This window comes from Quercus lobata, chromosome 1 (genome assembly GCF_001633185.2).
Source record: "Quercus lobata isolate SW786 chromosome 1, ValleyOak3.0 Primary Assembly, whole genome shotgun sequence".
Classification (NCBI taxonomy): domain Eukaryota; kingdom Viridiplantae; phylum Streptophyta; class Magnoliopsida; order Fagales; family Fagaceae; genus Quercus; species Quercus lobata.
The window spans coordinates 28,964,846-29,036,934 of record NC_044904.1 but is presented as its reverse complement, the minus strand read 5'-3'; the positions used below and the strand labels follow the sequence as shown (position 1 = coordinate 29,036,934).

Sequence of the window (72,089 nt, the reverse complement as noted above, 5' to 3'; positions counted from 1 at the left end):
TAGGTTTCCAGTCACACTTCTTCACTCTTGTGAAATTTGCTCTTGTGCAATTGTGTGTAACCTTTTATGGCCCTTAAAATAATCTTTATATATGTTTAGGGTTGTGAGAAAAGAAAGCTTAAACATATATTCATGGATTGGATGAAAAACAGACTCAAAAATCTGAGTTTCATAAACCTCGACAGATACCCTATCTGTCGAGTTGCTGTCGAGCCAAGGGCTGAAACAACTCTTCAAGGCTCGATAGATGCTAACTGTCGAGATTTAATGAACAGCACTTTTCACACTTGAATCTTGGACAGACTTGCATGGTTTTAACACTTGAACATGAAACATTATTTCTTAAAGTATTAAACACATCCTAGATCTACCCAAATACAAGTAAAGTGCGTTTTGTCAAAAGATTAGCCAATTACATAAAATAGTGACATATGTTCCTAACATGTGAAACACATATGTCCTAACAGTTGCAAACCACACCTTTTGAGAATTAGTGCAATCCAAAGCTTCTAACAACTTCTCCATTTGCAAGAACCAGTTTTCAGCTTCTATAGGATTTGGCTTTGCATTAAAGGAAGGGGGATTCTACTTCATAAAAGTCTCAAAAGAGCAACCAATCCTTGCCTTCACTCTACTTGCATCTCTACTAGCAGCATAGGTCAACCTGTCCAACAATTGTGCAGTAGCTTCATCCAAAGGATCAGGGCGTGTCACCCTAGGACGTTCATTATCTCTCATGTTTTAAGTGACTTTAGCCTTAGTATCAACCTTTGCTTTGGTTAACATTTGCTTTGGTTAACCTTTGCAAATTAACAATAGGTTCCTCCCTATTGGAATTAGCTACTCTCTTCTTTTTGGGTAGCATGATACCTAGTTAACAAGAAATCAAAGAAAATATATAGATGGTACAACAATTATTACTACTAAACACAAGAAGTAACATCGCCAAAATGATTTAAAAATATTTCTCATCAAACATATTCTAGGTACCAAATGCTTTGACAAAAATCAAGATCATAACCTAGTTCCAAATGTCTATAGAATCATATCATAAGCTCTGATACCACAATTGTAACGCCCCAAAGTCATAAATAATAAAAGTCTATTTATTGACTAGTTACAGTATAATTGTAACTCCCTTGCTAAAGACTAGTTACAGTATAATTGTCATTTGCTAAAGACTAAATACAATATTGAGCTTTTAATCATGACTTACCATAGGGGTTCAAAAAAAATTCAAGATGCTCACAACAAATAGTCCAATCAGTATACTCAAAAATACAAAGATTTGTCCACACATACAACTTTAAATAAGTTTAGGCTGTTTCACAAGTTTTTCATACAACAAATAGTCAACGTTTCCATACAATGTACACATCAAACATTTATAGAATATCAATATATTTATAGAATATCAACATATACTTTGATATAAGAATAGTTTGATAATCAAAACTATTTTTAGAAAACCCCCAAATTAGTAAATACCACTTACCTCTTATTTATAAAAAAATGAAATCAATCATCCTTGAGTCACAATAAATCAGTAGAATTAGAATCTAGCAACACCAAAATAGGTCCATCAATACATGAATTTCCCACTAAAAATATGTTTTCATACTTAAATAATATAATCTTGGACAACACTGATATTTCCAAAAAATTTCATTTGTTTACTTAACTATCCAGTTCACTTTCAACTTTGATCCAATTGTTTTATTTCACATATTTTCAATATCTATTAATTGGCATGATTGTACTGCAACTCTATAAAACTCTAGCATTTCATTATATGTCTAGCCATCATATAATCTACTATTCCTTAGAAGCCACATGTTATATTCATATCTGATCAACCTAATATTCATATCTATTAATCAAATAGTAGAAGCCGCATAATATTTTTATCTAATCAGTCTTAAAGCCTATGGAGGGCCATACAGCTATGTACTATGCCTATTTTAATATTGTAACAATCATAGGTTAGCTTTCCCATTAATATAGTGATAGGTTTAGATTGATGAAACCAAACGCCAATTATTCTACTAGGTACCAAAATAATAGATGCACAAACCCATGTCTTCCTATAATCGTGGGGACAATAGCTAGCCATTGAATAATTCTAACTTTCTAAAATTACAGCAAGACAAAACCATACCTGCAATTCTCACACACAGCTATAAAGAAGAAAAGAAAATACTCAATTGTGTGTTACGGCTAAAACAAAAAGAAAGCTCTTATATATATATATATATATATATATATATATATACACACGTATAGCTTAAGAGGTAAAAGGATAGATTTTTTAAAGCTTATCAAGACCCATACATTTACTTATGTCATTTCACTTGGGCCTCTTATACCATAATAATTATTTTATTTAAATATCTTAGACCCAAATCAATTAAATCCATTTAATTATGGGCCTCCTTTTTAATTTATGTATAAGAATTAAATTATTAATAAAATTATGGGGTGTTACAAGGAGTGTGGCTAGTAGTAGTTCTGCACCCCTACCTTTGCAGGATGAAGAAATGGCATTAAGAATCCAGCAAGATGACAAGGTCCATTCCTTTCTTAAAGGGATAGGCCTCAGACCATTGGGTAAGAGGCCATTGTGCTTGAATCGGAACTGGTTTCAAAGTTAGAGCCATCTAAGGAGTCAGAGGCTATTATGCTCGAATTGGAACTGGCCCGAAAGCCCCTGCGCCTTCTTCTTCACCTTGGAATGTCCCCCATAAAGGCGTGATAGGACTCATCTTTAGCATCTTCTTTGGCTTTTGCCCGAAACTTTTCAGAATCTACTTCTTCTTCCTCTTCTTCTTCATCACTCTCTTCCTAAGGTTTGGCTTCCCCAACTTTAGAAATGAAAACTTGGGGAGGGAGGGGAAAGATGGGAAAAGGGAGAGGAGAAGGAAAGGGAATGGGATTTGGGATCAATATTTAGCTTATGTGTCACTAGCTTAGGATTCAAGCCTGGCATTTCTTCAAAATTCCAAGCAAAAACATCTTTGTATTCCTTCAACAAAGCTACCAGCTTTCTCCTTTCTCCCTCTGGTAGGCTTTTGCTTATCTTGACCAAACTTTCTTCTCCTTCATCATTCAAGTTAACCTTAATGAGTTCTTCCTGAACATTCTTGACAACATCATTCATACATTCAGAGGCTTCCCTCAAGGGTTTTTCGACTACATGCACCCCTTTTGGCTGTTGAGTAAGGCTAAAGGGGTTAGGACCACCATTCTCCTAACCCTTTTTCTCTGATCGTCAAAACTCGTATACCACCTTGCCATCAGGCTTGGTGATTCTCCTTATCTTAGAAGGCCTGTCAAGTTCTATGACTTCTTCATCATCTTCCTCCTCCCTCTCTACTACAGTGGCATTGAAAGGAAGGATCTTGTTTTCTCCTTCAGGTTCACACTCTTGGTACAGGGTTGTCTTTGCATGATGGAGTTCTACTCTATCATAAGGCATCCTGGTGTCCTTAATGGTCACAGGTCTACCTCTCCAAACAACCTTCACACATTGATGATTCATAGAAGCTACAACTTTATGTGCTTTGAGCTAAGGGCAGCCTAAAATAAAATGGTAAATAGTATCATCATCCATTACATGCATAAGAGTATATGCCCTGACAGGCCCTACCCTTAAATCCAAGGACAAATGCCCTAACATGTATTGCCGTAATGCTTCTATCCCTGCCACTTGAAGTGGCTCTCGAATGATTCTTTCTTGTGTAATACCCAAAACATCCAATGTTGGGAAAGGCAAGATATTGGTTGAAGCATTAGTACCAAGGCCCTCTTAATTTAAGAGGCTCCCAAGAAGGCAATGACATATAAGAGTCTCTCGCCATCAACTGCTTAGTTGGCTAAGTCCCTTGAGGAAAAAGTCACCGATTCCCTGGTTTCCTGATAAGCTACCTGCAATAAACTTCCCTTAGAAGTAGCCACTCCATGGCTTCTTTCCATCACTCAAGTCAAAGCTTGTGTTGCCTCCCTCCTAACAAATGGTCTAAGGCTTATCCCTTCAAGAAAGGAATGGACTTTGTCATCTTGTTGGATCCTTGATGCCATTTTTTCATCCTGCAAAGGTGGGCGTGCAAAACTACTATTAGCCACACTCCTAGCTTCTTCTTCCATAGGATCCTCATAGCCTATGAAAAAGGTTATAGTTACCTCAAGTCTGTGCGTCCTTTAGTCTATACGCTTTCCATTTTTAATGACCAAATCACCCTTGGCTGCCTTCTCATAGAAGATATTTCTTAGAGCGTAGCAATTTATGGTGTGGTGGTCACTTCTTTTGTAATACCTGCAGTAAAGTGCACCTCACTTTTTTTCCTTTATTGGCTCACGTTTGCATTCGGGCAAGACCACCACGCCATCCTTCACACGGGTATCTAGGATGCTATACAGCTCTTCTGCTGAGACAAAAAAAGGAGAAGGAATACTGCTTCTCTCCCTCTTCTTGCCTTTGGTAACCTTCTTTATTTCTTCTACCACAACTACTTCTATCTTTTTGCTCTCCCACTTCCAAAAATGTTTAAGAGCACCAGTGATTTGTGAAGTTGAGCTCTTGGAAGGCTTTCTTACTAACATGCTGGTTCTTCTAGAAGCCTCTACCAGCCATGTGAAACTTGGGATCTGCAAGTTCTCCAAATAAGGACGGTATTCATAGAACATACTAGCAATACAGATATCCACCAGTCTTTCATCCTCCACTAGGTCATAACATATCAAAGGTCCCTAAATCTACGAATGTAGTCCAGTAACCCCTTATAGATCCTCTGCCTCTCCTGGTGCAAATCTGATAAAGTAAGCTTTTCATCCAAAGTAAGGAATTTTTTCATGAACTAAGTAGCCATATCATTCCAGCTTAAGACCAACCCTGATAAAAGGCTAGTGTACCAAGTAAAAGCCCGACCTTCTAGGGATTTAGAAAACCCCCTGAGTCTCAACTCATGGTCATGAAAGTGAGCTGTCAAAGCATCTTTATACCTTCTGATATGCTCTTTGGCATTCCTAATCATACCATCATATTTAGGGAAGATAAGAGGTGTGTAGTTAGTGGCATAAGGCTTTCTAGCCATCTCCTTAGGATAAGAAGGTCTTGTATCAAAGTAAGCAGAACTCTCCACCTTTCTAGCCCCAAATAAAATGGCTACAACATCCTCCCTAGTTAATTAAGGAGATGCTTGAGACTCAGTGGGCTATTGTGGTGCCCTCTACTCTTGGTTTAGAGGTGGAACAAGATTCGACCTTTGGGTCTCTCCCTAAGGTGGTTGGCCTTCTTATGGGGTCTGAGGAATGGATGTCCTCTAGCGCAAAGATTGAAACTCTGCCCACATAATGGCTTGAGAACGTTGGAGATCCTCTATAGCTACCATGATATCTTAGTTGCTAGGTTCTCTAACCTTTTTAGAGGACTTTGTACCCTCAGTGTGCATGGAAATATGATCCACGCTTGCTTCGTCCTATCACTCTTCAGCTGAACCTGTCTATGACATTCCGTTCTTCTTTCTCAAAGGAATTGAAAAGCCAAAGAGAAAGATAAGCGGAGATATAACAAAGACAGAATAACCTAAATATAACAAAGGGAAAGTAACCAAAAATTCTCTCTAGTGAAGTCTCCAAGGATGTACTTGTAAGTTAGACTATCAAGCTTAATGAAAGAGAATGAGTGATGGATCTAACAGTACATTTAAGTGAAAAAGCTCAAGAACAATAAAAATGAGAACTTTAACACTTTAACATCTAAAAAATGTAAAGGCAAAACAAGTAAAGTAAAGAAGGTGGAACATACGTGGAAAACCCTTTGAAAGGGATGAAAAACCATAGGTGAGTGAAGGGAAGAATGTCCCTCATTCTTTAAAGCTCTCTATTATGTGAAAGTTAAGGTTTTTACATAATGGTGATGTTCTTCCCCAAGAAAGCCTCATTTTCCCTTACTTTCCTATCTAGACTTCTACCTTTTCTCTTTATCTTTCTTGCCTCTTACCCTAATTGCTCAGCAATATGTTCCTCTTGTAGTACATGGAATGTTGTTAGGTACATAAGGGCAGTGTCAAGCCCTGATTCCCTCATTTTAAACCCTAATACAACTATTGTACTATAGTAACTATACTACAACTGGAGAAGAAAGAAGGTACACCAATGTTAGGGTAGTGGGATGGAGGGCGACTTTGCTACAAGGTGGGGGGCAAACCATATACAAGGAAAGGGACATCAGAGATGCTAAGAGTGATGCACGTGTCCTTAGCAGTGGTCCAATAGAAGCTCAGCCAATAAGGGGTGTTCTATAGCTTCTGACCATAAGGGGTCGCTATTTCCCTTTTACGCTAATGTTGGGTGTCCATGCCAAGTGCATATCTCACTCTTCCCCAAGATGGTCACGCCATTGGCACAAGCCAAAGATGCTCTCTCTCAGCCAACATTCCCTTTCCTTTCCTCACAAATGGCCCACATGTAAGGGTCTGAATCCAACCATGTCAGAATTCACACTTGCCTTGGTTGGTGTAACATACATTGTGTGAGTTGTAAAATGGGTTGTCAAAATAGATAAAGTAACTTTTTTTTTGTTGTAAAGTATATAGTTTTTAAAAAACAAGGATGTGAACAAGTCATGGCCCACATAACACTTAATATACAAGTATGTTGGTTTAATATAAACATGATTCATTTCAACTTATTTAATAAACATTTATTAGGTTAATACATAAATAACTCATTTACCCCCTTAAATAATGACAACAAAATAAATATTTTATTTATCATTATAACCATATAAAGTATTTGAATTACACAATTGTATATTTAAATGTGGAGTGTTTGAATTGGATCAATTGGGTTGATTGCGGATCAAGTAAGTAATGTTGAATTAACCTACTTATTAATCTTGTCAAAGTGGGCCCATTTATACTAAATATTAATCCACAAAAACCATGTTTTGTGTTCGCAGCTATGTCAAATATTGCCACCCTTAACTTGTCAAAAGTTTTTTGTTTATGTACAAATTTTTTAAATATAGTTTTTTAGGGAGAAATGCTAAATCCACAATAATTTCACAACAAATCTTATGCGGCAAACTATTATTAATAGATAAAGAAAAATAATATTAGTGGTGGATCGAGTTTAAAACTAATAATAACCTGATATTTAAGATCTGTTATGAAAATATTGTAGAAGTGGCATTGCTATTTTTTAGACTATTTATTAACCAATTATTTTTCAAAGCAAAACATGCCAATAAAATTAAATTATACAAAACCGACACAAAAGTACCAAGAAATAACCCTCATAGAGAAACCAACCATAACTAGCAAAAAATCAAATGTGTTAAATATTAGGTGTGTATGAGTAAATGCAAAATTAGGTTTTTTGAAATGCATTTAAAATCCATATTTGATGGGATTAAAGTAGTACTACATTTAGAAGAAAAATTAAAGATGTCAAAAGAGGAAGAAACAAAATTCATATTATCTGTGGCTATTGTAATATGGATAACATAGAATCACATCATAAGGCAAAATGCAAGGGAAGTTCTTCTTTTTTTTTTTTTGAGAAAGCAAGGGAAGTTCTTAATCCTATACTCATTAGTAATCAAATTAATAAAATATACAATGATCATTCAATGAGAGCATTCCCATCAAAGCTTTCAAAAATTTTAGCATTTAACATCTCAAAAAGCCACTTTATCAATTTTAACAACTCATTTTACAATATACCTAACATCAAATGTTCTATTTTTAACATACAACACATTCAAATGTTCTATTTTTAACATACAACACATTCAAATAATATAAACAATACAAAAGAATAATATATCCCACAACAATATACAATACCCATATCCGGCCACAACCTCAACCACAGCAACCACACCTCAGCCACGGCCAACCACTGTCATAGCCGCGGTTAGCCACTATCACACCCACAACCACCATAATCACAACAAATTGTAACCCACCATATCCAAAAAAACCCACACCCAGCACCCAAAGCCACCCCATCTCTCAACCACCTTGATTATCCCACACCCAGCACCCAAAGCCACCCCGATCAACCCACGAACCCAACCACCGAAATCAAAAACCCACCAAAATCAATCAAAACCACTGAAATGAAAACTCACCGATATCAAAATCACAAAACCCACTACAGCCCAACCATCGCAACCTAGCCACTGCAACCTAGCCACACCGAAATCAACCCATGATCCATAAACCACCGCAGAGACCCATGATCCATGAACCACTGTAGAAACTTACGATCCACCAAAAACCACCGCAACCAAACCACACCCAACATCACATCCTGGCCACACCCGAGGCCCACAAACTCGAGATGTAGATAGAAGGGGAAACAGAGAGGCAGAGAGAAAGTGAAAGAGAGAGGGGACGAAGGGGACGAAGAGCACGAGAGAGAAAGAGAGAGAGAGAGCGAAAAGGAAAGAAAGAAAATAATAATAAAATAGTAGTAGCTTGCTACAATGAGGTGTTAGTAATAGAACCTCATTGTAGCAAGTTGCTAAAATTTTTAAGATTTGACACCCTTGATAATGATGGGATTTTATGATTTGAGGTGTTAAAAATGCTAAAAAATAGCATTTAGCATTTTTAACACCTTTGATGAGAATGCTCTAGTATGTAGGAGACATTAACCCTAGATATATAGCACTTGGGACCCTTCTATCCCTTTTGTTGTGAAGGTAAATTTTGGTGCTATTATCAGTGAAAGAGATCATGTATAGTAACAATGGCCGTACATCATAAAATGAGAGATCATCATCGCATGGACATAATTAACGTACCAAGGCCCTCTAAAAGTAGAAGTCAGGAGGTAATTCCAACTAGCATGCATTTGGGAGAGAATATCATTAGTTAGTATGTGTTAGAAACAATTCAGTAAAATAGCATCTCAAGTCTCTTAGACTCGAGTTCATTGTAGCAACTCGAGCCTAAAAGACTCGATTTCTATATGCTGGCATAGTTGAGGTGGAGTCTGAAATCTACGTGGAACTCGAGTTTTAGACACTCGAGTTCCATTTTCTCTTCAATCCCTGCAGAACTCAAGTTTTAGACACTCGAGTTCTGTTTTTTCCTTCTCTGTTTTTCCCTTCGCCTTGTTCCCCAACGATTTCTCTAACTCTCAAAACCCCAAACCCACTTCCAAAGACAACAAACCCATAAAAGAAAAACAAAACCAAGCAACAATACCAGACAGGAACATCAAAACCAAGCGCGCTCCGGTGTCGAGATCAACAAACCCAAGCTTAGGGAGTTGCTCCGGTGCCGAGATCAACAAACTCAAGCTTAGGGAGCTGCTTCAGTGCCTAGATCATGATTTTTGGGTTTGGGTTTTTACTCCGGTGCCAAGATATTATGAATCCGTGGTTTGGGTTGTTGCTCCGATGCCAAGATTTGATGAATCCGTGGGTGAGGTATAAGGAGAAAAGGAAGAACAAGGAGAACAAAGGAAGAAATGAGAAAATGAAGAAAGGGAAATCGAGTGTCTAAAACTTGAGTTCTACGTGGTTTCACGTGGAAAATTATCCATGTTAGGTATTTTCCAGCTCTGGAAATCGAGGATTTAAGACTTGAGTTCCACCCTAAACTTGAGTTTTTAAAACTTGAGATGCTATTTTTCAACTTTGTTTTGCCAACGTGCCTACTAATGAAATTCTAAGAAATTTAAAGTTAAATGAAAAAAAAAAAAAAAAAATTCTTGAAGTCAGGGTAACACAATTATTAGCACCAGAGCTACAAAATTGGGATTCAAGTATGTAATTTGCAAAGAGACGCTATTAATGTCATCACAACACAACAAAACTCCACGTACTATACTCACTATGCAATTAACACATATTGTTGATGACACCAACTTGTGTTTGAACTCTTTCTCTAAATATTTTAAAAATCATATTTTTAGGGAAGTTAATTTCATCGCCCATAACATATCATCCATCCAAGACTCGAACCCAACAAAACCGTCCAACTCAAAGTGAACTAAACCGAAAATCGATTGATCCGATCATTGATTCAGTTGGCGGCAAGTCTCCACTTCTGAAAACCAATTATATTAGTTATAGTGGTGCTTTTCTTGTTATGCAACTTGACCCTAATTGAAACACCATTCACAGTCGTTGCTCTCATCCTTGAAAGCCATTATCCTTCACAAATATGGCAAGATCTACACTATCTATATGGAGATCATGACCAAATTCGACGAGATCTCGTAAGTCTTCATTGGAAATTGAAACTTTACCACCAAGCATGAGGCAATCTCGATTGATTTGACCATCAAAACAATTGAACCATGGCATTTGATGATCCATATGCCCCTCAATCAATGAAAAGTTGTGCAATTCTAAACCCGACTTGATTTGGTTGGTTATTAGGAGGTTGACCCCAAACACGATTTTGACCAACTTGTGGATCATATTATCGATTGAAATGAGATATTAGTAAAATTTGAATAAAAAATTTTGTATATATATTTATTAAATTTGTATCTCAAAAAGAGAGAAAAATAGTTTTAAAATAAACAACTATAATATAGTAAGTTAAACATCCGCTTTTTAATAAATATTTGAATATATAAAATTATTTAAATTATTATATAAACCGTAGTTATAAAAATGGTATTACAATGTGGATAATACTTGCTCTCAATTTGATGGATCTATTTGTTTATCAGTTGGATTCAAGCTATTTGACAATTAAAAATATCAATTGAGTTAATAGGAATGCACAACACTCACATCAGTGGGTGTATAATAGAAAAAATATGTAAAATTTACACAATTTTATTTAAAACGGACTCATATCAAATAGTGTAAAAGTGTGTAAATATACAAATTAAATATAGTAATGGTATATGTGGGGTTATTTCCTGCCATTAGCAGTTTGTCCGCTTTGGGGAGCCAAGCCCGCACGGTTTTGTTCTCAGTACCAAGTGTGGGGTTTAGGATTTTTGGGGTGCTTTGACCCTGTGACACCCTAGTCCCACATCGGCAAGAGATGCGCCCCACTCATGGTTTATAAGCCCTTGGAGTCAAGAAGTGAAATTCTAGAGACTACAGGGAGTCCCTTTCTTCCATGGAAAGTTAATGCCAACCTTACTGCTCCAAAGTGGAGGTGTGTGTATCCCTGTTTCTGCCATGGAATTATAAACTCTCTAGGAAGTGCAAGGGTAATGAAGTTTTCTGTTTCACTAGCTGGAATTAACCAGTTTCCATAATCTTCTTACACCCTCTATTTCAGTCATCCCTCTGTTTTCTGTCTCTTCCTTTCCCTTAGAATAATAGTTGGTATCAGAGCCATTTCATTGGTTTCCCCCTCCTTTGATTAGTATACTTTGATTATTGTCCTGATTAGTATGCTCTGTGATTTGCAGTTGCCACATTACGTGGATCCTCTGTCTTAATCACATCAGAACACTGGATTTGATAATCAAAGTAGAACACTGAGGAGTTTGTTTTCTTTGGAGAATCCTATTTGCCATAGTCTCTTTGGGGATGTTTAAGCCTGGAGTAGGTGTTTTAGTCCTGATAGGTCTTTGGTAAATAGTTCTTTTTATAGGAAACTATCATGGCAAGTTCATCTTCGGAAGTAATTGATACCACTAAACCTACTTTTGACCTTTCTCTTTGCAAGTCTACTACTAATAAGTTAGACTATTTGTATGAAATCTCCCATGTACCTGAAGATAGTAAAATCCCTATTACTGACTTTCCTATTGTAAATCCTTATACTGTGTTTGATAAACCTCAAGTCTCTTTCAAAAAATCCATAAAAAAATTGTTAGGTCCTTCTCAGTCTTCCACTGTTAAAGAATATGTCCAAGCTTCTAACCAGTATAACATTCCAGCTAGTGAAACAAAAAACTTCATTACCCTTGCACTTCATTACCCTTGCACTTCCTAGAGAGTTTATAATTCCATGGCAGAAATAGGAATACACACACCTCCAGTTTGGAGCAGTAAGGTTGGCATTAACTTTCCATGGAAGAAAGGGACTCCCTGTAGTCTCTAGAATTTCACTTCTTGACTCCAGATTTTTGGAATATCAAAATGCTGTCATAGGGACGGTCCAAACCGCTTTAAATGTGGGAACAATTTTTGTTACCCTTTTTCCTAACTTTAACATGTCTCTGAAGGACCCCCATCTTTGTGATGCTCTTAAAGTACAAGTCCAAATTACAGGAGCTTCTCAGGCGCAGGATACATTTGTTGCCACACTTCACTATCAGCTAGCTTATAGACTTCAGAATCATGCTTTTGACATGGCGGTTCCAGACATAGCCCAATCCAATGATGCGTTGCTGATTCAAGTTGATCCGGGAATGACACCCATGTGTACCTTTGTCCCAAGGCAACTCAACAAAGACCAGATGATGTCTCTTTTCCCAGAATCATGGATTACGAAATATGAGATGCTTCATCAAGCAACTAAACCAATCCAGTCTAAAGATCCTCTCTTTATCATAAAAGCAAATGGTGAAGTAGAAACAAAATTCTTGATGTCACCATCAAAGAAGAAGGATGTCACAGTTTTCCTAACTCAAATTGCTATGCTCCAACCAGTATCCTATGTTGGTGAAGAAGGACTTCAAATCAAAGCATTTCGAGAAGATGGAAAGCCTTGTTATGAAGGGAAATCACCCTCCGGTCACATATGGTGGAACGTTTGTGATTGTGTTGACTGCCAGAATGAAGAAGGCTTTGAAGAAGATTATTCCAAGAGAAAGAAAAAATCCTCCCAGCAAAAGCTCAAAGAAAGATATGAAGCAGGAGATCCAGAAGTTGACCTTCTAGGAGAGCCCTCTGGAAAGTTTGATTATTATGTCCTTTATCCTAGAACCAAGAAACAAATCTCTCCCTCTTCATCCAAAGAAGATCATAACCAAAACCAGAAACCTCCATTAATCCCATACTATCAGAAAGTCTTTCCCCAAACTTTAAAATGTCAACCTCTTCCCACTAAATCAACCCAGATATCAGAATTTTCCCCCTGTTACATGTTTAACCAAGCCTCCCCTTCCTATTCCCAGAACTTTCCTCCATTAGAAAATTTTGACCACCCTCAAACCAATACCAAACACGTCTGGAAAATAAAGAATCATGTTGGAACTAATTCTGATGGTACCAAGAAACAGGTCTCTTCGGCAGAAGCAGCATTAAACTAGCAAGTGGAGAATGCTGTAGCACAAAACAAAGTCCTTTCAAAAATCTTGGATAACCAGCAAAGGATGGCTGAAGCAGTCAATCATACCTTTTCATCTTCCAATTCTCTTATTGAAGATTTGAAGAAGAAAATCAAGGCAGTTGAACAAGAGTTGGCAATTATTGCTTCTACAGTCAAGGACTTGTCTGTCTCCTTCCCTCTTATTGGATAAAAAGAAAAAGAGAAAAAGCAATTGCTGCTACAACTCCAATTATGGAAGGATCACAGAAAAAAGCTACTCAGGCCCTCCCAATGCATGTCCAGATGCCCTACCAGCCTCGGCAATTATTGTATAAAGACCTCGCCATGCCCTTGACCTCACCGTTTTCACCAACTTCTCAAAACCTACAACCATTAGTCATGACACATCCTAATCATAATCCCTTTAAGCCAAGTGGAATTCTCCCCAGCATTATACATCCATTTCTACCTCAACCAGAATCACAAGTTAAACCCCAAAATGACTCTCCTTCCATGAAAAAGGACAAAGAACCAGTATACCAACTTCTAGACCCAACTATTGGTGCTTCCTCAAGACCTCCAGATATGAACATGTTAACTGTGGACCTTGAACCCCCAAACCCAATTTCGTCATTCCTTAAAACCCTCACCCTTAATGACTCTAGAGAGCCTTTTGTGCTCCCAGTAATTGAGGATTCTGACCTAGACTTGTCTGATCTTGACCTAGAAGAGGTGTTCATGACAAATAATGAACCAAAAGAGGAAGAGGAAGATGATGTTCTTCGCCCACCCCCACCGCCACCAATTTTTCCCCCACCACCATTTATCCCAGAATTCCAAACAAGGTTGGCTTACTTGCCAACTACAGATTCAAAACATTTGTTTACCCTCGATAATGCTCCTCCTTCCAGATGGCATGATGAGATCTTTAGCATGTATTCCCGATGTATTGCTGAACTGCAAGCCCCGAATGCCACTGTGCCCCAGATAATTGCTAAATTTGTGGCAAGAATTACAGGAAGGCTAATAGAGTGGTGGATCAATCTAGGAGAATACAGACAAAGACAAGCAGCCCAGTGCAACACGTTGGAAGATTTTTTCACAATTGTCCATAACGAATTTCTTGGCTCCGTAACTCATTACACGGAGGTAGCACGAGAAGAATTCCTTTTGATGAAATGCTGCTCATTTGAAAGAAAAGATTTGGAAAAGCATTTTGGCAGAATGTCAAGGAGATATTATTCTTTCAATGGTATGGATGATGTTAATGCCAAACATACTTTTCTTAACTCCCTTCCAGAACCATTGGGAGATGAAACTCTTCGCATGATGAATCTCCAAAAAATAACTCTATAACAAGCTTCCTTGGGAGAAATTTATCAACATCTGCTTATTGCTTTGGAAAAGCTCTGCAATCAGAGGAAATTTCTTTCCGAAATTGACAAGGTCCATAGCAAACTCAAAGACAATTGCAGGAGAAAAGATTTGCAGATAAAGTGCTATGAGAAAAATTGTGCTTGTCCACAGATTAAAAGGCATTATTTCAAAAAATATTTTGGAAAGAAAAGATATCATGCGGGAAAAAAGAAAAACACTTTCAGAAAGAAAAAATGGAAGTTTCTTAGGAGGAAGCAGTTTAAAGGAAAAACTTCGAAAGCTTGATTTGTATACGGGAAACCAGGCCATTTTGCTAAAAATTGCCCGAAAAGGGAAAAAGTAGCAAAGCTCCTTGAACAAGCCCAGATTCATGCAGAAGATATTCCTTTCTCGGACATAGAGTCACTCTTTTCCTTGGATGATGAATACTCCCCCCAAGCCTTGGCAGTCATGGCTTATTCTACCTCAGAAGAAGACTCAGAACTAGACAGTGAATATGATTCAGACCCAGAAATCCAAACCATCTACACATCCCAACCAATAATAGCTCCCTTGACCAACCCAACTCCTATAGCCCAAGTGCACCTTCTCCTTGATACATACTCTAGACCTATTCTGGTGATAGCCTTATATGATACAGGAGCAGCAGCAACAATCCTTCACCCCAGAATTTTACCTCAAGATTTTGGCTACCCCATCACCAGATGTTTAGAGCAGCCAATGGAGAAACATTCTTTATAACCCTAAAAAGTAAGCCTATCCTTATCAGAATCTTTCCAACCTTAACTATTAAACACCAAGTCCTTGGATCCCCTCTTACAGGCAGAGACCTTCTCATCGGATTTGATCTCCTTCATCAAATACCAAGTCTTAGATGGTCTTCAAAAGGACTCATGCACAAACAACACCTTCTTACTTGGACCCAAGTATCCCACTTGTTTACCGTGGACCCCTTTGACTCCTTAAAACTCCAGATTATCAGTGACTGTTGTGCAAACAGCCATTCTGAATTCCTCCTTAAAAATCCAAATCCTCTGTGGAAAAACCCAAAATTTTTCATATACCTTCCATTCAAGAAAAATGAAGATGTCAACCCTACAAGAGCCAGTCACAGAAGGATGAATCCAGAACATTTAGCCCTGGCCACTCAGGAACTATCTACTCTCCTAGCTAAAGGCCTTATTGAACCCACAACTTCTCCTTGGGCATGTGAAGCTTTCTATGTCAATAAGCATGCTGAGCAAGTTCGAGGTAAACTCAGATTGGTAATCAATTACTAGGATCTTAATCACTTTCTCGCAGATGACAAATGTCCCTTGCCAAACAAAAGTGCCCTTTTCCAGCATCTCTCAAATGCAAAAGTATTTTCAAAGTTTGATCTTAAAGCAGGATTTTGGCAGCTAGGCATCCATCCAGGAGAAAGATACAAGACAGCTTTTTGCATCCCAGACCACCATTACCAATGGACTGTCATGCCTTTTGGTCTTAAAAATGCCCCATCCCAATTCCAGAAAGCAATGGTAACATTGTTCCAGCCACTTTTAGCCAATGCATTAATCTATGTGGATGATATCCTTCTATTCTCAAAAGATGAAGAATCCCATGCCAACTTGGTCACTGAATTTTATAATTTAGTAAAATCCCAAGGAATAATGCTTTCAGAAAAGAAAATGGTCATAGGACAGTCTTCTATAGACTTTTTGGGAGTAAATATTTCAAATGGAAAGTATACTCTACAGCCTCACATAACGTCCTCTTTGGGTGAATTTCCAGACAAGCTCACAAACACTAAGCAAATACAACAGTTCCTTGGAATTGTAAATTACATGTCAGACTTCATTCCAAAAGTCTCCAGATACAGGAACTGTTTGGCTCAATTGTTGAAGAAATCTCCCCCAGAATGGAACTCTATTCACATAGAAGCGGTCCAACAATTGAAAAGGTTATCAGAAAAACTTCCTCCCTTATAGATTCTAGGACCAGGTAAACGGATTTTGCAGACAGATGCAAGTGATGAATATTGGGCAGTAGCTCTTTTTGAAAAAATTGATGGCAAAAGGAATATTTGTGGCTACAAAAGTGGTGCATTCAAGCCCTCAGAACTTCATTACCATTCTACTTTCAAAGAAATTCTTGCAGTCAAGCATGGAATTAAAAAATTCCAGTTCCATCTTCTTGGACATAATTTCTTAGTAGAAATGGACATGCCTTCCTTTCCCAAGATGCTCCAGTTCAAAAGGAAAATGCTCCCACATCCTCAGCTACTCAGATGGTCAAATTGGTTTTCACAATGGTCTTTTCAAATCAAGCACATTAAAGGTAAGGATAACCTTATCACTGATTACCTTTCCAGGAAACCTCCAGCCCTTAATACCACAATTATCCCTCCACCTTTATGTGTATATCCTATTACAGACCCATCCTCATCCTCAAGCCCTTCCTCTGCAAACCCTAATGATACCCTTAATATGATAGAAAACCTTCCCTCAAAAATAAAAGACCAAATCAAAACCTTGACCCTTGAAGCCAGAACTAAAAGAATTATTAAAACCCTCCATGATTACCTTAAAAAACACCAATGCCATTTCCTTGCTATTTTCCCTAATATAGACCAACCATGGAAAACCCCTTTTGCATTTTGGATAACCAATTGGACGGTTGCACATTACCTCTATATGTGGTACTTACTCAATGAATATTACTTGTGTCTTCATTTTGAACCAGAGTTCTACAACTATATTTTCCCTCAGGGAAACAAATATTTTCATAAATTCTGGTCTGAAATTTTGAAAAATGATGCTTATGATGGTGAATGGATAAAGTATCCTAAAACAGAACACCCCAAATTTGGCCACAAAGTCACTTCAGCATGTTTGGTTGCCAAACTTCATTCTAAAAATAACGTTCGAGCACAAGGAATTTTCCACCCTACTGAGATGTATTGGGTCACCAATTCAGATGGAAGTCTCCACACACATTTGGATGTCTCTTAGGTATCTTGTTATCATGCTCTTACCATGGCAGAATCCCTTAATAAGGGTATTTTCCCTGAAATAATTTCAGCTGGCCCGGATGTTTGTAAGCAACAATGGCCATATGAAGATCATTGGGAAATGCCAAATCCTCTTATTGGATATGATGACCCTCAATATCATAATCATGATCCTGATGAAGATGCTGATGAAGAATGGTTCTAAGGAAGAGATGGATGGGACTAGATATCTTTAATAAATAAATAAAAAAAGATAGTCAAAAGTCTTAGAAACGTCTTCAGACGTAATGCTCCCAACAGCTCCCAACAGTACCATATCTCCTCCCTGTCAAAAAGATGCTTGAATAAGATCAACAATGCAGATATGCCCCTACCTCACTTGACACATGTTTGCCAGCCCAGCACTCAAGGTCTCTATTATTGTTCTTATCCCATGCCAAGCTTATCCGGAGGAAGATAAAAATCCAGCCATGCCACTATGATCTGGACACTTGTAAATCCATAAGGACAGCCCCTACTTATCCTGATATGAATATTGTACATTATTTGCAAGCTCTAAGGTCTATAAATAGGACTCTTGCAATTCTGAAGAGGCAAGAGTGAGTGAAGGAAAAGAAAAGAAAGCTCTTGTTGTAAAATGTATTTCAGTGTTTCTTATGTCTAATGTAAAAAAGTTGTTGAATCTAATAATATCCCTCAGTTTGTTGTATCTAGTGTTGTGCTCTATTCCACATTTCCATGTTGTCTTTTATATGTTCCTAGTAATCTACCTAATTAACCAGTTTCCATAATCTTCTTACACCCTCTATTTCAGTCATCCCTCTGTTTTCTGTCTCTGTCTCTTCCTTTCCCTTAGTGGTACACTCATGGTCGCTCCAAGGGCTTATAAACCATGAGTGGGGCGCATCTTTTGCTGATGTGAGACTAGAGTGTCATAGGGTCAAAGCACCCCAAAAATCCCAAACCCCACACTTGGTACGGAGAACAAAACCGTGCGGGCTTGGCTCTCCAAAGCGGACAAACTGCTAATGGCAGGAAATAACCCCACAGTATATATTTACACTTTTTTTTTCTAAAAAATGTATATTTACGCGGTTATTATAGCTATGTATCTATTATATTATTTGTGGGGCCTAACAATTCGTGGGCCATTCCCATTTATTCATTGGGGCCCAAGGCCCGAGTCGAGAAAGGTTATAACCCAGGATCATTAAAACAAATACAAAATGGCCTTGGGACACAGCCGAGGACGACTCAGTCCTCGGCATGTCCGAGATCCCATAAGAAGAAAGGGCAAAAATGGTACAGAAACAACTTGGGAAAAATCTAAAATATCTGCGCCAATAGAAAAGGGTATGCTGGAAAGAATAACGACCAGGGAAAGCTGTCTTTACTGCCATTCAATACCCTGCACCTGACAGAGCCATACTCTGCACCTGACAGAGCCATACTCTCCAGCTTTTACAACCACCCCCAACCATTCTGGGTATGGGCTGATGGGACAAGTATCAGTCTTGGAATATCGATCCTACACGTGGACGAAGGATAAAAAAACACAGGCTAGTATAAAAGGAGAAGAAAACAATCAGGACAAGGGGCTGGGAAAAATGGCCAAAAACCAGAGCCTCCTAGCCCGCCTCCAGGAGAAAGACTCTAGGGGTGAAGATAACTTAACCATGTATTGATATCACGAAAAACCCACCGCCTGGTGACTAGGGCCTTGCCTTTCAAACCCATGCTCTACAAATAATATTGTATGGGCCTTTTTACGTGCGAACCCAACACTATTACGGTTCGTTGCAAATCGCGTCCTTACATTATTAATTTCAAAATTTTATATTATTTTCACTTTTCAATTTTCTTCCTTAATGCTTTCTCTCTCCTCTTAGCGCTCACCACTCATCCTTATCTCTCTCTCTCCTTCAACTTCCTTCCTAGTTGGTCTTCTCCTTCACAACTGTCAAATTGTCCTCTAACTAAGAACTCGATTTTTTTCATGGTGGCACCAACTAGGCTAGATCTTTGATAAGTAGTTTGATTTTCGCTTTAGGGTGTGTATATATTGTGCGGTGCCAATCTTGTCCTCAAGGCGTCATACTCCTTGACTTTGTGTCTCTATTGGGCAGTATTGATAGATTTGTACAACTCTGAGTTTAATTTTCAATTTCAATAGGCCCATTTTTTTTTGATTTATTGTTGTGAAAATTTTGTTTCGTTAGCTAAACAAATGGGGTTTAATATTGGAGATGGTAAAGAATTTGATATGTTTGAGCCTAATTATCAAATGGGCATTGTTGATTTGGTTGGATTTAATTTGTTGTAGTTGTTTGCTAGAGGGAGCAACAAAACAAAAAAATAAAAAATAAAAAAAAGCTAATACATAATCTGATGTGAGTGCTTTGAAAAAATGATTATGTAAAATAGAAAAAATAGATTTTTATATTAAAATAAACAACAATTTTTAGTCGTTGAAAATGCACTAAAGTCTAACAACAACAATACAGTAATGTAAAAAAAAAGGGCCAAATCCCAAATTGAACTAGTTAAAAGTTGAAATTGGAGAAGGCAAAGACAAAGAACACTAGAATAGAACCGAACCCTAGGAATTCGAAAGAGTTTTTCCCAAAGTCAATGGCGGGAACGAAATTCCATTTCCAATCCCGCCAATAGAGTCGTACCAATTCATTTCAATTCCAATTCGTAACCGCTACCCGTTTATAAAACCGAACCGGTCGAACCGCACCCTTCACTTTCCCACTCAGACGCTCTCTGAAATCAAAAAAACCCTAGCCCTAGCCAAGAAGCACAAAGTCCCAAAGGAAAAAAAAGCGAAAATGTTGGAACTACGGCTAGTCCAGGGTTCGCTACTGAAGAAGGTTCTGGAGTCCGTAAAGGACCTTGTGAACGACGCAAACTTCGACTGCTCCGCCACTGGGTTCTCGCTCCAGGCCATGGATTCAAGCCACGTGGCGCTGGTGGCGTTGCTGCTTAGATCTGAGGGCTTTGAGCACTACCGCTGTGACCGTAACCTTTCCATGGGTATGAACCTTAACAACATGTCTAAGATGCTCAAGTGTGCTGGCAACGATGACATCATCACCATCAAGGCTGACGATGGCAGTGACACCGTCACTTTCATGTTTGAGAGCCCCAGTATGTACCCGCTTTTTTTTTAGTTTTAATTTTGTGATTTTCGATTTTCATTTGTGGGTTTTTGTTTTTTGTTCTGCTAATTCAAGTTGCTGTCTTAATTTTTTTCAAAAGAAGAATTTTTTTTTTTTGGTTGTGTGTTTGGTTGCAGTGAAAGTGAAAACTAAACTTGGGATACTCTTGTTGCTTGATTATTGTAAAATTATTCAGTTTGAAGCTAATTGAGCCTCTATGAATACCAAATACAGGACTTGAAATTTGTGTTTACACATACAACTGTTTTCATAACTTGTTGATGTAATAGACTGATAATTTTGAATACAATAATATGAGCACATCCAATTTCGCAAATTGTTATAGTGGTGGGGGAAAAAAGTAGTGGATTCGTGTAAAAGTGATGAGCAGAAAGTGTCTACTACTCACAATTGATTGTGTCCTAGATTTGTTCCTTTTATTATACAATAATCACAACCTGCCTCCTGAACAGTTGTGAAATTTGTGGTGTCATTGTTGTACTTGTATTGATTAACCTGAGATTTTGATTTCTACTTTTTATGTTTTATTTTTAACAATTTGTTGTGTGATGTATTTGACATGTGTTTGTTTGTTTTGTCTTCAATTGGGTATTGGATGATTAAAGCCCAAGATAAAATTGCTGATTTTGAGATGAAACTGATGGACATCGATAGCGAGCACCTTGGGATTCCAGAGGCAGAATACCATGCTATTGTTAGGATGCCTTCAGCTGAGTTTGCCAGGATTTGCAAAGATCTCAGCAGCATTGGTGACACTGGTACTACTGTGGTTTCCTTGTTGGATTTCATTTATGGTTTTGTTATCATTCAATTATCCGTGGTAGTTTTTTTATAATTGTGGAGTTGGCAAGTTTGTAACGGTAGACATGAAAGTAGTGTTAGTGGTAAACCCTTGTGACAATCAATAATAACTTCTCAATTTAGCAGTTGGTGAAAATTTTAGTGAGATCTATAGCATTATTCTTTGTGGAATTCTGTAAAAACTTTGGGTCAATTTTTGCTTGCAGTTGTCATTTCTGTGACTAAGGAAGGCGTGAAGTTCTCCACAAGGGGTGATATTGGAACTGCAAATATTGTTTGCAGGCAGAATACCACAGTAGACAAGGTATGAATATGATATTGAGGCATTGTTATTATTATCTGCCATCTATTGTTACAAGAAATAAAGCTTTAGCACTTGGGAAGTGGCTTGATGAAAATGTGTACTGCATTTTTAGTTCAATGCAATTTGGAACTTATAGTTGATGGGTTTTGTTGGTTTAAAATTTTTGCAGCCAGAAGAAGCAACAATTGTAGAGATGAATGAGCCAGTGTCATTGACATTTGCACTGAGGTACATGAACTCCTTTACAAAGGCAACCCCATTGTCAAACACAGTTACAATTAGCTTGTCTTCAGAGCTCCCTGTGGTGGTTGAATACAAGATTGCAGAGATGGGTTATATTAGATTTTACTTGGCTCCTAAGATAGAAGAGGATGAAGATGAGACAAAGCCTCAAGCTTAGGTGTTGTGCCAGCACACAACCGATTTTCCTTGTTCATGCAAATTGCTGTTTGTTTAAGATCATGTTGAGGATTTTTCTTATGCATTATCCTCGGTTTTCTTTGTGTTCAATTGTTTGGTAGTTTAGAAGAATTTGATAATTCTGGTAACTGATGAATTTATTTTTGTTGTGTTTTATAGTTAGGATGAACTTTGTCAGATGTATGTTAGTTTATACAATTTGTGGTTTCTAAAAATCGAGGAAAAAAAATTCAGAGACTTTCCACGAAAATGAACTTTAAAACTGAAGTGAGCTGTTAACTATTTGGCTGTAGTGATTTTTAATGTTCTTTTGTACTGCAGTACTCTTCAGTAGAAATCCCGCTTGCATGTCCGTAGAGTGCAGTGTTGAATGAAAGGACAAAGCTTTGGTCTATTGTTTTCGTGCACTGAATGAGCCGAGAGTAACTTGTGGTCAATTTTTTACATATGTCATGTCTGTATTGAGTCTAGTGCAATGAGAGCCAAACCCACATTAAAACCTTTTAGTACAAAACTTGTTATTGATAAAACAAGTTATCTATGGACTTTAATAAGGTTGAAAAGGGCTCATTACGTGCAGAATTGAAAATTCTCTGCAACTGGAAATCCAAATTAATTGTGCATAAAGAGAGAGCAATATGTGAAATTATCATCTATCATTAATTCATAAGTATATAATTATACAAAAGAATAAAAAATAAGTGCTTAATCCCAAAACGAAGGAAAAAAGATTTAAGTTAGAATCTTCTCTCACTTCTTCCAAAGGGTTCAGTAAAAATATAACCAGCACCTCATTTTGGGGGGGAAAATGGTTATAACATGACATATTATATCACAATTTATTGGAGATTCTTCTAATTTTGTGTTGCTTCACTTTGACAACCTACAGAGAACCTCTTTCTGCCTTCTGTAAAAGAATTTTAGATTGTGCAATCTATAGCATCTGCTGGACGAACATGTTTCTTCTTTTGAATTGAAGAAGCCTGCTGCTGCTGCCTAAGATATGAAATTCATATCTGTATGCTCAAGACAGGATGCCTCATCTACTCCGCTTCTTGGCTTCACTGTAGAGGACAACCCCAATGACTGTGAGGATGTACCCGAGCATCCCAATAACTGATACGGGATTCCTAAATATCAAAATTGAGATAACCACTGCAACAGCTCCTTTTGCATTTCCTAAAACCTGTAACAGCCAGCATATCTTAATCTTGATGAAGACATAGTATCCTCAAATTATGATATGAAATGCACAACCAGTAGTGGTGACTACATTTAGAAAGCTATGTTTTGGTCCCACTGTCCATGTCTCAAACCAATACTTTTTCTTTTACTTTTTCTTTTTTGAGAAGGGGGTGGGGAGGAGATGGTTAGCATTAATTTATTATGCAACTTTCAGAAGCTCCGGTACCTCTACATAATTCTCAATGTAGGATAAGAGAACTTTCGCAAGGAAAATGGTATAGAGTTTGGCTACAAATTTAACAGTGTCTAATTTGTTCCATTTGGACACATAGAACATTGTAACAAATAAGTGACATAAAGCACAAAATATGGAATTGGCAGGGTCCAATTTAATAAAAATCTTCTGCCTATTTTTTTCCCCCACCAATTAAGCAACTGTTCATGGTGTGAAAGCTCAAGTGAGTCTGTTAGGATCAAATCTTCTATAATTCGCAAGCTTACCTGAAATCACAATTTTCCACCACCCATATGACAGTGACACACACTTGTAAACAACACACGCATTAACGATCAGAGGCAGTGTATGTGAAACTATGTTAGAGATCTTTTATGAGATGCTTCGAATTCAAAAAGAGCATTTGGTTTTAGATAAACTTTTTTTCCCCTTCTCTCTCTCTCTCTCTCTCTCTCTCTCTCTCTCTCTCTCTCTCTCTCTCTCTCTCTCTCTCTCTCTCTCTCAGAGAAACAAACTCATCAAAATGACTCGGCTTATGGCACAAATTGGCATATAGATTGAATCATAGAAAGGATAATACATGAGACAATTGATGGTGTAAAGAACCTAACATTATCAGTAGCTCTCTAGATTTCCCAGTGTGCAAGCACAAATATTTTCAATCAAGAATTTTGCTTTTCAATGTATGCTTTTTTTTTTAAACTAGCATATCCACATGATTGATACATATACACATATACATATGTAGATGCATGTACATGTGCATACAGGCACATGTGTATTTTATGTTTGTAAGTGCATGCTTTGCATGTATTATCATATGTGTGCTTCAGACACTATGAAGCCCAATGAAGCACTCATCTCTCTGATAATTTCGCCCTCTAAAATCTAAAAATTACACTGGCAACCCAACTCTCATATCATGTATTAGGCACCATTCAAACTGATTACTTTTCTAGAAGAAGAAAAAAATGCATGCATTGTAGGGAAGAAAATTCATTGTGTACAGACTTGGGAAAACACAAACTGTAAGTGATGGTCATTTGTAGGTATGAAGACAGATGCAGCTTTAAAAACGAATCAGCAGACAGAAGCTCAACTAATTATATAAAAAAAATTTATTTTCTTCACATAAATTGATCTAGCTTTTTATAATTAAATCACTTTTCCTGCTTTCCTATTCTATTGAAATATTACATTCTAGTGCAGCAGGACCCCGGAAAATAAAGAGTTACTAGGAAGTTTGATAGGGAGGAATTGACAAAGGAAAATAAAAGTTAAACGCATGCTGCATACATCAATGAGTACAGAAAATTCCTAGCATTTGAATTGGGAGGAATACCTGGAGAGTCAATGCACTGGTGTGCTTTGTGACCAAGAAATTGGTCAAATTTACAAAATATGCTAGTGCAGAATTGAAGATCAGATACCACAATATCTTCACATCATCTCTTGCAAGTGCAATTGTGATCCCAACCACATTTTCTTCCATCACAAGTGCTGCAACAAGAAGGAATATAACAGCTACTGGAGCCATGTACATAAGGAGGTTCATAGAATTAAGCTTTTCCCTGGGAAATCAAAAAAAGAATTTCAGTGCTACCGGACCACTAGTTTAGAAAATAAGTTCAAATGCCAACTGATTAAGAATTAAGATAATGGCACTCATCCAATTGTAGATTTTTTTAAATAATAAATAGGCAAATGTTGAAACTTTTAGCTGGTAAGTATAGAGGTGTTCATTACGCTTCAGAAGATAGCAAAATCCCTTGAAGCACGGACTTGAGCGCCCGTGCTGCTGTAGCACCAACACACATTATAAATCCAAAGAGATGAAAACTTGGTTCCCCCTTCAGCCATGTAAGAAAAAAGAACATTAAGAGTGAGTAATTAAAACCATCATTCTGAATTTGAATTCGCAATTGCAATGGGAAAGCGACCTAGTAAACAAGTTGAAATGAACATTCAAAAAGGTTTTCACAAGCAACGGCAAGGGGGTTGGTCTGGTAGTTTTCCCGAAATCCATTAAGTCCTTTTTCGATAGGTATGAAATCTATGAAGTCCAGGGTTCAAAGTCTTAACCAGAATATTGGGGCCACCTCTAAGGATTCCCCCCCTATAATTACTTGGTGTGAGTCGAGTAGGGAGACTACACAACCGGGGAATAGTTAGGTGCTCGAAGAGTTCTGGACACTAATGTTAGAAAAAAAAAAAATCACAAGCAAGTTGAGAGATACTCTTAATTAATTAGTATAACTACTTTGGTTGGTGTCTTAAGCCTTAACAGACTTCCAACTTCCGATGAGTAACCAACAAGTGAAAGTATTATAAATTCATCACCAAACCTAAAAATGATAGAAACATTACTTATAATCTACCTAATCAAACGCCAATTCAAACTTGGGTCTTAACAGACTTCCAACTTCCGATGAGTAACCAACAAGTGAAAGTATTATAAATTCATCAACAAACCTAAAAATGATAGAAACATTGCTTATAATCTACCTAATCAAACGCCAATTCAAACTTGGGACAGTGAGGTTCAATTTTACCACTTCCAATCAAGGGGAACACCTCCCCCTCCAAAAAAATAAAATAAAATTTAAATGGAGGAACTCTTAATTAATATATGTATAACTACCGCAGTTGGTGACTTAAAAAACTTCCGATGACTCACTAACAAGTGAAATTATTATAAAGTCATCACCAAACCTAAAAATGACAGAAACATACTTATAATCTACCTAATCCAACACCAATTCAAAGTTTGGACAATGAGGTTTAGTTTTACCATTTCCAATCAAGGACCCTCCCTCCACTCAAAAAAGGAAAAAATAATAATAATTCAGAAAAAAATTAAAGTTCAATGAATAAACAAATCCTGAAGCAACACTTTCCTAATAAAACACAGAAAAAAAAAATCCCCTCATTTACTAACACCAAATAATTTACTGAAACGGATTCAAATTTCCTACCATTGAAAAACCCAATTCCTCAATTGAAATTATAAAAAAATTTAAAAAAAAAAAAGTCAATAAGCAAACCACCCACTTTTACGGACTCTAGAATTGAAATACTGAAAAAAGAAATACGATTAACTGAAACGAACTCAAATTGCTACCATTGAAAAACCCAATTCCCCAATTGAAAAAAGCAGAGGAATTTCTTTGTATCTTTATTACTTACCCCAGTGGCAATGATAACACCAGTGACAACAGGAACAAGAGTGAGATAGGTAAGCCAACTCTCCTTCTTCGAAGTCATGAAACAAGCAAACAGCGCAGTGAAAAACGGCGTGGTGGCCCCAACAGCCTGAGTAAACGACACTGGAAGATAGCGCAAGGACACGTTGCCGGCGACCACCGACAAGCAAAAGATAAGGCTGAGAGCCGAAATCTTGAGGAACTGGAGGCGAGAGCGCAAGGTCTGCAATGGAGCAAGCTTGAACCAGTTGATGGCAATGTAGCTGAAGAGAGAGCAAGCAAGCATGTGGCAGAGAGTGAGGAAGATTGGGTACCTGAACCCGTAATTGCTAAGCAAGTACTTGTTCAGTAATAGCACGCCTATGTTGGAGGAGTACCATGCTGTTACTAGTCCCAGCGTGAAGGATCTGCTTGAGACCTTCATGGGTTGGGTTTTTTTTGGTTTTGGATTTGGATTTGGAAGTGAAAATCGAATATTTTGGAACAAAAAGGCAATGTGGGTTCAGAGAGTTCTGATAGACACAGAGAAAGTTTATGAGGAGAGAGAATACGTGTGTGTATATATATATATATATATATTTTTATATATATATGTATGACACATAAAAAAAAGAAATTATTTTTTTAAAGGTATTGGAAGAGTTAGGCTTTATGCATCTATGAGGAGACAAGGAGGAGGTTGGGGGGTTTGAACTTTGAAGGTTTTGAGATACAGACATAGTAGGAGACTTGTTTGTTCTAATTTTCTTGGTTTTTTTTTTTTTTTAATAATAATTTTAAGAGAAGGGGTTTTGGATAACGGTGAATTGTATTTCAATTTTAGAATTATAAGGACAGACAGTGTCATCTACTTTCACCTGACCGACAGTTGCTAGGGATGTTTGGCAGTTAGGCAGTTGTGTTCGTAGTTTCCTTCAATTTTGGTTTATGTTCCCATATAATTCACCTTGACATTGACACACAAGAAATAAAGGATAAATAAATAGAGAGAATGGCCTGCTATTAACTATTTATCTCTATGGTTTGGTTAATGTGTCATCTTAGATCATACATTCACTATTTATTTTAAGAAAATTTTTATAAAAATTGAAAAAGTTAACAAAATAGTTAATTATTTTTTCGTTTTTCTATAAAAAAAATTTCTAAAATAGTTTACTAATATATGTCCCAAGGGCATACGTAAATAAATTTCTTTACTTATAACTCTTTCTTAAAAAAAAAAAAACCTATTTATCTATAACTCTATAAGATATCACATCGGAAATTGACATCAAAATTGATTTATGTTACCCCAGAGAGAGAGAGAGAGAGAGAGATATTAAAGTTGAGTTTGTCATTGTGTCCCCAAAACTTTCTCGTATCTTAATCTAGTCTTTAGATCAGTCCAATCTAAATTTTAGTGAATTGAATCCAGCCTGTACTTCTTTGTCGTCATCCGGGGTTGCTACATCTGATTTAATATCTGAGTACCCAACCAATTTCACAGCAAATTTTTACAATTTTCTAATGCTGATTGCAAGTGGCGAAAAAAAAAAATAGATAGATTAATGTGAAATTGACAAATAACTAATTACAATCCATCATATAAAATAATTGTGAAAATGTGTATAAAATTCGCCGTTCTTACCGACAACAATACGACGCATAAACGAACCAATAGGCAAATGAGAAAACACCACGGAAATGTTTACCGACAGCAATACAACACATAAACGAACCAATTGGCATATGAGAAAACATCACGGAAATGGTCTACGCCACTTCTGGTGGACTACATTAGTCTACATATGTTAATAACATCTTTAGCGCAAAAATATTAATAACGATGTCTCTGTCTCTCTCTACTTTAACCCAACAAAAAATATAATAAATTGTTTCTTTATGCACTTAAGCCTTGGATTCCGTTTCTTTTTAATTTCTCCAATTAAAGCTCATCGTCAATTCGTTTTCTATACAAAGCAACTTGGTTAACGAATCGAAATTCTGAACAATGATGACAAAAGTACAACTGAGTGTAGAGATGGTTACTGGGCAGGGGCCAGCCAGGCTTGCATTTGTGGTTAAAAATAAACACAAGGGATACTGGGTTTTGTTTGAATTGATGATTCCAGCCTTATCACCGGAATTGTAGAGCTCTGAAAATGCATGGAAAGCCTCTTTAATTACTTTATATATGGTATATGGCAATCATGGTGTATTTAAGAGGAAGTTTGCAGTAGGGCCAGACGCTCATTACAGCATTCAAGAGTCATGGTACCCTGGCTACACATCAATAGGAGCCATTTAATAAAAGAAAAAGAAAAATTGGGGTCATTTTCCACTGGAAAAAGCTTTTGCGCTTTTGCCAATTTCATAGGCTTGATAAGATCTCTCGGAATTTTTTTTTTTTTTTTTTTTTTTGCTGAAAGATCTCTCAGGATTTTCGCTAACTCAAAAACTACACATTCTTTGAATGTTCTCTCTCCGGTCACAATCACAAGCGGAAAAATATAAAAGAAAAGAAAAGCAGAAATCATTGCAACATGATACCAAGCTGTTTAACTATATGGGACTTGTCAACAGAATAAACACCAAACATACACAAACATTGAAAAATGAAATAGATTTAAGGGTAAGGACTGATCATGATGACACTTTCCAATCTTGACCAGCATAAACTGCTTGATCCCCAAGCTCTTCCTCAATTCGAAGCAACTGCAAGAAACTAGGCTGTAAGTTCATAATCTTATTTGGCTTTCATTTTAACCAAGCAAAATGACCAAATGAGCTAAAATTTGTTATAAAAAACCATAAACACAAAGATAGTAAGGTCCCATTTACTAAACCACTGCTGGGTCATATTTGACTTTGGTCTTTGTGCTAACTCATTACAAAAGTTCACACTTCCTCATCAGGCATTTGGGTCAGTAATTGTAGAGAGCTTCAGAACATTATTGAAGGTATTTTAACATTTGTCTTAATCTCTCAGACTAACTCGCAGCCAATACAATAGATCTGGATATCAAGACGAGCAGTTTTTCTTAACATAAGAGCATGAAAAACTACATAACCGATAATGGGATTTAAAAATTTAGAAGAATAGAGCATGTGAAAGGTTTATTACCCAAAAAAAAAAAAAACCTTCGCATATTTGACATGTTTGACAAAGAACTCTGTGAAATCAATATAAATGAAGCATTTAGTGAAATTAAACATCTTTTGAATTTCTTCCTTTCTTTCTTTTTATTTTTTCTGTGGAATATCTTTCTATTATCTAATTTCAGCTGTTATGTATCTGAAAAAAACAATATGGAAGAGAAATGAACAAAATGAGTAGAAACTGGATAGAAAGTGTACCTGATTGTACTTTGCAAGACGCTCTCCTCTGCAAGGAGCACCTGCTTTGATCTGACCAGTGCCGAGCCCAACAGATAAATCAGAAATGAAAGAATCTTCAGTTTCCCCACATCTATGAGATGTCACCACTCCCATATTAGCTTCCTTTGCCTGTCTCACCACTTCAATGGCCTCTGTCACTGTCCCGATCTGATTTACCTAAATTCGAACAATAAAACTATTAGACTTCTAAAGCACACTTTGTGATTCAGGCCATAAAAAAATCACTAATACAAATTGTCTTTAGCAGAACAAATCCGAAAACAAAAGATAGCCAATGCACAAAAAGTATCTTCCCAATTCTTAAAATCAGGGTGGTGCCAATTTATTCAGGAGAGAGAGAGAGCGAGAGCGAGAGAGAGAGAGAGAGAGAATAAGCATTTAGAAGAACTAGATCCTAATTTTTTTTAATATCTAAGATGGCTAAATACCTTGAGGAGAAGAGCATTGCAAGTTGACTCTTCAATTGCTCTCTGGATACGTTTACGATTTGACATTAATAGGTCATCCCCTACTACCTGCAAAATCAACCACTCCTAAAACAATCTGGACAAAATATTAAGGGAAAAGGGAAAAATAAATAAATAAAAACAAAAAAAACCAGAGGCATCCAGCAGACCAACTGAAGAACTTAATCAAGTTATGCATGCAAGAACCCATGCAGATCCACAGCTATGACCATAAGGTAACCCTTGGCAACTTAATCAAATCACACACACATCCAGTGGATCTTGAACCCACGACCTCACCCTCTACCAAGCACTTGCAAGGGGAGGAGGTGAAACTTGAGCTAAAGCTCATTGGGAATAAGGAAATATTTTATAGCCTACAACAATTGGCATTTACAATTTTTATGCCACAAGGATGGTCAAGAAAACATTTGCTAGCATCCAGATTTTATTAAAAAAAAAAAAAATCAGTAACCAAATCTAATTTTATTGTTGTAAGTATCTATATCACCTTCGAAAATGTGGGACCTAACACCACAGTATTTATGCCTTCTGTAAAACAAGTTAATTTCGACAGAAATTCCTTTTTTTCTTTATTCTTTTTTTTTTTTTTTTGATAGGTAGAAATTCCAAATGACTTTATATAAAAATAATGAAATGCAGAACATACCTGACAAATTCCAAGACTGGAAAAATGCTTGACGTGTTCCCAGTCCTCCTTATCAAATGGATCTTCAATTGAAACAATCGGGTACTCTAAGAACACAAGGAAGAGAAAACAACATTAAGTCATGGTTGCGGAAGTAAGGCAGCAAAAGCAATCAGAAACATGTTAAAATAAGATGACATACCAGAACATAGTTCTTTGTACATCTCAATCATATCCTCTGCCGACTTGAAATTTTGCTCAGATTTGTTTGGAACTTTTATTTCCAAATCATACTTTGTGCCTAATTAGGAAGAAAAGAGAAAGCTAATCTTTATTTGATAATAGGCAAGCAACATTCATGCAGAAAAGTGCATACTGGGCAATGGACCCAATAGATGAATACAGAAATAATAGGTAGGCAATGTCAGCAGGGTAAAAGCAAGCTTTTATTCTGCAGAGAAATCCATTAACAAAATAGTACGTCTTTTCAATGTACATTCAACAATATAACTTTAAGTGTGACTGCACAATGGATCAAACATGATGGTCAATTACAACTAATAATTTTTCTTTTCTTTTTTTTGATAAGTAAAAAAATAAATAAATAAATAATTAGTTTCATATGCTACTATTACAGGATTTTTTTTTTTCCCTGGAAGAATTAATCACCTATGCAAAAGTCAGAAGCAGCAACATCAATTGCGATTTTTATTCTGTCATTATACCCTGTTCTGCTGATAGCCTCTTTTAAAAGGTCCAGGCCTTCTTTCAAGCTGCCAACAGATAATAACATATCATATAAAGACACTGCATGCTTCTTTAAAAATAATTTACAGTTTTATGAATTATACAGGTAGTACTTGCCTTGAGATATTTGGAGCAAAACCACCATCTTCACCAACATTACATTCATGTGCACCATATTTTTCTGTAATAACAGCCTGTCTTTTTAATACGGAAATTACAAACAATGAATGAGTGGACAAATGTCATCTCCTTATTAAAAGTTTCAAATTACCTGTACATCTTTTGTAAAAATATCATGAACATATACACTTATAAAATTTAAAAAAATCATGTGCATATAATGTTAAATTACCGATAATCCCAAATGCTTAAGCTATTGGGATATGGTAAATTTAATCATTTAGTCACATACTTCTAACACTCATCCTCACGCGTGGACTCAAAACTCCCTTTTAGCCCAACACGTGGGACTTTAAATGGGAGGTAGAGAGGAGGAAACAGGAATCGAACTCAAAACTTTCTGCTATGATACCATGTTAAATTATCGATTGTCCCAAAAGCTTAAACTATTAGGATATGGTAAATTTAATCATTTAACCACATACTTCTAACAACTGAGCAAGAATAAAATGGCTGACTATTGACTTGAGTATATAGTGCAAATGATATTTGATGTATATCCAAAAATTGGTTCACTCTTCACAGTCATCTCACAAGTGCTGTTGAAAAAGGAAAACTTCACATTTATTCAGAGATTACAGTGAATGCTTATTATGTTTGTACCAAGAGAACTTAAGCATCATAAAAATAGTAAATATTAATGCCTGACCATGCACGCAAACTAACTACTGGAGAAAGAAAGACCCGAGCCAAATCCAAAGACGTTTTGGCCAAATACTTTTTGTCTGCAAAACACTTAACCATGTATGGATTGCAGTTTTAAAATTAACATATCTGTCATTAGAATGTTGGATACTCACTGAATATTAGAAAAATAAAATTGAAATGTATATATTCAGGCAAAATTAATTTAGCAGCAACTAACGGCAATTTAGGAGAGACAATTTTGCCAGTCAACTAATGTGCAATGAAACCTATAATTGCTACAAGTGGGTAGTGACATCACTGACATGGCTCAAACGAAGAGTGAAAATGAAATGATATTGACACGAATCAAGATAACAAGAAAATAATTTTTTCTTTTTTTGGATGGGTAAGAAAAAATAGTATTAATAGAAAACCACTCCATTAAAGAAATGAAGTAGGTAAAGAGAACATATGGACAATAATAGAGAGCAATGACAAATAGTGTTCCTAAAATTTAACTTAGTGTCAGCTTGAAATGATTTATTGTGCTAACAAAGAATGAAATCACTAAGAAAGAAATCATTTCTAAGTTTCCTATCACATTTGACATTATATTTCCAGTTATATCTTTGCACAAAAATGCACATAAATTTGATGCAATACTCAGAAATCAATATCACAAGGAAACTATAAATTGAAGATAAATCCAAAAGCTTAGACAGTTGAGTTAAGCAGGATCACCTTTAAGTGATGATAGGTTTCAGAGCCCATTTGCAGTGCCTCCTCAAATTTGCTTGCTCCAATTGGAAGAATCATGATTTCCTGATGATATTTCAAGTTACAAATCTTTCAAAAATCTTGATGTATATATCACACAAAAATGTTGCAGCCTCTCCCTCCCCCTCTCTCTCTCTCTCTCTCTCTCTCTCTCTCTCTCTGAGCATTAATCACAACTCATTCCAAACAGTATAATATGCACAAAACTAGATACTAAACCTTACAAGAGCATACCTGAATGGCCAGATGATTCCCAGCATGTTTTCCACCACTTATGAGGGTGAAGGCAGGGACAGGAAGAGTCAGGTTGGTTTCGCCAGAAATTTCAGCAATGTATTTGTATAGGGGAACCTATTATTTATTTTTTCCTCAGAATTTTTAAGGAAAAGAAACACATTGCTGTGTAATTATGCGAAACTATAAAAATTTGAAATCAATAAACCTCTTTTTCAGCAGCCCCAGCTTTGCATGCAGCAATTGACACAGCTAATATTGCATTTGCTCCAAGTTCACCCTGCAAAGATAAATTCTAACTAAGAAACACAATGCCTCACAATATTTGAAAATTAAAGCAAATTTAACTCACAATTTAATGAAAAGGAAATCTTTCCCAGGACACAAATTATAATAATATGAAAATCATAAGTGAATGTTGCAAAGTAAAAGATGTATGGTACTAAAGGCCTAAGCGCTCTGAACAAGTAAATCACTTCCAATAACTATGCTGACAAAATTTAGAATAGAGCTACAAACAACCCTTCGATTGGGATTATAAACTTACTATATTTACATTAACTGAACCCAAAATGTTATCTATTTTAAAGCAAAATTTTCTCCTTCTGCATTGCATCAAGAAAAGTGCATTAACCACTGATGTCCTCTGTGACATACGTAAATCTCTTGTGAGTTAGACTGTATGGTACCATAGTATGTTTCAAGACAAGGTAAATAGTTTCTCTTTTATCAAAGGGGAAAAAATGCACATGCTTGATCTGGAAAGAGTATTATCCAGAATTAACTATATTCAGAAAAGGAAATGCAGCATAAACCAAGAATTAAATTATTAATCTGTGGGTCAGTTATCACCTGATGTGATTTGGACTGGTCATAGTAAAAATATCTACCATAATTGTAGTTAATGCTTCTATGCAGAATTTGGACTGGTCATAGTAAAGATGTCTATCATAATTATATTTAAACGTCGCATAAGAATATTTGTATACCTTTAAACATTGGACTAGACAAAGTCAAATAAGATTTTTTTTTTTTTTTTGGTAAGATACAAATACACCTGGTAGGTCTTGAACCTACAACCTTACCCTCCACCTACTCTTACAAGGGGAGGAGCTCCTACACGAGCTAGAGCTCATAGGCAAAGTCAAACAAGTATACTACCAGCTTCGGAATTGGGTCTTCTAAAATATTAAACATTTGTCTAGAAATCTAGCGTTTGTCAGCTATCACGTATAAAAATACAGACTGAACAACTAATTGCATTTAATCACATGAAAAAATAAAAGCACTACCTTCTTTTCTGTTTTGTCCAGGTCTATCATGGCATGATCAATCTGAGACTGAAGCGTTGGATCCATGCCAATCAATGCTTCAGATATCTTCTCATTGATGTTTTTAACAGCTCTAGTCACACTATTTCCAAGAAATGTTCCCTTGTCCCCATCACGTAAATCAACTGCCTCATACCTGGGATTGATATATCCAGATTTTGATAGAGTGAAAAATAAATTCTTGCATTCTAACACTATAAAACAAGATAGAATTCTGAAAGGCATAAGAATGTCATATATAATGAAAGAGAAAAAAAAAAAAAAACAAAACAAAACAAAAACCATTCTTGAGATAAATTCATTTCTGAGAAGATAAACAGACACAAACAAATTAACAAAGACAGATTTTGCAATACAGCCAACGATCCCCTTCCAAGCCTTACATGCAACTTTCATTGAATACACCTTCCATAGAATCCTATATTTATCTATGAGATTGAGAATAAAATTATGTTTACTCGCTCTAAATTGAGTATCCATTTCCCTTCTTTTCCTGATAGGATTGGAAATCCTGTATTTTACATGTTCATACCATTTGAGTCATTGGGGTTTCCAAATAGTTCAAAAAGACTTGCTTTGAACCATTGCTATTGAAGCCAGACATTTTCTAAAAATGTCAAGGAGGCATTTCGAATTGTTAACCTCTAAAGGCATGATTGAGCCATATTGATACGAATAATAAAATTACATCGCACTAAGTTTGAATGTAAGTACAGCCATAGAGGCCATCAAGAGAACAACTAGGAACAGTGTCCATAAAATATATGTATCATTGAATGACAAAGTCCACACAAAGTGGTATTGGTATATCATGATCCGAAAACAATACTAGGATAAGCAATTGTGAAATTCATCGATGCTAAACTAGTGGATTTCTTTTTCTTTCAATGTACATATCAAATTAATCAAAATTTTGTGACCAACCAAACAAGATAATTGAAAAGAATAATAAAAGCTTACATTCCAGTAGTATCGCCGCTTGGAACAGAGGCTCGGAACATGCCTTTGTTGGTGAACAAATCGACTTCAACGGTAGGAATTCCTCTGCTATCGAGGATCTGCCTCGCTTTAATCTTCGTGATCACCGAAGGAACCGATTTCCTCATATGATGAGACTGTTGATTCACAAACCACAATGTAAAATCACATAAACTACATAACAGAATCGTTCACAATAAAACTTTGACCAGAAATGAAGATCTCAACTAAAATTAAGCTAGAAAGAATTCATATCATTCGTTTTTTTCCTGCATTTTCTCGGGAACCAAACAGAGGCGAAAGAAACAGAGAGAGAGAGAGAGAGGGGGGGGATTACGATGAAGATGACGGGATCGGGGCTTTTGGCCCTAACGGCGGCATTGACGGCGTCTTCGATTTTCCGAGAGAGCGTGTGCTTTTCCAGGTACTGTTGCACCGACATTTCTTGCTTCTTCTTTCTCGTTCTGCTTTGTATTTCTTTCGAGATTTATAATGTGTGTGTGCGCAACGGATTCAAGATTTTTCCGAAGAATTTGTCCTTGTACTGAAAGTCTGGAAACCTTGGGAGTTGAGAGAGAGAGAGAGAGAGAGTTGAGCCCTAATTTTGCAGACTTGGTGAGTGGCTTGGGAATTGGAAATTTGAATTCACAGAGACTTTGCTGCGCTACTATCTAAACTTGAAAACCTTCGCACTTCGCAGCAGCTCGCGGGGTTTAAGAACTTTTAACTCTTCTCTTCTGTGGTTGAGACAACGCAATTCATGAAGACCAGCGCAACTCGGAAAAAAAATCTAATGGAAATTGCTAGAAGTCACGACACTTTTTACAACATGTGCACAACATGTTAATACGGCAAATTTTACACCGTAACTCTTTTTTCTTTTTTCTTTTTTATAAAATTAACTTTTTTGGAGGTAATTTTCCAACTAGCATAATTGTGGGAGTCAATATAATAAGTTAGCATGCGATATAAACAAAATTGAAAACTAGCATCTTAAGTCTTTGAAGCTCAAGTTTGATGACAAATTCAAGTTTCAAAAACTCGAGTTCTAATGCTAAGCTGGAGCAATATATCCACGTGGAACTTGAGTTTCTCAAACTCGAGTTCTATAAAACTATCTGCAGATGACGATGAAAAAGAACCAGATCAAAAGCCAGAACCGAAGGAAGAATTTGGAGAAACAGAACCAAAAAACAGAGATCTAGAGAAGCAGATCCGAAAAACAGAGATCTGGAGAAGCAAAGGAAGAATCTGGAGAAGCAGATCCGAAAAAGCAGATGATCTGAAAAACAAATGAAGTGATCTGGAATGAAGAAGTGCAGAAGTAGATGAGAAAGAACAGGGGAAGAAGAAGAAGACTCACAAACAGTCTGATCTGAAAGAAAATGGTTGAACTCGAGTCTTAAAAACTCGAGTTCCACATTAACAGACTGCTGGGAGAGAACATGGTGGAACTCGATTCTTAAAAACTCAAGTTCCAAGTAGATTTTTTTCTACATCAGATGCCACTACTTGCAACTCGAGTCTTAAAAACTTGATTTCTATCTTGGAACTCGAGTTTTAGAAACTTGAGATGTTAGTTTACTGAATAGTTTTGCAAACTAGACAACTAACTAAAATATTTAAAAAAATAAAGTTAAATGCAAAAAAAAAAAAAAAAATCAACTTTTTTGCTTACCCATAATTATTCACCATTGTAAAAAAATTTGTAAATTGTTTTTTCTTTATACGAAAGTGATAGCAGCTAATCACAGTTTGCCATGTAAAAGAGTTGTAGCAAAATTTTAAAAATATGTGAATTTATTTGGAAAGGGTGCCATGTCCATAATATTTTCACAATTAATCATAAATAGTACTAAGTTGTTATTGGTTCTAATTTGAATTTACAACTTAAATTATTTTTTTGTTCACCCATAACAACCTGCTACTTAAAATTTGTTGTAAAAAAATTATGGACATAGCATTTCTCATTTAGTTGTGGTATTTTGAGAACTCTTATTTTAGGCTATAAGTAAGCCTACCCAGGGGCGGCTGCACTTGTAAGTCAGGGGGTTCAAATGAACCCCCTAACTTGAAAAAAAAATTATATATATAAAATATTTTTTTATTAATTTAATTACCCTTAAAAATATTTTTTCACAACTTGGCTTAAATCTTGCACATCCTAATCATAAATTGTAAAGTGGTGGGTTGTGCTAGTAGTGTTGAGTTGCTTCCTACTGCACTAGGCCCAAGTTTTTTGGATAAGGGAGTTGGGACCGATCCAACTGCAACTCTATTTGATCCGGCTTGTGCGCAAACTATGCCTAGTTTGCCAAAAACGTGCTTGCGGCAGGCAAAGCTGTTTCAGATAAGTTGTGGTAAACAGATATAATAACAAAATATATATATATATATATATATATATATATCTAGCTACTTAGCAGGAAATGAACAAATGATCCCCAAACACAATCACAGTAATAGTATTCACTTTTACAAAAAAAATAAAATAAAAAATAAAATAAAAATGAAGAAGAAGAACAAAAATGGAGCATATAGTAATATGTATGGGTTAATCAGAAGATGAAGAAATTAGTTTAAATCTGGTCCGTAGGAGCAAAACCAGAGAGGAAAAAACGTTTCTTCTCAACGCAATTAATCTCTCAGGAAAGTCCTGCTATGGAGATTAACTACCTTGAGGGAAACGGACCTGAATGGGTGATGCACAAGGGCTTCTTTTGGTTTTGACAGAGAGCAAAATTTCGTGAGGGAGAGAGAGAATCAATCTATCGGTGCATGCCTACTATTCTAACTCTCCCTCTATTTTTTTTCTTGGTTGTTTTCTTTCTTTCTCTCACACTCATTTCTTTTCTATTTCCTGGCATCTCTTTTTTGAATTCCTATTTCTTAGTTATGGTTCTCACTGTTACTCTATTTTTTGTTCATGGCAAGGTTCTCTTTTTATAGTGCCGCCGTGATCAGATTTTACTGTTTTAGCCCTTAACCTTCTTTGTCTGGTCTGGGTGTACTGGCCGACCACCACTGGTCCGTCTGTGTGCCACCCCACATCACTAGACAAAGAGGGGTATTTTTGTTTGTTTGTCTGCTGTGGCACCCTTTCCTACTACGGTTTGGGTTCTTTCTCTATCCCTCATGGCATGCACCTAGTGATTCCAGCTCAGCTTACTTATTTGGGTAGTATATCATCCCAGCAGGACACTTCTCCCAAAAGAGCCTGAGCCGGAACCTCAAAAATAGATTTTTCTCCTATCCCCACCACCAAACCATGCCATCTTACCTCTAACCCACAACCTCACCATACCCTGTATTGACTGGGTACAGGCTGGTGGTGCTGGGGCCTTACACGTGCCTCTCTTCCATGTGTGTCCAAAATCTGCCTACTAGTCGTTCGCCTGCCGTGGTCTGGAGGCTTACCTGCATAGTTTGCCATTCGTTCCTTTTGACATTTTATGTGAGCTGCTTTTCAATTTCCCACTCCCCTAAGGAGCTGGGCTTTATTTGATACTGGGTTTTACATTTCTTTTGACCCGTTTCTTGATTACCCTCATTTCCTACCATATTACTCTGTCACTCCTGCTGTAATGACTCAATCCTGCTGAGCTTCTTTAGGCCATCCGTTTTACTCTTTCCCCAGTGGCTTGATATGGCCATTGGTTTTCCTACTTATGGGCTCCTGTGTCCCTTTTGTCTTCCTCTTGGGCATCCTTGGCCCACTTACTTTTTTTGGGCTTCCTTAGCCTTTTTACTAACTCCGCATTCTCATGAACTTTTACTAACTTCATTGGGTTTCCCTAACCCAATTACCTTATTTTCATCGTTGGGGTTCATGGGCCTGCCATTAACCCCTTACTTTATTTGTTTGCATTACTTTGGACCTGCGGTGTCCCTTTCTTACTTTTCTACATCATATACAGTCCATGGGTATGTTATTTCTCTCTTTCCGGGCTTCTTTAAGCCCACTTGCCTCTTTAAGACCCATCTGTTTATTTCATGGGCATGTGATCCATTATTCCTGCCGCTTGGGCCTAATAGTTTTGCCATCTGTTTGCCAATTCTTTACTGCCCTTGTCGTTGGGCTTTCTTCTTTCTACTTGGATTCTCAAAAATGACCCTCAACACAAATCAATTTAACACAAAAATCAAACAATATAGATTAGTTCATCCCAAAACTAATTAACAACACAAATCACTCTCCCTTTCTCTCATGAATCTCATCTCATCTCTATTCTCTATCTGACTTTCTATATATCTTTGACTCTAAAAGTAAAATGTGAGTGTTTGTGAGTTCTGAATCTCTCTCTTTATTAAAAATTTATATAATATATATGTGAGAGTGTGTGTGTGTTTGATACTAATTTTATGCATTATTTTTTTATTTTTTTGATATAATGTTAATTGTGTGAAGGTGTACATGTATAGTATAAATATACTATAACTTTATATAATTTAATAACCAAGAAATACAGAGGATTTGTTACATGTGTATATTATTATGATGTTATAATAACTTTTTGTTATAAAACTAGTGATTCAAGAAAAAAAAATAGTAAAGTTAGTGATTGTTAAATGTATTATTTACGTATGGATGAGTGTGGTTATGTGAGTCAATAATTAATATAAGGTCAATAATTTATGAAATAACTAATAAATAGTGACAACTACACAAAAATAAAAATGTTATACAAACTTAACAAAATAAAATGGTTACATCTACATTGACAATTGATAATAAACTATCATGTGACAATTTCAAAATATGAAAACTCGTAAAAAGAAATTGTAAAATTTCATGCATGTGTTTTTTTTTTCAATAACATGGTATATTCAAGTTTTTTTATAATAAAAAAAAAACTAACGCGTGGGAGAGAAAAGTGAGAGTTTACTATCAGGTGGGCCTAGAGTGTTTCACTCTCTACGGTAATATGTCAAACACAAACTCAAACAACACTTGAATACTTAAACTCAAACAACATTTGTTCTGAATCACTTACCAAACACATAGTTCAGCATTGGGGCCCACCTATTTGGGTGTTCAAACAATAAACAACGTTGCTAAAGTGTGCATATCAAACGAGGCCTTAAGTTTCTTAATGCCCCCCTCAAGAAAATTCCTAGAGTTGCCACTGAGCCCACCTTTTAAAGCAATACATCTCCAAGCCTATCCTTTAGCTCAAACATATCAAGATTAGAATAAGTGATATAATTCTGGAATAAGTGATGATAGAAATCACATTAAAAAAAAAAAAAAAGTAATTGTGGAAAGACTGGAGTGAGAAAGTGAGAATGAAAAAAAAAAAAAATATATATATATATATGTATGTATATATATGAGAGAGAGAGAGAAGAGATAAGGTTAGAATTAGATATCTTCTTATTATCTTATTAAATAGGGTTAGGATGAAATTGTAAGTGAAAACATAGGTGGAGTGAGGGGGGCTTGGGGGGCCTTGGCCCCCTGAATTTTCCACAAATGCCCCCTCCCCTTTATTTAATGTTAAAATTTTAAAATATTTAATAAATTTTAGGTGATGGCCCCCTTTCATTTTATTAAAAAAAAAGTATAAATTCTCTTTAATTTATAAATAAGTGACAGTGGAAATCACATTTTTTTAAAAAAATGTAATTTTGGAAGGACTGGAGTGAGAAAGTGAAAATGAAAGAGAGAGAGAGAGAAAGAGAGGGGGGGAGATAACAATAGAATTAGATATCTTCTATTCTTCTTATTAAATAGGGTGACGAAATTGTAAGTGAAAACTGATTTGATTGATTGTGGTAAATACTAAATAGGGTAATAAGATCGTCAATAAAAACAATACACGTGTAATTAAAAAATGATCAGGTTGGTTTGTGTACATCTGGTTAGAGAAAATGTCATATCCAAACGAAACCAACCAAACCTATGTTCAATGACAATACAGTTTGACATGCAACATCGAGCAATCACAAAATGAAGATGCTCTTTGGATTGGATTCAATTAAGTCGGATTGGTGAGTAGGATGTAAAATGTAGCGTATTTAATCATTGTAGTATCGACTATCAAGTGAGAGAGAGAGTACACACACAAATCCATACTCCAACAAAATGCAGCATAATTTAATGTATTCATTCATTTATTTAGCTTGTGTACAATTGATCATGCATCATACACAATCTGCTGGGGATAATTATATTGGCATTAAAATTATTCTTCTTTTGGATATGTAATGAGTTCAATGCCTAAAACGAGGAATACAATACAGCACAACGTAATAGCTTTACCTACTGCCGTACATATACAAACAAGATGAACGTACTCGTGCTAACCGCTTGTCATACATAGCACACAGAAATACTTTACATAATGGCGTACATAAACAAACAATATAGAGATTCTCATGTTACCACGAAAGCACTAGATGAACCTGTGAAATGGCGAACTGATCCGATAAGGCCCTTTGAAGCACCAAAGTGTTTTATCCTGTACACACCAGGAGATGCAGATTCCGGGATTCTCCATTCTATTGTTGCCTGACTTCGACTGCTGAATTTGGATGGTCTTGACCACTTAAAACGCAGGCATAAATCATCATCATCATAAGCAGGAATCCAAATATCCTTTCCTTGGAGGATCTCCACAAGCGCAAACGTAGCTTCAGTCATGAGATCATTTCGGGGACAAGCTGACCAGAAGGTAACTGTCACCAAGTCACCTCTCTTAAAGGTGGAGTTTTGAGGAATGTCAGAGTCACAATCCCCAAAATTTACACCACGAGGTGTCGCATCTATCACAACTGGGGTAAGTAAGCTTATTTGCTTCTCCAAGAGATCTGGGGGTTGTGGCCCTGGTTGAACAGGTTGGTTGCTGTTGATAGCACTTGCAAGTTTCTTGAACTCTTGAATATAGGCACTGAGCGTATGTGGACCATATAATGTGGAGGCTCCCTGAGAAGCAAAATATCAGTAAAAGAGAGGAGAAAAAATAATTATAAGCAACAATAGTTATTTTACAAAAGTAAATGGAAGAGTATGATTACTAATTTGACTGCACTTTATTTATTTATTTTAGTTGTGTGTGTGCAGTGTGCACAGCTGTGTTTTGACCTAAGGATCTACTTTCTAAACAGAGAGGCTATATGACTTCAAGGCCATCTTATAAGTATGCCAATATAGCAGGCATTTATTCATATCTTTTGTAATCAAATTATACAAAATTTTAAGGTTTACAGCTTTTGGATGCTTTGCTCTAGGCCTCTAGTAGTAAGGAATGGTGTGGGGTTAGGGAAATGACTTGGGTTCAAACCTTACCAAACAAGGTAATAGATAAATAAACAGCAAGTACTCTAATCATGATTAAGAAGCAACAGAAAAAGTTTTTGACTATGTACAGTAAGCTGTGATGTATGTAATGTCCCCCAAGTTTCTCTTGCAGCATATAATATTTTCTAAGCTAATGACATCAAATGGTGCCACTTGGTTAAGAGTTCACTTCTAGTGGCATTTCATAGATAATATTACTCCATTTTTTGAACCTATTACTCTACATGCATGTTTGTTCCATGAAACCAAGAACTGACCTCATATCTCTGCACTTCATACTCTTCGAATGTAGTTACATACTGTGAATAGGTATTAGTCAACCCTGCTATAACAACATGAACATTGCTATTAAAGTCTCCATGACCACCACTTGTGAGCACTGACTTCACAGCATCTCGGAGACGCCTCCCAGCCATTGTTGTGAATTCTGTGAGAACCAAAACAATCAGAAAAATGAGCAGAAAGAACCCAATGAACAATACAAAGAAGAAGAAAAAATTAATTAGAGTCTAGAAACAACTGTAAGAAATAATTGACAAGAAAGATGTATATGTTCTCCTTCGTAATTCTCTTTATGGAAAGTGAAAATGCATAATTTCCAGTTTCTCATTCTAGACAGACCCAGGAGTTAGTTGAGAAAATGAAACATAAATCGCTTAATACCAAGAGAAGAACAGAAGAATATACAAGGCAAGCCACTACCTCCGGGTACACTGAGAATGACTAGCTGTCCTATTTGAAGGACCTGGATTGGAAGTATTGAAGGCTGCAAAAACCAATGACATACAAAATTTTTAGCAAGTACAACAATCAACCTTTATGCTGAGGGAGTGGTGGTTTGGGGAATCAAAGGCCTGAACAGTGGTCTCAAAACCAGTAAATATGAACCACAGAGATAAGCTTAAAATTTTTTACATCAACAATTATAACTCTTTGACAGGTAGTAAATGTCCTGAAAACAATTTCATAAATCAAATGGCTGCAATCTTCCAATTACATATTGTTTGTGAAAGTTTTCCAGCAGAACTACCACTTTGAAAAATGCATTCAGTAATCCTTGGAGCTATCTATTCACAACATGGATTTCTCTTCAACTATGTGGATGTCTGTAAGCTCAATAGTCTAGCATAGCTCAAAAGGAAATCACAATTTCCCATATCTGAATTTAAATCATATGAATTCTACAAATCAGTCAACACTGTGCACAACCTATTTGAATAAAAGCTAGAAATTGTCAGATATCATTCATTGGAATGTCATTTCCAACACAAATACAGTTGCCTATACCAAGTTTTCATAGTTTGAGTTTGACTTCAGAAAGACGCCCAACACTCAGTCTAGATCCTTCACCTAAAACTTTTTATATCTTATACAAAAGGTTTCTGTACAGAGGAAATATATAAAATTATCACTTCTAGGAATTGTAACAATCACAAACAATACAGAATCTATATTCATAAAATGCATACAGGTACTGCTTGTTAACACCATATTAAAAGAAATAATGTGGCTATACATGAACCTCATGCTGATCAAGATTATTTGGTTTGGGAAACAGAATGATTGGACCTTGTTCAGGCAGTAAATTGTTACAATCTACTCACATAAAAAATATGCTCACTTATAAAAACCATGTGAAAACAAGTGTGCAACTTACAGCCCAATCATATGGTTCCTTCATTTCACCAGTATCAAGCAAGATGGGCTTCGGCTGTTGACAATCAATTTGTTCCTGGTCTGGTGTTTTAAGTAAGTTTCGCACCAACTTCCAGAAAGGATTTCCCTGACATATCATAAGAGTAAACAGTGAAGATGCAAAACATGCAGCCTCTAAACGGTACATGGGCATTTTCACAATGCCCAGCCCACAAAGAATTGCTATTACAGATTACCTTGTCATCTCCTTGCTTAAAATCAAAAGCTCCAGGACCATCTGTTGTTCCAGCAGCAAATGCAAATCCCATTGCAGCAGGACATGTTTTTACCACCTCAAACCCTCCTCCCTTTTTAGGAAGTGTCACATTAAGTTGTGAGAAGTCTATATAAGTGTGGCGATAGTCAACCTTCCCTGTTAACTGTTCAGATGCTTTGTCAAAAAGCTCTACAGCTTTTCTGAATTGCCTCTTTCCAATAATACGTGTACTTTCAAATTCATCAGGGTAGCTGCCATTTTAAATACAGAATGTAATTTATATACACAAGCATAAGACACATATAAGTTAAACCACCAAAAAAACTTCAGCACACAGAGGGATAAGTACCCTGGTCCTCGTCCATAGCATAGCTCATTCTTCCCACCACATGTACTGTGATTAAAGTCACAAGGTAACCCAGTGTCTATGCAGAATGCTCCAAGAACATTTGGGCTAACATCACCACAGTTTGATTGACAAAAGGCAGATACAAATCTAGGCTTGTTATCCTGCCTGGGAGAACCCCTGACACGTCTTGCAACAGTTTGAATGCTGGCTGCAGGCCTACCAGGAGGAGACTGGAAGGATGCAGCAAGCTCCAGTAACTCATGGTCTGCATCAGGAAAAAGAACGTAAAAGATGAATAAACAAAGTTGACTTTCCTTAATTGCAGCAGTTAAATCCTTCGAAATTTCTATCACATGTGCCGTCTTGAAACAAAATTTGTCTGTAAAGTATCCATATCATACCCAAGGTTGCTTACTTTACCCAAATATTAATATAGAAGGCTGATATAGCTTATTTACTGGCATGTATCACATTTAACCAAGTATAAATATACCTGGTAGGCAGACATCCCTGACTGAATCCACAAACATGAAAAAGTCTAAAATACAATGAGACCCAACTTTTAACATGCAAATGCACCAACAATCAAAAAAATAACTAAACAAAAAATATGTTCATGACCATTTTTTTAAATCATGCCTTTAATTTTTAAACCAATCCAACTACTGTTTAATAATATACAACATATTCAGGTAAACTTGTTCATCTGTGACACAGTCTTTACCCCATCAGCACAGTCATCACTCATCATTAGTAATATACAGAACATAGAGAATTGAAAATTTGGTATGTCGGATCAACATGGTACAGATTTGACAATTTGTCCTATGACAGACCCAAGACCTAAACCATTTAATAGTGTAATATCTTTTGGGGCCTGCTTTAGATATTATAAAACTTTATAGCCTAAACCATCTTCAGATAATTGTACTGTAATTAAATGCAAAAGCTAGTAACTTACGGTTATTAGGAAGGTCGGTAATTATGTTTGAGGCTCTTTGTGGAATTCCATCAGCTCCAAATCCTTCAAAATATGAGCTTCCAATACCTTTCTGCTCAAACCAGTCCTCCATAAATCTTGCAGCAGCACCTTTATTATCCCCACTTATCAAGGAGTTTGTACGACTCATAGAAGTTCCATGAGTGGCAAACCAATTGAAGCTACCGATTGGACCCCACTTATCACTTACAAACTTCAAAAGTGTCATTTCCTTATCAACGTCATACTTGTATTTACTGCGCTCTGCTGCTGGATTATTGAGATAAGCACTAGGGCTGCGACTTACACCAGCATCTAGGAGCTCTCCTGTAGTTAAAAACCAAAACCTATGTCAGAATGTGAATTATATTTGTAAAATGAAAGGTATAGTAACAACTTACCAAAACACCATACAACCAGTGGTGCAACATAGTGCATGGCAGGCTGAAAGCAACACAATATAATAACGTTTTTTAACTGTAGGATTCCAAGTTCAGAATAGGAGCCTTATTTTTCCCACTGATGTTCTTTTTTAGCTATTTATTTATCCTTTTCTACTTTCCAGTTGACCTATATGTCCAACAAGGTAGCACACTGCTGAATGCATCTATAGAAGAAGAAAACTACCCTTACTTTTTATTAAAGAAACCTTGACACTAGCTTTATATGCACAGAACTGGATCTAGACAGATGAAAATCCATACTTTTGAAAAATAAACACATTGGGTAAATTACCGGGTCCTCCTAACACACGCGGGTAACATCTAAAGCAGGGTAAACTAAGTCACTGGGATCAAATCATAAAAAGTTTGTAAGAGTTAAAGCAAATAAAAGAAGGGGGTGAATTGAGGTGATAGACCTTTCTTTTTGATTGGTTAGTTACACACACCCAATGGCTCTTGAACCAATGATTAGACCCTCCACCTAGCACTTATAAGTGGATGAGGTGACAGTTAAGCTAGAGTTCATTGGCTGAATTGAAGTAATAGCTTGATAGCACAAATAACATTTGACCAAAGTGAACAGCTCACGGTACATACGTGAGAAATCTGCTAAATAGATTCCAACTTTTTTATATCTTCCATAAATATTAAAAGACAAAAGGGGGCAACTGACTAAGTACACAAGTAAGCATACAAAATAGGTGCTCCAAAGACAAAAGAGTAGCATGGGTTCCAGTTCCAAAGGGGTATATAGTATTTCTATTTCGATAGTTATATGGGAAGGGGGATTTGAACCCTGGATGTCTTGGAAACAACAATAGATACCAATCAGTTGAGTTACAGGGCTCTTAGCCAAAGAAGCATATAGTATTGCAGGTAATAATAATATTAGAAAAGAAGCAAATCAGAGCTCTGTAAAGAATTAAACATCTCAAATAGTCAAATTCTAATTGAGGGATTGATTGTACACCCCTAGTACACTCCCGGTGTTCTTGGGTGTTTTCTTTTTGATCAATAAAATTTCCGTTACTTATCAAAAGAAATGATGTGGTCAGTATATGAGCTTTTCTCTTACCCTTACTAACAAAAACTGATCCTGGCTGGAGATTTTCATGAGCTGCTACAATGCTTTTCTCAATTCCATCAACAAGGACGTCAAATGATTGACGCACAAAACCGAGAGATGTTATGATGTAAGTAACATATTGGAGATAACCCCCAGGCCCTGCATGGGTGTGAATTCCGCTAATAGCTACATTCTTTTCAGTATATAGGTCCCCATACCTGCCAAATAACAAGATTCATTGACTTCAATTAGATGGATAGAGATGTTGTGATATCCAACAAATTCAAATTTTGGAACTTAGTATGATTAATTGAAGTTCAATCATTTCAAGAACACACCAATAACTACCTGTTTAAAAACACATAGCACCATTTGTATTTTGAAACATATCTCCATATTATACATCATAATACGCGTTGCTCTTACATCATGGGGTGGAATTTGTGGCATGTATTGATCACTAAGGAAAGTAATAGCTTGAGACATAGTATACTAAGTACCTTGCCTTTAACCTCTCAATCACTTTTACTGTCACAAGCTGTGAAGCCATGCAAGCATCTAGATTTACAAATACTACCCGATTCCCTTGTGGCTCTGCAACAATAAATGTGCGAGCTCGAAGCCTGAAGTGAACCCCAGATGCGATCTGTTCTGTATTAGCATAGCCCATCATATTAACATCAGCGGCTGGTCCTGTGATGTCATAACTTCCAAGTCCAATCAAATAATTGGAATCTGAGACTACTCCTCTACCATTCTGTAGCAGGAGTACCAAAGCAATCCATAACCAAATAGCTACACATGGCCTCCAAACACTCAAATTAAACACGAACCCCATTGCACTCAACCACGTAGATAAATCAAAACTCAATCGATTCTTCTCATTTTCCTTCATCAAGTACATATACTGTGTCAGACAAGCATAGTGGATAACAGCATATAAGAGCTGAAAATATGAAAAATGAAGCATACAACTTGCAAATGAGTTTTTCCAACAAATGGTCTAACATGCGATCCATAAAATCTCTCTCTCTCAAAAGTTAGGTACACCACACAACAATGCACACTCTATTTCGTTGTTTGATCAACTTCTTAAGCTAAAACCCCTTTTTCACAACACTGCAACCATCTACAATTTATTTGAAGACAACAAAATAAACAATAACATATACCATGTTATAAAATTCAGTTACCACTTGTTAGGGAAACAAATAAATTCAAGTCAAAGAAGCATTCATCCGAGGGTCATTCTACACTTCACACTTTTCTTTTGTATGTACCATCTAGGAAGCACAGATACTCCATATTTGTTCAAGTACCAGTATCAGATACGTAACCTTACTGGATACCTCTACATGAATGTCTCAGCCGTTCCTCTTTTCTTTTTTTCTCAGAAAAGTGCCGATACATCTAGGATACCCTCTTGATACAGCCTGAATACGGTCGTAACCCAACCCTCCGATAATGAAAGATTTGTGAGGATTTTTATTTATATCTTTTATATATTGGTTTCAATGTTGAGCACTTATTTAGCTATCTTTTCTTTTACTTTTTTGGATCTTAGTTTGTATTCTAAACATGGATCCACTTTATTATTCATTATTGCTCTTAAATTTATAAATGCTTAACAATCAATGAAAAATAAATACTTAACAATATATAAAAAAAAAAAAAAAAACATTTAATAATTAATTCATATAAGTATCTCCAACATTTCCTAGTTTTTCATGAATTGTTGTATCGCAGTATCTTGTATTGTACCGTAGCCATACCCAAAAACATACAAGTGCTTCTTAGTGTGCCATACTTACCAGTCTTAACTATTCATCTATTATCGTAAAATATATATTAAATAAGACAAATATCCTAAGTTAACTATTTAAAATAGGTAGGTCATACATACCCACTTTTGCAGAGTGGAAAAAGTGATATATAGACCGCCTTACCTAATATTTTTGGAGACATTATTTCCTGACTCGAACTCGCAACCCAGCTTTTGCAAGAAAGCACAAGGCCCAAAGTATGGTACATTAACAATAATTTTTTTTTTTTTTTTTAAGTGGGTAACCTATAATTCTTTCTTAATATCCAAATAAAAGGAAAGAAATTAAAGCAATCTTGATCAATTCTAATAGCCAAATATATTTCAGTACAATAAATTATGCACCACTTGAGTAACAGTCTTGTCTTTTTAACAGTCCTGGCTATGACTACTATTTCAGTACGTCTCTACCTAACAAAAAATACTTTAAAAAAATATAGACAAAACCCTAGAAATGAAATAATCTGAATATCAAAACCCACAAATTTTGAGTGGAGAAGAGGTTCCATACCTTAGCACAGTACAGGTTGCGATTCAATGAACGCGATCACGATCGTTTCAAAGCAGTTTTCTGCTACTTAATTTGGTCGAGTGTTTGACAGAAATTTATAGAGCAAAGAGAGAGAGAGAGAGAGCAAGAGTGTGGGTCTGAGAGAGTACACGCACCTAAGGTTTGCAGTGGAGTGAATGTGAAGAATTTTGGAGTGGTTTGGTTATGGGGGAAGGTTTCAATTTCAATGCTGGTGACATGGGCTTGAAAGTTGGAATGGTAGCTTTACAGTTTTTTTTTAACGTTGGTTTTTAAATAAAGAATACATGTCGGTCCCTTGGGTGTATGGATGTTCTGTGCAATCGTTGGTGAATTTATGAGTTTTGTCTTCTTCTTCTTTTTTGCCTTTGGGATTGTCAAGAAAATAGTCTATTAGTATTATTAAAACTAGAAATATGACTCGTTAAAAAAAGTTATGTGAACAAAATTATATTTATTAAATGGTATTTTCAATTGTCATATGATGAATAGAGGAAGATGACTTTAAACTAAACTTATCTTAAATTTAAGACAAAAAACAACATGGGATTTGCTGTGCACACATGCACATTAACTGGAAAGGATCAGGTTCTAGATTTTTTTTTTACTCCTTATCTCCTCCCCTTGCTCATCATTACACATTTTTTGTCCTTGTGACATGAAATTAAATGAACCCCCAAAATATCATTTATTGGACAAGAGATGAATCAAATCAAACTATGTTTTTTTTTTTCTTTTAAAAAAAAAAAACTTTATAATGTCAGTTATCTTTAAGGGTTATGCTAACAAGTATCTTTAGAGTATTAATTAACAATTCATTTTAGGAAAGTTTTGACACCATTTTTATAGGAAATTAAAAAAGCTGTTAACATATTAATTACTTTTTTTCCCATAAAAACTTTCTTTAAAGGGATAATTAACCAATACTCTAACGGCATTCGTTAGTATTTTCCTATCTTTAAAAAGCTAAAACAATCTAATCCTCTGCTCTGTTCATTTCTAATTGCATTGCATGTCTCTTTTGCAAATTGGTGGGAGATATGGATCAATATTAAATGAGTCATGTTAATGAATGTCATTAGAGTAATGATTAATAAATTATAATAGAAAAGTTTTAACATAATTTTCATGGGAAATATAAAAACTGTCAATAATATTTATTATTTTATCATTTTTCTAGAAAAATGTTTCTAAAAATAGCAGTTAAACCAATTTTCTAAATACATTGGTTAACATTTCCCATGTTAAATCTCTCCCAAATCAAACTTTTGAGGAAATAAATGCTATAAGTCTATAACAAGTTAGGACTCAAGACAGTTTACTTATCCAATTCATTAGGTTTTGGGGAATAGAATAAAAACACTAAATTAATGACAAATAATAATTAATCTTGGAAAAATGCTAACGAATGTCCTTAATCTTATCATGCACTTGTTTGTTTGTTTGTTTTTTTTTTTTTTTAATTTAATATTCTGATAAGTCTTAAATAATTCATAACTGTTAATTAAGCTTTGCTTTATTGGGTTCACCATTTGTGAATTATTTTTGCACGTTTCATTTACAAATGACTTATTGAATAATAATTATTAAAAAAAATCCTCTGTCGCGTGTGCTATTCTCAAATACAAAACATTATATAACATAACAAGCAATTACAACATGAATTTCCTATGCCTCTAGGTGTAACGCAAATTATTTTCTTTCGCTCGCATGTTTGATGATTACCCAACAGAATAGCAGAAACGTCTTAAACTAAAGAAATGGCAACCCATGCAATTCCAAAAAAATGGATACCCAGCACGAAATATCATCGAAAGTGTAGTGGGGCCTTAACCATTTTGGATTTGGGATCAAATTTGGTTGCATCAAGATCAGTATACGTACCTACTACTACTAGTAATGGCTTATATATCTTGCCCTCCCAGAAAAGCAACCAAGAAAAACATATATACTTACATATATCATGCCCATTTTTTCCATTTACTTGTGACATCACATAATAATAATCAACAAATATAGTATCTTGTATCAAAGCCACTTTCAGTTAACGAAGGAATTTGTGTTCTATACGATGACTTTATTAACTTCTTTTCCATTCTAGCGTCAACATGCCGCTACATTTTTAACAAAGCAATTATTCTTTGTGTTTGTCATTTCATAAGAAGCTTCGATGCAATGAAATATGTAACTTTCCGTTCCATTTTCTGTGTGTGTGAGAGGAGATAGGAAGAGTGATAGAAGTACATTGTGCCATAAAAACAGGATTGTTTATATATGCAAGCTACTAGTATCACTTATTGTAGCTGTTTACTTGTTAAGGTGAAGCTACTAGGTCTTGATCCCCAGGGGTTTGAGAGCCCCGGATCAATCAAGCCTAGTTTGTGTGTGTGAGTGTGAGAGAGAGAGATTTCATTTCATTCCTTTTAACCCACAAGCCCAAAGTCCACTTCAATAAACCCAAATTAACAAGCTAAAAGCCCATTCAATTTAACCCAAGCCTACACTCGGGCCCAACCCAACCTCCATTATCCAAATTTACATTAACATCCGTCCAGCCTCCAACAATTGCTTATCTGCCCTACTACTTCAGATAATTACACAAATACCCCTCCACTTTCTCAAGACTACCAAAATACCCTTAGTCTTTTCCAAATTACCTTTACGTCTACACAACTTTGCCAATTTACCCAAATACCTCTCAACTTCACCAAATCGTCATAATACCCAAATTACCCCAAACATTCAAAAAATTATCAGAATACCCTCCAAGGCCCTAGGACACATCTCAAACCCCTAAAAGTAGCTCCTAGAATTCCAATCAAGAGTGCACAGCTTGAAATTAGTCTAACTCTTCAAGATTCGAGCAAGTCCAATAATAGACCACTCACTTCAAGCATGGATATTTGTTTCACTCTTATCAAACCATAAGCTTTATACATATGCAAACACCTGGTAGGAACATTGTGTTGTTGAGCAGCTAATCCTATCAATATTTTATCATGCTTATTTAATTTATTATTCAATCAACAATTGTCGTATGAATTATAAAAATTATGGGATAAATAATGTATGGTAATTGTTGTAAAACAAATGTTGTAGGGCACCCAACACATTCCCTACAGATAAATGAACATCCAAATGTATTTCAATTGTTGATAGACATTTCGCTACCTACGTATACTTCAACATTTCCAAGAAAAGTATGTTTTAAAATTACGACATGAAATAAGAAAACATAAAAAGAACAGAAAATATGTGTTACATTTAATTTTTAAACTTTTACTATTAAAAATACGAATTCATTTGCAAATAGCATAATATAATAAACTTTTTGTTATAGTATATTATAATCACGTATAAATTAATTTCATATGATTGTTATTTATTTACGTTAAATATATTCATATTATAATAAATTATTGACAAACAAATATATTAATTAAATAAGTAAAATTCCAACTTGAATTTTAATCTATGAAGGAAGGAATAAATGCTGCTAGATCAAAGGAAAAACTAAAATGGGAACCACCTCTCCAAGGCTAGTTCAAAGCTAATGTTGATGGAGCTATTATCAAAGAGACTAGTAAAGCAGGCATAGGGGTGGTGGTGCGTGACAGTCAAGGATGGGTGCTGGCTATTTTGTCGGTGAATGTGGAGGGTGCGCAAGATGCATAGCCCATTGAGGCATTAGCTATCTAGCGAACTATCAGGTTTGCAATTAAGGTTGTGTTTAGCAATATGTAAAATATTTTTAGTTGTTTGTTTGTGTTTTGAAAAATTTGTTGAAAAAGTATTTGCAGTGTTTGGTATTGCATGTAAAAACTTATTTTTAGAAAACCCAACCACCACAGTCACCACTGGCCACTACAAAATCAGCCTCCAGCAGCCACCATCAACCACCACATAACCAATTAACCTGAAAAATCATAATCAAAATCAAAACCCATTAATCTCAAAATCAATATCTAAACCCATTTACCAAAACCCACAGGCCACCGCCATTGAAACCCACAAACCACCCTAGCCACCGGTCCACCACCACCAATTGGCCACCATCAACACTTAAACTCACCCCTAACCCACCACCATTGAAACCCATGAATCACCCCAACCATCGATCCTCCAAAACCCAAGAACAAATGTTACTTTACAATAATAATAAAAAACCATTTAGGGCAGTGACGACGTGGGTGGGGGATGGGTTGAGGCGATGCGATCATGCTCACCCTCATCTTCATGATCATCGACTTGAGCATGAGACTGAGAGTGAGTAAATGAGCTCAGATTGGAGCTGAACAAAATCGAGGGGAGGAAGAGGGATGGGTCTAGTGAGTGAAAGAGAGAGGACAAAGGTGGAGTAGACGACAAACTGCCTTCACCGGCGAAGGGCAGGCACGACAGTTGGGCTGTGGGTTAAAGACTGGATTTGTGCTTCACCGGCGGTAGCTTTCTCTGCCCTTCGGCTTGGGCTTGGCATGAGTGATGAGAGTGAGTGAGGAGATGAATTTTTAGAGGAGTGGAAATGGTTTGAAGATAATATTATTGTGTAAAATATTTTCCAAGTGTGGGTGGGGTATTTTACGGTCAAACTAATGTATTTTCAGTTTGACTTTAATTTCCTGAGGTGCCAAACACCATCAATGGTGTAAAACATTTTCCAATTTACAATTACACTCGAAACAAACATAGCCTAAGACTAGCTTCAAGTGTTATAATTGAGAGTGACTCACTTTCGGTGGTTAAAGCTATCCAAGACACTACTGAAACCACTTCTCATATTGGACACGTCATAGATGATGTGAAGTTTGTCAATAGTCTTGAGAAGCTATGAATTCCATCACACAAAGAGGGAGGCAAACCAAATTGCTCAAACATTGGCCCACAATGCTATTCATTTTGATATAGAGATGGTTTGGCTTGAAGTAGGGGTGTCAATTCGGGTAAGCGTGTCAGGTTCGTGTCGTGTTGAAGTAGGGGTATTCAACTAAATGGCTCAACCCTAACCCGACCCATTTAATAATCGTGTCATAATCCTTTAACCCTAACCCGACCTGTTAATAAGGCAGGTTGACCTGACCTAACCCATTTGACACACTTAATAAACGAGTCGTGTTGGGTTGACACGAATGTAACACAACTCATTTCAATTTGCATAATATTAAATATAACATCCATTTAGAAATAATTTTTTTTTTTACATCCCAAAAAGCAATGCATACACATCAAGTCTTCAACCCACATTCAAAATAATATAGTTCAACAAAAATATAACATTTATCTAGAAATAAGTTTTTTACACTCCAAAAAAAGTGCATACACTTCAACCCAAATTCAAAATAACAAAGTTTAACAAAAATAAAATAACATAGTTCAACAAAAATATAATCTCCTTGGAACTCACTAAATGCTAAGTGTCAATATTGAAAAAATTTGAGCAAACAGTGAACTAATCCTGACTATGACCACGATTATCATCCATAGATTCTTTGTTGATGTCCAAATTATCTTCCACAAGCTCATCCAATTTCATTTGTGCAAGTTCTATGCCAAAAAAAAAAAAAAAAAAAAAGTATTAGTAGTTCTAGGGTTTGTAAAGTTTCAATTTTCAATTATATCCTTTGTCAATTTTTGTAATTACTCACTTTTCTTTTTAAATTTAAAATATGTGTTGGATATAAAAGGTATTTGAGAAATCTAAAATAAAATAAATATTTATTTGTTATATGAGTTAAACAGGTTGTGTTAAGTGTGTCGTTTTGGGTTAACATAAATAAATGGGCGTGTCAAACGTGTCTATTACGGGTTACACGAGTTAACCTGCTTATGACACATTTCTTATCGTGTCGCTTTCGGGTCGACCCGTTTATGACTCAAACCCATTAAGGCCCAACCCTAACCCGAAAAAACCCGTGTTGGGTTCGTGTCGTATTCGCAGGTTGGGTCGAACATTGACACCCCTAGCTTGAAGAGATTCCTCCTTGTGTGTCAGTTGTAATCCAAAATGATATTGTGTAATTGCTAGTTTTCTTTTAATGAAAACTTTTTAATCTGATTCTAATTTTTTTTTTTAAAAGGTAAATAAAGTTGTCTAATTTTTTTTTTAATCGTGTTTGTTGTGGCTATCCATGATATAACAATTTTGAATTTTTGTCATAACTCTAACCAAATATTAACTTACAAGCATATATTGTATATTAAATATTCAATGGAATACAAGATTTAATTCAAAAGAGGGGAAATCATATTTATGGGGCCAAAGAAAGTGTAGCCTCGGCCCAGGCCCAGTTTATCTTAAAGACCGCAGCCCAAGCCGAGGAGGGCCATTGCCGAAGACGACCTCCTCCTCGGCACTTCATTAAATGCCCAAAGAAAGGAACAAGCCGAGTGTAGCGGGTAGGGCCAGGAAAAAAGCAGCTAACACAGTAATACGGAATTCGGCGTCTGACAAACCCATGCCCATGCCCATACGCCTTTCCAGCAACTCCCAACCACTCTAGGTATGGGTCGACTGGACAGGCCTGCACCCCAAAAGTAGAAATCAACACGTGGACACAAAAAAGGGGAATGGGACACCAGTATAAAAGGCGAAACAAACAAAGATAAAAGGAAGGCTGGCCACAAAGGAGTTTGGCTAGGAAGGCCAAGCTCGCCCATGTAGTATTCCCCGTAGGAACTACGACTAAAACCACTCTCTTATGCCCAGGTCATACCTTTCAAGCCCACTCTCTACAAATGATATTGTGGGAGGCCTTTTTACTTACGAGTCCAATTTTATCTTGGAGTTGTTACAAATTATGCCCCTACAATTGGCGCCGTCTGTGGGGAGGTTTGTGTCTTGGCATAGGCGATGGTGTGGGACAATACCCTTGTCATTTTCTACCAGCCAGTTACAGCGTGCTAACGTAGAGCTTCGTTGGGGGCTATGATTCTTGACTAGGGGCTACACTTTATAGCGTCAGCCACGCAGATGGGTCAAGGGGCTCGGCCGAGGATTTAATTCCCCTAAAGCCAAAGCCCCATAGAAGCAAAATTACAAGTTTTGGACAGAACCAAGGCCTTGTATGGTCCTTGGACTCAAGCCTCTGGGGAAACCAACTACTTAAGAGTAAAAAAACAAGTTTTGGACAGAACCAAGACCTTGTATGGTCCTCGGACTCAAGCCTCTGGGGAAACCAACTACTTAAGAGTAAAAACACAAGTTTTGGACAGAACCAAGGCCTTGCATGGTCCTCGAACTCAAGCCTCTGGGGAAACCAACTACTTAAGAGCAAAAACACAAGTTTTGGACAGAACCAAGGCCTTGTATGGTCCTCGGACTCAAACCTCTGGGGAAACCAACTACTTAAGAGCAAAAACACAAGTTTTGGACAGAACTAAGGTCTTGCATGGTCCTCGGACTCAAGCCTCTGGGGAAACCAACTACTTAAGAGCAAAACACAAGTTTTGGACAGAACCAAGGCCTTGTATGGTCCTCGGACTCAAGCCTCTGGGGAAACCAACTACTTAAAAGCAAAAGTACAAGTTTTGGACAGAACCAAGGCCTTGCATGGTCCTCAGACTCAAGCCTCTGGGGAAACCAACTACTTAAGAGCAAAAACACAAGTTTTGGACAGAACCAAGGCCTTGCATGGTCCTCGGACTCAAGCCTCTGGGGAAACCAACTACTTAAGAGCAAAAACACAAGTTTTGGACAGAACCAAGGCCTTGCATGGTCCTCGGACTCAAGCCTCTGGGGAAACCAACTACTTAAGAGCAAAAACACAAGTTTTGGACAGAACCAAGGCCTTGCATGGTCCTCGGACTCAAGCCTCTGGGGAAACCAACTACTTAAAAGCAAAAGTACAAGTTTTGGACAGAACCAAGGCCTTGCATGGTCTTCGGACCCAAGCCTCTGGGGAAACCAACTACTTAAAAGCAAAAGTACAAGTTTTGGACAGAACCAAGGCCTTGCATGGTCCTCGGACTCAAGCCTATGGGGAAACCAAGTACTTAAGAGAAAAACTACGTTACATGGGCCTTAGGATCTATCCGAGGAGAATTCCCCCATTAACGGTTGGGTTAATCCCTACACTGAATAGATTGCCCAGCCTACCCTTGGACCCTCAGTACCAAAGGGATTGATGCAATTTAGAGCAGTATGCTACCAAAAAACACAATTGAGGTCCCTCACTGCTCGGCTACCCTCTCGGATGAATTATTTAGAGTTTATCGTTCTCGGACATTGGTCTAGCATGCATCGCGCAGCACTCAGCCGCTATCCCGGTTAGTTCCAAGAGTTTAATTTATTGAGAATTACCATTGTTATACTTGATAATGTCCGTAAATTTGAACTAGTAGGAATCTGTGTTAAGGCATTTTTCTGCTCCGAGTGTCATTAGAGGCAAGTTTATATTTAATATTCATGCACAAAGTAGTTGTTGCAGAAAAGAAAAGTATATAGAAAGAAATAAACTCATCTTTTATTAAGACAAAGGAATAGTACGGTGTACAATGAAAAGTTGAAATAAGCTTACATTAAAGCTAACTACGTAAGTAAAAAGAAAAATACAAGAGAGTAAAGATAAAGCCGAAGGAGAAGCACAAAGGAGAGGTTGGCTGCTACGCCGAGATGTTGAGTAAGGGAACCACTCCTCAATACTTTTACATGCCCATAACTCAGGCAGCAAAAGAATCCGACGAGGGGCCTGCACCTTCGAAGAAAAGGTGCAGAGAGCACCTGGCTTTGGGCCAGCGCCGCTGAAGAAAAGGTGCAGGGAACCCAACTTGGGGCTTGCACCGTTGAAGAAAAGGTGCAGGGAGCCGGAAGTTGGGGAGCCCCCGTGAAAATTTGCCTGCGACAAGGCAGACGGCGTTGATGGCGGAAATTCCTTCTTCTGACATGCCAAAAATCTAGCATGACCAGAACCTGCTTCGGATTTTGACTAAAAGAGAGAGGAAGACCATCTTCCCCCTGTCAAAGCGGAGGACCGGCTTGAATCTGTGCCATCCTTGTTCGTACCATATCACCTTGAGGATTCGGTGCCTCTGAAGCGGGTAAAGACCCTTCATCCCCACCCATGCCTCAAGCATATTAACCTGAGGCTAAATGACACTGAAAATGGAGACTGAGTATGGCGGATGGATTATGTTTCTGAAGGAAGCAGAAGGGTTTGTATACAAGGGGAGTGACCCCCTATCCTATTTATACACAGAGCAGACCGGTGACACTTAACTTGTGCAAATTTCCAAGGAACGCTACAGACAAAGCAGACTGGGCTCAATTTCCAACCTCATCCTCAGCCGTAGGATCTGAAGATCCTCGTGAAGGCGTGCCTCGAATACCGAAATATCAAAAGACTCCGCGCGAATGAAAAATAAGGGCGCGTCCTTTGTTTTGACACGATTCCCAAGTAAATGGAAAAATGCAAATATTTATGGAGTGCAGAATCAGAACGGGTTATGATGTAGGCCCAACATTATCAAAACCCTCCTTCCCAACTAAAAGTCGGGCAGCAAGCTTTTGAGGGGCTATTGTAGGGCCAAAGAAAGTGTAGCCTCGGCCCAGGCCCAGTTTATCTTAAGGACCGCAACCCAAGCCGAGGAGGGCCATTACCGAGGACGACCTCCTCCTCGGCACTTCATTAAATGCCCAAAGAAAGGAACAAGCCGAGTGTAGCGGGCAGGGCCAGGAAAAAAGCAGCCAACACAGTAATACGGAATTCGGCGTCTGACCCATGCCCATGCCCATGCCCATGCCCATGCCCATACGCCTTTCCAGCAACTCCCAACCACTCTAGGTATGGGTCGACTGGACAGGCCTGCACCCCAAAAGTAGAAATCAACACGTGGACACAAAAAAGGGGAATGAGACACCAGTATAAAAGGCGAAACAAACAAAGATAAAAGGGAGGCTGGCCACAAAGGAGTTTGGCTAGGAAGGCCAAGCTCGCCCATGTAGTATTCCTCGTAGGAACTACGACTAAAACCACTCTCTTATGCCCAGGTCATACCTTTCAAGCCCACTCTCTACAAATGATATTGTGGGAGGCCTTTTTACTTACGAGTCCAATTTTATCTTGGAGTTGTTACAAATTGTGCCCCTACAATATTCAATATAACTATTAATAGTTAATTATAAGTAAAAGATAAAGAGTAGAGGTACAACTGTAGAAAATAGAAACATTGGAAAGTGGGAGGCACAATTGGACCGATATCAATCAATTTCCAATTTCAAGGAATAATAGAGTAGAGTTATATAACTCATGTAGGTTTATTATATGTGACTATTTGGCTTATTATTTGTCGTTTTTCATCCATTAAACCTTATGCAATACTCACTATAAACCAAATGCAAATATTATTTCTCATTTGAAAAAAAAAGAAAAGAAGAGAGTATACATTCGTACAATTGAAAAGGGCATGAGAGATGTCAGTAGTTTTTATTTTTTATAAATTTATGGACATGCGTGTACTGTACGCGTAACATACACGATTTTGCTACCTACATAATAAATCTTAATAATATTACTTCTTGCAATAATACACACACATATATACAGTGGCAGAAACCCATTTGGATGTCAGATGCTCGGTTTTCTTTTCTTTGTGCTCATCATTTTTCTAACTTTGGTGATCTGTTTCAGTTTTTATGTGCGCATGGTTCCTCTAATCTGATTGCTCTGTTCGCTATGGCTGCTTGGGGTATCTGGGAGAGGCGAAACAGGGTGAGGGAGGGGCAGAAAACTTGGGGTTCAAATTTGGTGATGCACCGAGCTTCAGAGCTTTTGCAGGAGTATCGGGATATACAATCGGTGAATCCACGGATGGCTGCCCGGAGTATGGATTTGCGTTGGAAGCCACCTGATTCAGGTGTTTACAAAATAAACTTTGATGGCGCTTTATTCCTGGAACAGAGGTGCGCTGGCTTAGGGGTGGTTGTGAGGGACTCGGCTGGGCTTGTCATGGCTGCGTTAAGTCAGAGAGTGCGGCTCCCAGGTTCGGCTGATGTGGTGGAGGCTTTGGCAACTCGAAGAGCCATCTGCTTTGCTCAGGAACTCAGCCTTCACAATGTGGTGATTGAAGGTGACTCTTTGAGAGTTATTGAAGCCATTATCGATACTAGGCCAGTGTAGACTTTGTATGGACATATTATTGATGAGATAAGACTGTTATCTTCTTCTTTTATTTGTAATTTTATGCATGTCAATCGTAAGGGCAATAAGCTAGCTCATGCCCTTGCTAGACGAGCAGTTTTATCTGCTGACATCGATGTGTGGATAGAAGAACTTCCACGGGACTTGGAGAATGTTGTTTAGTTTGTTTTTTCCAGTAATAAAGTTTCTTTTACCTTTTCCTCAAAAAAATATACAGTGGCGGAGCTAGAAATTTAGATTAGGGGGGGCAAGATTAAAAGTAAAAAACTAATCGAAAAAAATTAATCAATATTAATAACAAAATAAATAAGCAACTATATGCTAATGTAATTGACATATAGAATCTAACATAAAATGTAAACTTTAATTTGGCTTTTCACACCTAGCTTAATTTACTCAATTGCCCTCGAAGATTTTTCATATTTTGAAACCGCTACATGATCTTTTCACACTTAATAGTCTTAAATATATATTTCTAAACAATCATTCATTCATTGATCTCCAATTCGATTGCGTAGTTGATTTTTAATTATGTTCATTGTCGAAAAATCTCTTTCAATAATAGTTGTTGCAACTGGTAAAATCAATGCCAAGGTCATGAGTAAACCAATGGATATGAAACATCATTTTTCATTTCTACCATCTTTTTAGCAAGCTGCCCAATTCCTTTAAGTACTAAATGCTTTCAAAAACTCTAAGGTAGACTAGTATCAAAAGACTTTTTTTTTTTTTTTAATGTGAGGCATCCTTTACTCCTTTATATATATTATATATATATATATATATATATATATATAATATATATATATATATATATTTTTTTTTATAGAGTCCTATTAGTATTAGTATTAGGTTGTGTAATTCCTTTTAGGTTTGGCAGTACGATCCTTTTTTCTTTTCCTTTTCTTTTTTTTCTTTTTTTTTTGTTTGTTTTAATCATTATTAGGTCAGCCCCATTCCCCTATGATTCCTATTTCCTTATGTCAGCCCCATTTCCCTATGATTCCTATTTCCTTATACGTACCATATTAGTAGCAAAAAAATTTAAAAGTTCAGGGGGGGCAGGTGCCCCCCCTCCCCCTCCCTCCGCCCCTGCATATATATATATATATATATGGTTTAAAATAATGACTCAATCAAATTGAACATCAATAAATCATAAGGTAATAAGATCGATAATAAAATCGAGTGAGTGTCCACTTTGTATAAATTACTTTGACAAGATAAGAATAAGTTAGGATTGTTAGAATTATGTGCCCTCAAAAACAATACTATGCATTTTTATTTGATGATAAAATTTTATTGTCACATTCATAACTTTTATAGGTATATTTCATTGTTTAAATGTAGCATGTGATGTCACCTCTGTGGAAAAAATCATGTTAAGGGTTAATTAAGGAACCAAAGATAGGGTGTAATGATTTTTCATAAATTATTAAATTGTTCTAGGTTGTAGATATTAATTGAATATTATCACTGAAACCTACACTTGTTGTGCTGCTATATGATAGGATGATTTACTCCATCATTGAAGTAGTGACTTTAAGCAAACAAGTGGGTGTAATGTAATAAGTACATACATTGAATTGGATCCGATCAAGGATACCTTATGGAGTGATCATTGTTAATTAAAATGTTGTTCTATCACAATTTTTCTACTGTCCTCAAACATAAGGAGTTTGTGTATATTTATTTAGTATGCACATAACTTTGACAATGTCAACTGGTGATGCCAATTTTAAAAGCTATATACAGACACGTTGGGTTATGTGTGTAATGAGTAAAATATATAAATGCTCAACAATAAATCCACCAGTCTCTAAAAAAGATAGTATATTCGGTTGATTTTGATATTGAAGTTGAACTCAAAACAAAACCGGCCGGTGACATTTTTTCAAAAATGTTTTTCATATATATAATATTGTATATATATACTTAAAGAGTTTTTTAAAAATATTTTGGAGTCCAATAGAAATTATGAAATCAAGAAATTAAGGGTCACATAAGTTAGGGGCATGACAGTGATATTTATCCAGTCCTAGTGGGCTGTGGGAATATAGTATGGTGGAAGGACATAGATATAAAATTGTATGAAATGGGACCTCATTTGTAATTCTCTAATATTCAGGGGTCAATTGCAATGTGTTGATGAATATTATTGCAATATGTAGAAGTTCAGATATTTTCTTGATATGGTTGAGAAAATTTAGAAATAATTTTGAAAGAGTTTCAAGATAAGTCAATAATGTTCAAAAAGTTATTGATAAATCCTACGGCTGAAGATTAGGATCCCTAAGGATCTCACGTCCAATCTCTCTAGGGTTTTAGAAGTCTTAAATAAAATAAGATTTTATAATATCATATTTAGTGATTGGCCATCAGAACTACTGTATGATACTGCAGTCTTCTAAAAACTCAATAAAAATAGAGAGAGAGACATGAATACCTTGGGAGGCAACACGCTTGGGTTGCTAAGAGAGGTACGCAATTTTGTTTTATTTAGAATCCATGGTTGTGTGGTACAACGATCTTTAAATGAAAATATAATTTTTGTTTTATATTGCTTCCGCAAAAGTTTTCAGTGGTATCAGAGCAAACCACAATTAATCATGGATTCTGAATCGTTATTCATATCAGTATGTGTGTTGAGATTTATTTCCTATATGTCGTGATTGATATATGTGATATGTTAATTGTTTTTTTTTTTTTTAATTTTTTTTTTATTCGGAGAAGTGGAGAACAATAAAAAATATGTGCTGTGATTGATATATATTGATATGTTGATTGTTTGGTTCCGATTCGTTTTCGTAGTGCAATAATTAATATTCAGAGAAGTCGCATGTCTCTTGCATCTACTCTTGAGTTGTGCGCCGTAGTGCTATTGTTACTTTACAGATTGTCTATTATGGTTTTATATATATGTGATTATTTGTGTAACCCATATTGACATGTTTTAGTGCATTGACTCACCTTTTTTTTATGTTGATAAAATCTTGAGTATTGCCGAATTAAGGTATTGAATCTCAATTGGTGGGAGTTGTGTCAGATACATAAAGAATGATATTTAGTGCATTGACTCACTTTACAGTTGCATCCCAGTACTGATATATATTAAGTGCTAAACAGGATTATTTTATAGAATAATTCCTATGGCCCTCCATTGTCGGTGAATAAAGGTTCTATTAAATTAAAATTTTGTTTAAGCCAAAAGGATAGACTTGATTTTGGTTTGGTAGTTCCTCTTGTTTACTTCTTGGGAAGACAAGTGTGTGTATGACTGGTGGGAGTGTGGCTAAAATAGCAACATAATCATACTAGTACATATATCACACTCAGATAATAGTTTGCACTTATCCAAATAAACATGACCACTAAAATAGTGTAAAACATGTTTGATTTGGAGGCCAAAAGTAAATCGGGAGTCATAGATAAATTAAATAAAATTAGAAATATGAGATGAAATTATGATGAATAGTATATATTTGCCTTTATATGGTGTGCACAGTATATTTCAAAAGAAATTATTGGAGCATGCAAGGTAAGGATTCCCGATGCCCACTTCAAACTATTTATGAATATAATTGTTATATTCTGTTCTGGGAATCTATTATATTTTGTTCTTGTGGGAGGTACCATTAGTTATTCTAAAACCTGAATATGATGGATATATGTATGTGAAAATATTATTTTATATTATTTTGCAGATTCATTATGACCAATTTTAATCCCTTAGTTAAGATTTTGGATGAAAATCGATTATCTGGACCAAACTATGTAGATTGGAAAAGGAACCTAATCATTGTTTTCACTGCTGATAAGATAGCTCATGTCCTTAATACTAAGGCACCAAAACTTGATTTAGCTGATGCCACTGAAGCGCAAAGAGATGCATTCAATAAGTGGCATGAGGCTAATAAAATGGCTAAATGCTACATAATGGCCTCTATGACCAATGTGTTGCAAAAACAATGCTAAGGCCTACTTACAGCACAAGATATGATGCTGCACCTCAAAGAGATGTTTGGAGAACAAAGCAGAAGTGCACGGCAAATTGCTATGAAAAATCTCATGTCCACCAAAATGGTGGAAGGAACTCTAGTTCGGGAACATGTCCTGAAGATGATTTCTTTCATCAATGAATTGGATATGCTTGGTGCATAAATTGATAGTGAGACCCAAGTTGATGCGATCCTAGCACCTTTACCTGATTCTTTTAATCAGTTTATCATGAAATAACAGAATAAGATGGTAGTGACATTGTCAGAACTGCTCAATATGTTGAAAGCAGCTGAGGATCTCATCAAGAAAGAAAAGCCTACTGTAATGTTGGCTAAAAAATCTGATACTTCTCTTAAGTTGAAGCCTAAGGGTAAGAACTAGAAGAGAAAAGGGTCTCAGTCATTCAATAAGGCTCAAGGTGACAAAGTGAATAAGGACACTAAGAAAAAGAAAGCAAAAGGAAATTGTTTCCATTGCGGTAAGCCTAGTCATTGGAAGAGAAACTGTCGCCATTATTTGGCTTCTCTGAAGAATGACAAACCTACAGAAGGTATGCCTAATTTGCTCGTTATTGAAACAAATTTAATGGATGGTCCATTTGATTCTTGGTGTGTAGATTCTAGTACAATCTCACACATTTGCAATATGCTGCAGGGGTTCAAGGAGACCCGAAGGCTAAATGAAGGGGAGATGATCCTAAAGATGGGGACTGGTGCAACTGTTGCAGCCACTGCCATTGGAATCTTTTATTTAGAATTATCTTCTAGTAGAACTCTTGTCTTAGAAGATTGCTTATATGTGCCAGAAGTGCGAAAAATTTAGTTTCAGTTTCAATACTTGGTTGTTCAGGATATTCATTTCTTTTTACTTCTGAACTTGTTGTTAAGTTTAATAATAAATTTGTAACTTCTAGCATTTTACAAGATGGTCTTTATTTTTTGAGTTCTATTGATAATTCTATTAATTGTGTTGAGAATGATATTGCTGCCAGTGTGTTATCTCTTAAAAGAAAAAGAGATGTTAATCCTACCTATTTGTGGCACTTAAGGCTTGGTCATATCAATATTGACCGAATCAATAGATTGGTAAGGGATGGGCCATTGAATCTTTTAAAGGTAGAGCCTTATCCAATTTGTGAGCCTTGCTTACAAGGGAAAATGACCAAAAGTCCCTTTACAGGAAAGGGAGCTAGAGCCACTGATGTATTAGGATTAATACACACTAATGTTTGTGGTCCTATGAATCACATGGCAAGAGGTGGTTTCTATTACTTCATTACTTTTATTGATGATTACTCTAGGTATGGTTATTTGTACCTAATGAAACATAAATCTAAATCCTTTGAAAAGTTTAAAGAATTTCGTAATGAGGTTGAGAAACAAGCTGGAAAATGCATAAAAGTTCTTCGCTCTAATAGAGGAGGAGAATACCTCTTGGATCAATTTAAGGAATATCTAAAAGAAAATGGGGTTATTTCTCAATTGACTCCCCCTGCCACACCTCAACATAATGGTGCAGCTGAAAGAAGAAATAGAACCTTATTAGATATGGTTCGTTCTATGATGAGCATGTCAGAGTTGCCAATTTCATTTTGGGGTTATGCTTTGGAGACTACTGTTTATTTATTAAATAGAGTCCCTACCAAATCAGTTCCTAATACCCCATATGAGTTATGGACTGGTAAGAAACCAAGTCTAAATCACTTAAAGATATGGGGTTGTCTAGCACATGTTAGAAATTCTAATATGGATAAGCTAGGACTTAGGAGTGATAGATGTTTATTTGTTGGCTATCCCAAGATGTCTACTGGTTTCTATTTTTACAATCCTGGTGAGCAACAAGTGTTTGTGAGCAGGAATGCTATTTTTCTTGAGGAAGATTATAGCTTAAATGAAAGTAGAGCAAAAATTTCTCTTGATGAACAAATTGATAACCCAATGGCTGAGTTGAATGAGAATAATGAAGAGCAAGTAATAGTGCCTATTGAACCAAGCAAAATACAAGAGACTCGACGTAGTAAAAGGACTATCAGGCCTCCAGTTAGACTCACTTTGTTAAATGAGATTGATCTAATGGAGTCAGAGGAGCATAATAATGATCCTTTTACTTATCAAGAAGCAATGACTAATAAGGACGTTGAGAATTGGAAAAGGGCCATGGAATCAAAGATGGACTAAACTATACCAACCAGGTCTGGACCTTAGTAGACAAACCAGAAGGTATTAAGCCTATTGGTTGTAAATGGGTCTACAAAAGGAAGATAGGACCTAATGGTAAGGTGGAGACCTATAAAGCTAGGCTAGTGGCAAAAGGGTATAATCAAAAGGCTGGAATTGATTATGAGGAAACTTTTTTGCCAGTAGCCATGCTAAAGTTCATAAGGATTCTATTGTCAATTGCTGCACATTATGATTATGAGATATGGCAAATGGATGTTAAAACAACTTTCTTGAATGGACACATTCAAGAATAAATTTTTATGGACTAACCAGAAGGTTTCATATCTCATGGTCAAGAATCAAAAGTGTGCAAGTTGATGAGATTTATATACGACCTAAAGCAAGCATCACGCAGTTGGAACATCCGTTTTGATGAGGCAATCAAATCGTTTGGTTTCTCACAAAATATGGATGAACCTTGTGTTTACAAAAAGGTTAGTGAGAGCACTATGACATTTTTAATTCTTTATGTAAATGACATACTACTCATTGGCAATGATGTAGGAGGAATGTCATCTATAAAAGTATGGTTATCAAGTCACTTTGCAATGAAAGATCTTGGTGAAGCGTCCTATATACTTGGAATCAAATTGTTTAGAGACCGAAAAAAAAGGTTATTGGGACTTTCACAAGTAAATTATATTGATAAGATATTGGCCAGGTTTAGCATGCAAAATTCCAAGAAAGAGTTTTCACCTTTTAGACATGGAGTTCATCTCTCTAATCCAATGTGTCCTAAAACACAAGAAGAGAGAGAGAAAATGAGAAATTGTCCGTATGCTCCGGCTGTAGGAAGTCTCATGTACGCAATACTTTGCACTAGGCCAGACATTTGTTATGCAGTGAGCATTGTGAGTAGATATCAATCCAATCCAGGTTCTGAGCATTGGACAGCAGTGAAACATATCCTCAAAGATTTAAATAGGACCAAACATTATTTCTTGGTGTTTGATGGTGAGGATTTAACTATCCAAGGGTATACAGGTTCTAATTTTCAATCTGATATTGATGATAGAAAATCAATTTCTGGATTTGTGTTCACTCTTGGTAAGGGAGCAATAAGTTGGAGAAGTTGCAAGCAAGATACTATTGCAGACTCTACTACAGAAGCAGAATATATAGCTGCATGTGAAGTTGCAAAGGAAACTGTGCGGATTCGCCAGTTCATTCAAGAACTTGAAGTTGTTCCTTCTATTGAGTCACCCATTACTCTCTATTGTGACAATAGTGGGGCTGTTGCAAATGCATTAGAACCAATGGCTCATCAAAAGACAAAACATATTGCACGTAAATATCACTTGATACGTGATATTATACAAAGAGGTGATGTAGCAATAACAAAGATTGCCTTTGCCAATAATGTTGCAGATTCACTCACAAAGGCATTGTCTCAAAAGGTGTTTGAGAAACATTTGGAAGTAATGGGTATTAAATACATGTATGATTGGTTTTGAGTGCAAGTAGGAGATTGTTAGAATTATGTGCCCTCAAAAACAATACTATGCATTTTTATTTGATGATAAAATTTTATTTTCATATTCATAATTTTTATAGGTATATTTCATTGTTTAAATGTTGCATGTGATGTCATCTCTGTGGGAAAAATCATGTTAATGGTTAATTAAAGAACCAAAGACAGGGAGTAATGATTTTTCATAAATTATTAAATTGTTCTAGGCTGCGGATATTAATTGAATATTACCATTGCAGCCTACACTTGTTGTGCTGCTATATGATAAGATGATTTATTCCATTATTGAAGTAGTGACTTTAAGCAAACAAGTGGGTGTAATGTAACAAGTACATACACTGAATTGAATCCGATCAAGGACACCTTATGAAGTGATCATTGTTAATTAAAACGTTGTTTTATCACAATTTTTCTATTGTCCTCAAACATGAGGGGTTTGTGTATATTTATTTATTATGCACATAACTTTGACAATGTCAACTGGTGATGCCAATTTTAAAGGTTATATACAGACACGTTGGGTTATGTGTGTAATGAGTAAAATATATAAATGCTCAACAATGAATCTACCAGTCTCTAAAGAAGATAGTATATTCAGTTGATTTTTATATTGAAGTTGGACTCAAAACAAAACCGACCGGTGACATTTTTTCAAAAATGTTTTTCATATGTATAATATTGTATATATATATTTAAAGAGTTTTTTAAAGATATTTTGGAGTCCAATAGAAATTATGAAGTCAATAAATTACGGGTCACATAAGCTAGGGACATGACAGTGATATTTATCCAGTCTTAGTGGCTTGTGGGAATATAGTATGATGGAAAGACATAAATATAAAATTGTATGAAATGGGACCTCATTTGTAATTCTCTAATCTTCAGAGGTCAATTGCAATGTGTTGATGGATATTATTGCAATCTGTAGAAGTTCAGATATTTTCTTGATATGGTTGAGAAAATTAAGAAATAATTTTGAAAGAGTTTCAAGATAAGTCAATAACGTTCAAAAAATTATTGATAAATCATACGGCTGAAGATTAGGATCCCTAAGGATCCCACGTCCAATCTCTCTCTAGGGTTTTAGAAGTCTTAAATAAAATAAGATTTTATAATATCATATTTAGTGGTTGATCATCAAAACTATTGTGTGATACTACAGTCTTCTGAAAACTCAAACGAAATAGAGAAAGAGACGTGAATACCTAGGGAGGCAACATGCTTGAGTTGCTAAGAGAGGTACGCAATTTTATTTTATTTAGAATCCATGGTTGTGTGGTACAACGATCTTTAAATGAAAATAAAATTTTTGTTTTATATTGCTTCCACAAAAGTTTTCAAGGATTTCAAGATGATATGCATGGAAACAAGTGGTACTTTAAAAAAATGTACATAAAGGATAAGAAAGTTGAAATAAATGAACATTATACTCCACGCAAAAAAAAAAAAAAAAAAAAAAAAATCATATACAATATACACATATGTATTATTTTTGTATAAAATGACTAACAATATTTTTGTTTGTAAATAATATTTACAAACAAAATCCGGTGGAATGACTATGCCTTACTTCGAATGTTGTTCAAAATGTGGTCTATAGAGGATATAAGCAAGATTATGAGAATTGAAGCACTTAGGGTTAAGACGAAGGATCACACTCCACACACACACACACACACACACACACACACATATATATATATATATATATGTATGTATAATAATAGGTGAAGTTGAGAAAAACTCAAATTAGAATTATAAATTAGAGTTCCAATTTTGCGCCATGTGTCTAAAATTATGTATTTTTTAAAGAGTTTAATTTCTTAATTTAAATCAAATATGGAACTATATCATAAATATTCATCATAATGAGTTATTTAGTACTGTGGGCTACAAAAATTTAAATAAGGTAATAGTGCCATGTGTCATACCCATAGCCGAGGAGGCCATTACTACGTCGAGGAGTCCATGCACTCGGATGGTAAAATTAGAGGGGGGCCACACTGGGGAGGAAGAGCTTCAGAGAGGGGGTTAGCGCTGATGTGATTGGAGGGATGGAAGCTGCACCGCATTTATTGCACCTCACCAAACACCCTGGCCGCATTTATGTGGAGAAGACTCCTGAATAATTCTGTCTTGGTTGCCGCAACTCACAGAAGACTAGGGAAGGCGTCTGATAGGACAAGCATTCGAGTAGTGGCCTGCATAATCAACAAATGGAGGGTCAAGATTAACCAAAAGATAATATATAATGTGAGGGATCCTCCAGGGATGGGAATTAGGAAATTTGTAGAGAAAACACTATAGCAACAAAAACTGAAATTATATCCAAGTTTAAAATAAATATACTTAGGACCACTCTCCTTGGATTTTGTCGAGGAAGGTTTTCTTTGCATAGAGTTTGTTTTTCTTTACTTTCTTACTATTTTTAATCCACTATGCACGTTGTTTGATCCATTGAAACCTAGTCTTTAAGCCCACTCTCTACAAATTTATTGTGTTGAGCTCTTTGGGCTTGAATCCTTCCACCTTTTGGGCTTAGGATCCAAACCCTGCCCCTACAAGTACATTTCCAAAAAGTCTAGAATAAATGAATCGTATAAAAAAAAAATCAAAATAATAATAATAATAA

The 72,089-nt window shown here is 36.3% G+C and overlaps 5 protein-coding genes across 6 annotated transcripts; 2 read left to right on the top strand and 3 right to left on the bottom strand.

The window, feature by feature from the left end:
- Nucleotides 1-20,127: 20,127 nt before the first annotated feature.
- On the top strand, nt 20,128-22,581 carry LOC115985932 (proliferating cell nuclear antigen). Its single transcript, XM_031108817.1, has 4 exons — nt 20,128-20,709; nt 21,347-21,499; nt 21,749-21,846; nt 22,016-22,581. Exons 1-4 carry the CDS (start codon nt 20,391-20,393, stop codon nt 22,244-22,246), a joined length of 801 nt encoding a protein of 266 aa, XP_030964677.1. The 5' UTR covers nt 20,128-20,390; the 3' UTR covers nt 22,247-22,581.
- Nucleotides 22,582-22,905: 324 nt separating this feature from the next.
- On the bottom strand, nt 22,906-27,428 carry LOC115985922 (probable sugar phosphate/phosphate translocator At3g11320). The gene is made up of 4 exons (XM_031108812.1): nt 26,873-27,428; nt 25,433-25,536; nt 25,029-25,257; nt 22,906-23,452 (listed from the first exon to the last, which is right to left on the bottom strand). The coding sequence occupies exons 1-4, from the start codon at nt 27,311-27,313 to the stop codon at nt 23,306-23,308; spliced, it is 921 nt and encodes a 306-aa protein (XP_030964672.1). The 5' UTR covers nt 27,314-27,428; the 3' UTR covers nt 22,906-23,305.
- A 1,838-nt stretch (nt 27,429-29,266) lies between these two features.
- On the bottom strand, nt 29,267-37,029 carry LOC115985914 (cytosolic enolase 3). Its single transcript, XM_031108806.1, has 13 exons — nt 36,574-37,029; nt 36,219-36,373; nt 35,220-35,394; nt 34,136-34,207; nt 33,928-34,044; nt 33,658-33,738; nt 32,227-32,303; nt 32,032-32,135; nt 31,565-31,663; nt 31,384-31,469; nt 30,696-30,782; nt 30,226-30,423; nt 29,267-29,583 (listed from the first exon to the last, which is right to left on the bottom strand). Exons 1-13 carry the CDS (start codon nt 36,676-36,678, stop codon nt 29,512-29,514), a joined length of 1,428 nt encoding a protein of 475 aa, XP_030964666.1. The 5' UTR covers nt 36,679-37,029; the 3' UTR covers nt 29,267-29,511.
- A 5,293-nt stretch (nt 37,030-42,322) lies between these two features.
- On the bottom strand, nt 42,323-50,895 carry LOC115985901 (neutral ceramidase 1). Of its 2 annotated transcripts, XM_031108798.1 has the most exons (10): nt 50,619-50,895; nt 48,786-49,174; nt 48,295-48,503; nt 46,759-47,103; nt 45,798-46,062; nt 45,429-45,699; nt 45,194-45,319; nt 44,239-44,302; nt 43,794-43,963; nt 42,323-43,161 (listed from the first exon to the last, which is right to left on the bottom strand). In XM_031108798.1, exons 2-10 carry the CDS (start codon nt 49,121-49,123, stop codon nt 42,613-42,615), a joined length of 2,337 nt encoding a protein of 778 aa, XP_030964658.1. In that variant the 5' UTR covers nt 49,124-49,174; nt 50,619-50,895; the 3' UTR covers nt 42,323-42,612. The 2 variants fall into 2 exon arrangements, with proteins under 2 accessions (XP_030964658.1, XP_030964654.1); XM_031108794.1 differs by lacking the exon at nt 50,619-50,895 and having other exon boundaries at nt 48,786-49,204.
- Nucleotides 50,896-61,303: 10,408 nt separating this feature from the next.
- Nucleotides 61,304-61,747, top strand: LOC115952073. The gene has a single exon (XM_031069162.1). It carries the CDS (start codon nt 61,304-61,306, stop codon nt 61,745-61,747), a length of 444 nt encoding a protein of 147 aa, XP_030925022.1.
- The last annotated feature ends 10,342 nt before the right edge of the window (nt 61,748-72,089 follow it).

Coding starts and splice junctions, on each gene's coding strand:
- LOC115985932 (XM_031108817.1), top strand. CDS start 20,391: ATGTTGGAACTACGGCTAGTCCAGGGTTCGCTACTGAAGAAGGTTCTG. Junction 20,710..21,346: donor TTTCATGTTTGAGAGCCCCA/GTATGTACCCGC, acceptor GGATGATTAAAG/CCCAAGATAAAATTGCTGAT. Junction 21,847..22,015: donor AGAATACCACAGTAGACAAG/GTATGAATATGA, acceptor AAATTTTTGCAG/CCAGAAGAAGCAACAATTGT.
- LOC115985922 (XM_031108812.1), bottom strand. CDS start 27,313: ATGAAGGTCTCAAGCAGATCCTTCACGCTGGGACTAGTAACAGCATGG. Junction 25,537..26,872: donor GTGTTATCATTGCCACTGGG/GTAAGTAATAAA, acceptor ACATGGCTGAAG/GGGGAACCAAGTTTTCATCT. Junction 25,258..25,432: donor ATTTTGCTATCTTCTGAAGC/GTAATGAACACC, acceptor TTGATTTCCCAG/GGAAAAGCTTAATTCTATGA.
- LOC115985914 (XM_031108806.1), bottom strand. CDS start 36,678: ATGTCGGTGCAACAGTACCTGGAAAAGCACACGCTCTCTCGGAAAATC. Junction 34,045..34,135: donor CTGGGGCTGCTGAAAAAGAG/GTTTATTGATTT, acceptor AATAAATAATAG/GTTCCCCTATACAAATACAT. Junction 30,783..31,383: donor CCAGTCTTGGAATTTGTCAG/GTATGTTCTGCA, acceptor TTGATTTTGCAG/GTAGTAGGGGATGACCTATT.
- LOC115985901 (XM_031108794.1), bottom strand. CDS start 49,189: ATGTACTTGATGAAGGAAAATGAGAAGAATCGATTGAGTTTTGATTTA. Junction 47,104..48,294: donor ATCAGTTTTTGTTAGTAAGG/GTAAGAGAAAAG, acceptor TTTTAACTACAG/GAGAGCTCCTAGATGCTGGT. Junction 43,162..43,793: donor ATGAAGTGCAGAGATATGAG/GTCAGTTCTTGG, acceptor TTTGCTTCTCAG/GGAGCCTCCACATTATATGG.
- LOC115952073 (XM_031069162.1), top strand. CDS start 61,304: ATGGCTGCTTGGGGTATCTGGGAGAGGCGAAACAGGGTGAGGGAGGGG.